Source organism: Triturus cristatus, chromosome 4_2, assembly GCF_964204655.1.
Source record: "Triturus cristatus chromosome 4_2, aTriCri1.1, whole genome shotgun sequence".
Taxonomy (NCBI): domain Eukaryota; kingdom Metazoa; phylum Chordata; class Amphibia; order Caudata; family Salamandridae; genus Triturus; species Triturus cristatus.
In genome coordinates this window covers 431,391,828-431,463,916 of record NC_140586.1, presented here as the reverse complement: position 1 = coordinate 431,463,916, position 72,089 = coordinate 431,391,828, and positions in this window count along the sequence as shown.

Sequence of the window (72,089 nt, the reverse complement as noted above, 5' to 3'; positions counted from 1 at the left end):
ATGGCTGTTATGGGTAGGGACTAACAAGCTTACAACCAATCGGAAGGCAGCATTTAGAACCTAACCAATGAAGAAAAGGGGCGGAGAGTGGGCAGAACTTCCATAAAACTTCCACACTATAGTGTATACTGCATGCCCCGCAAAGCGATGGCAGCGAATTCGCGCTACAACGCTAGGCGAGACCTAAAAAAGGGTCAGTTTTCAGTGGAAAAATGTGATAGGCCCACTTTGTGTTTTGACCTGTTTCCTGTCAAGGGCACTAGGCCTACCCACACAAGTGAGGTACCATTTTCATTGGGAGCCTTAGGGGAACACATAATGGTAGAACAAGTGTTATTACCAGTTGTCTTTTTATGCATTTCTGCCTTCCAAATGTAAGACAGTATGTAAAAAAGTAGACATTTTGAAAATTGCTCTCTAATTCTCATGCAAGTATGGGTACCCACTAATTCAGAGATGTGCAAATATCCACTGCTTCTAATCTCCATGTCTTGTTTCCATTTCAGAAATACATAGGTTTCCTGATACCTATTTTTCAGTTTATATATTTTACCAAATTAATTGCTTTATACCCGGTACATAATGAAAACCTATTGCAAGGTGCAGCTCAGTTATTGGCACTGGGTACCTCAGGTTCTTGGTGAACTTACAAGCCCTGTATATAATCACATCCAGGATGGTCCCGCAAATGTAACGGTATATTGATTTTAAAAATCTGCCATTGTCAGAAGAAGTTGCAGGTGAAAATATAGGCACATATGCAGTTTCTTTCAACTTAATTTCAATTTTCAACCTAATTTCAATATTCAATAATTTCAACTGTTACTTTCTATAGGAAAACCTTGAAGGATCTACACAAATGAGCACTTGCTTAATTTAGAATTTTGTCTAACTTTCAAAAATGTATAGCTTTTCAGAATCCATTATTGGTTTTACACCCATTTCTACCACTAACTGGGAAAGAATATGAAAATTGGACTAAGTCCTAGTAAAATGCCAAAACTGTGTAAAAAATGTTGGTTTCTGACAAAAGTCTGCCTGTTCCTGAAAGCTAGGAAGGTAGTGATGTCAGCACCGTAAACGTTTTGTTGATACCATTTGCAGGGAAAATTCAGGTGCTTTCTTCTGTAGCACTTTTTCATATTTTATCCCAAAAAAACAAACTTTAGCTGTATTTTGGCTAATTTCTTGGTCCCCGCCAATGGGAGCTCCACAAATCCTGGGTATCTTTACAATTCTAAGGATGTTGGAAAAAAGAAAAGCAAATTTGGCCTGGATAACTTATGTGAACAAAAAGTTATGGGGGCCTAAGCACGAACTACCTCAAATAGCCAAAAAAAGGCATGGATCATTAGGATTTATTATGAGGTGTAGGATTATCTGGACAATGCATATACATGTTCCTAGGCAGCTGTACCTCCAAACTCACATCCCTTTCTAAACAATATCTCAGACCCTCTTCAAATGAGTCCATGCTAGGGGAAAACAACTTTGTTCTGCCTCAAGTCTGGCTCAGCAGTGGATCCCTGCCCAATATTCATCCTGAATCCTGTCATAGGACGACTTATCCGGGTAGTCATCAATGCCTTGGTACAAGATAGGCAAGTAATAAAAGGGACAGGTACTCCTCTTCTTCAAAAGCAGGGCGTTAGACTTCAGGACTGAAATCTATCCCCCTGCTACTCAACTCCCTATTGTAGCAAATATTAGGAGAATCCCCAAGCAGAGAGGCTGGATAATTGTCAGGAGGATTTGGACCTCCTTGACAATAGACAAGATAGGAATGAAGAGAAAGAGAAGTTAGTTTGCAATTTAAATACCAATGCATTAACTGCAATTGTGATGAGTTTAAAAGAGTACATTACTTATCTTTGGGAATGAGAAAGGTTAGAGGGGAATTTGTTTATTTCTGCCTCAGCATTTTGTACAAGTTTGATCTGTTCCTGTCTTTTCAAATCTCTACTTTGAATACATTTAAATGAAATAACTTGTAGACATAGGATCTGATCAACTTAGTTGTCAGAAAAAGAATTGGTGAAATGTTTATTGCTTGAGGAAAACAAAAGGGGGGAGTAGAGAGGTACCACTCAACCTGAGTGGTGGAGGTGGATACGTCCTCCCAAGATTCAATCAATAAACATAGTGATCCACCCACAGGTATATGTGTATGTCAGAATTTCCCCGGAAAAGGTGTAGATCCCCACAATGGTGGAGAGTACACACTAGTTGTTAAACTACCCCTCACACACCAAAAGGGCCCTTGGTGTCATGCTTCATCATAGGGGTCTTCCCGCCCCTCTACGGGACGGGGCGTGCCACGACCTACGTGTACGTGGGAGCACTGTTGTTATGAGACAACTATGTGTATTGTAGGGGTGTGAGAGGAAGGGTCTGGGTTGAATGGAGAAAGTGAGATAAAAAATACCTGGCTCGTCGGTCTAGAAGACTTTAATATACCTATGAGCTGGTATTAATAAAAGGTGGGGGGAGGAGGTGTGTGTGCCTCAATGAGCTGTGCCTCCTATGTCTGCCGACATGTTTCGTAGCTCCCCAGGTTTCTTCTTCAGGACCATAAGGATCTCTCCCTAAACTCACAGTGGCGTGTAATAACGTGAAAAATTAATAATGACAAGAACTTTGCGTGTAAAGGAAAACTGTTCCTGAAAGTGTTAAGTATATGTTGCCTCAATGGGTCTTTACGGCCAATATACCTGGAAAGAAACACATAAAGGGGAAATAAAGACATTTATCCTCTGCTAGATGTACAATCCATCGTGAGCATTCAGTGACCTGAAAAAAAGTGATAAAACTAGTCTGCTTTTATCGTTAATCAGCTTGTGTGACGTGTCTCAGTGCGAGGTAGGGCAAACAAAAGTACACTGACAAAGAACAAAACACACATAAAACATAAAGCACACACTCTAGAAAATAGAACAACACACCAATAATTGTTCATGTCCAATATCTATATGCTGGCCATTGCTTGGTGGTAGGGCAACAAAGGTAAACATACTTGATTTCTGTAAATTATAGAGCGTCATGAGCCTGATGCACAGGTGGTTGGAGTGCCTGATAGGCTATCTATAAAAAGAAAAAAGTAAAAGTACATCCCACAAGGGTTGGTCACAGATGGCAACAAAGTCCTCCTGAATGGGAAGTTTTCCTATTTCGGCTGTGCCGTACTTACGACTCCCGGGATCACTGCCCTCCTGAATGCAACCTCACCGTGTGGCTCCATAGGACAAATGAGTCCAGGGTGGAGGTCGGTTTAAATACCGTATTCGACCGGTATTGTTAAATGGTGCTGGCGCGAAACAAATTAGTGGAGCATGCAGGTAAGGCTCCGCTAGCTCTGCCGTGAGTGACCCGGAACCGGAAGTGTCCGGGTCCGCGTAGGTAAACAAACATACACAAGTAACCCACTACGAAAAAGCCGTAATCATCTGTACGGCGCTTCGAAGTAGGAAGTGAAATCAATCTGATTGTGACACAAACGGCTGTTAATACTGCTGTCATGAGCCAAAAAACGAGAATGTTCCGGTTTTTAGTAATGTGCGATCGGGGAGTCTAATGTGAAAAAAAGACTAATTCAGATTGGAAATGTTTATTGCACCAGATAATAACCAAGTGCATGAATGATCGTACCTGCAGTTACATTTCAGCAGGACAAATGGCTAAGGTCAGGCATTTACCGGGACATGCAGAGTTTGGAGTGTAAGCAACACATTCTGCAGGTTACTTGCCAAAAAGTAATCATAGGTGATAATCAGAGTTGGACTGGCCTATCAGTCAATGCCCAAGAGCCTGGGGGTGCCGGGCAGCGTGTGGACTCATTTCTGGGCTGTTTGTGGGCCTGTTTTACGCTCTTGTCAGCTGTTTTTTCAGTTGATTTACCTGATTGACCAAAAACATTACCTAAAGCAATCAGAAATGCATTCAGTCTCCCATACCTTACAAAACACTTGTAGAAGTGTCTTTTCTAGTTCAAATTGCCCAGATTTGAAAATGTGGGCCACTTTTTTGTTACTTTATGCGCTAATGCGGGCCACTTTTATTTTGGTGCCGAGGCTTATTTTCAGTCCAAGTTTGACACTGATGATATATATTGCAACTGATGAATTCCAAACACCTCAGTGTTGGATTTCAATCGATCAATCAAGAAAGCTTTATTCAATTGTAGGCAAACAAACATAAAAGCACAATAGCAGCATTTCATACATGTTAAAATTAATATAAAATACATTTAAACAAATGATAAAAACATTATTAAACTTCACAGGCTTTCCTGAGATTAAAAAGAAACATTTAAGATAGAGACAATTGCTTTCTTAGACACAGAACCTTTTTCAAAAAAGTTACCATCCTAAAAACAATATGTGCATTGTCTAATTGTTTTAGTGCCAGAAGAGCAGGTCGACATTGGCGAAGCCTGAACCATTTTAACACAGGAACTATAGTCGTTCTCCTGGCATTAGAATAAAATTTACAAAAGAGAATGACATGAATCGAGGTTTGGGGATTTTATCACAGGGGCATAACTGTAAAGCTTGGGACCAGTCATTTGCTTTGGGCAGAGTAACTAATCTATTAAATATTCCCAGGCGGAAGCGAGTTAAAAGGAACCTGTCAATATCACTCAGGACCACAGTGAGGTAGGGTTGAATATTAAAAGTAATTAAAATCAACTGGTTAGACAGGACTGTAGGTTTTGCAATTTCAGTTGATAACCTGGCAGAGTCTTGTAGAGACAAGCCCTTTGCTTTTAATTCCTTCCTAGTTATTTCCCTGATGGTACTTGGGTTGGTAAAATACTCTGGATGGTCAAGATCTTGAAAAAACCTTCGGACGTAGCTGATCCATGGGATCTTCAGGGCCCTGTCCAGTTTCAAGACGTCCAGAACGATATCTCTGTTTAATTTTGTCTCTTCCTTTGTCCAAAGTCTGTGCCATAACAGCACAGGCTCAAGTTTTATTAGATCTGAAACAAAGGAGAGCCCCAACTCCGCGTGACAGATACTCACGGAAGTACCGTTCGGGACAGATAAGATATATTTAAAAAAAGAGTTTTCTACTCTTTGAATGGGAAGCAAATCAACTGGTCCCCAGACCCCGGTTCCATAGATAGCCGCTGAGACACATTTAGCTCTATATATTTTGGTAAGCGCCTCCGGTGGTCTTTTTCCTAGTTTAATCGCAAAAGCTCTAAGGGCAGATGTAGTGCGCAATAGTGCCAGTTTTTTTGCCGACACTGCCTGTGACCGGGAGTCATTGTGTGCAAAAAGAATGCCTAAGTATGAAAATGTCTTGGTGACTCCGATCTTTTGTCCTGACACAAACATATTTTTAGGTTTTTTGATGCTAGAACCACAGCGCATAATGAAGGTCTTAGAATAATTAATTCTTAGGCCTAGCTCATTCATAAATTTGGAAAAGCTATCCAGTACCCTCTGCAGCCCTATATTGGTTCGGGACATCAGTACCGCAACATCTGCGTATAAAGGGCAGCAACGGGTCGTCCCACCACTTGGAGGAAGTCATGATTATCTTTTAAAAGGGCCTCTCCCAGACCATTAATATACAAGTTAAAAATAAACGGGGCACGAACACAACCTTGCCTGACTCCGCTTTTGATTGGGAAGGGAGCCGAACGTTCACCTTGCATGCCGCAGCGCACTCATGCATTAGCATCACTATAAAAACGAAAAATAAATAATCTGTGGATCAACTCCCATCATTTCTAAAACTGACTAAAGTTTGTTATGGATCACACAATTAAATGCGGCTGTGAGGTCAACAAAAGCTAAAAATAAATTTCCCACCTTGGCCCTGGTGTATTTACAGACTAAAAGAGACAGGTTCAAGCCCTGCTCGACAGTGCCTACGCCAGCTTGAAAGCCGTATTGCAGGTCAGACAGGACAGAGTTCTCCTCTGCCCACACCTGAAGGCGTTCCAGAATTATTCTGCCTGCTACTTTTGTTATGGATTTCATCAGTTGCACTGCCTAGTTCCTTACTAATTACGTTTCATCGGACAATACTTATCTCATTTACTCTCCAGAGAATTGGAGGCTTCCTGGCTCCAAGGAATTTACTACCAGTTCCTCACAAATTTCTAGTTGGTTTCTTTCTTCCTCTGGAAAACGTGCCGGAGACAGAGAGCTTTTAAAGCTGTCCACAACCAACATGGTTTCCTGCAATGGCACATTAGGGGTTTAGTAGTTTTAGGTATTTTAATTTATATACAGGCCACCTAGGTATTTCACAGTCATTAGAGCCATGAATACCTTCAGTTTCCATTACTGTCATCTGTAACCCATATCAAGTGGAGATTATCTGCTATTGGCCAAACATACAGAAATAAGAAGTGATGGAGACAGCCACAATCATTGTGTGCCTTCAGTGCTTAATTTGTAAAAGTATCAGTTCTGGGGAACTCAGTTTTGATCATAAGCCTGCATTCAGTGCTATTGAAGGTCCTGAGTCCTAATGTAAGACTGTGTAGCCTTGAATCAAACAATCAATCAATCAAACAGTATTTGTAAAGAGCAAAACAGTCGCCCCAAAGGGTAATCTGGGCACTGTGTCTCTGTCAAAAAGCCAGGTCTTGAGTCTCTTTCTGAAGTCTGCCAGCGAGGGGGCTATATGCAGCTGTAGAGCGCTGGAGAGGAAGCTCATTCCAGATCTTGGCAGCGATGTAGGAGAAGGAGCGCCCACAGCTACAGCTGCATCGGATGCAGGTTGTGTGAGTGAGGACGAGTGAAGAGGAGCCCAGGTGTCTAGACATTTGGTGGAACTTCATCAATGGTTCACGTAGGCTGGTGCTTAGTCATGGAGGGCTTTGTAGGTATGCATGAGGATCTTGAATGGCATCTCCTCTGGATGGGGGTCTCTCAACTGGGAGGTGCTGCAGGTTTGTTTGGGGAGGTCCAGTTTGAGTCTGGCTGTAGTGTTCTGTATGGTCTGGAGTCATCTGAAGAGCAATGTGGAGATGCCGGCATAGAGCGTATTGCCGTAGTCAAGGCAGCTGGTGACGAGGGCCTGAGTGACATTCTTTCGGGTGTTAGGTTGGATACATCTGAAGATTCTGTGGAGTATGTGAAGTGTGTGGAAGAAGGAGGAGGCTACTGCATTGACTTGTCATTTCATGGTCAGTATTTGTAAAGCGCACAGCTACCCGTAGGCATCCCGTCGGGAAGATGAAGCAAGCTGTTGCCCAGAGTCACATGGTGCTGGGCTGACCTGCCGCCAGTGGCGGGGATCCCCGTCAGTTGGCTGTCGAAGACGATGCCGAGGTTGCATGCATAGTCGATCGGTGTGGGTGTAAGTAAGAGTTCTGCAGGCAACCAGCTGTGGTCCCATGCGCGATTGTTCTTCCCGAAAAGCAGTACTTCAGCTTTGTCAGAGTTCAGTTGGAGGCAGTTGTCTCTCATCCGTTTGGCTACGTTGGTCATGGCATAGTGGAAGTTGGTTTTGGAGGTGTCCCCGGTGACGAGAGGATCAGTTGAGTGTCATCTGCTTAGGTGATTATGTTAAGTCAGTGGAATCTGATGACGTCTGCGATGGGGGTCATATAGATGTTGAACAGAGTTGGGCTGAGGGATGATCCTTGTAGTACACCGCATATTATGTCTTTGGGTGCGGAGATGAAGGGGGCCTTCAGATGCTATCTGTGCTTCCTATAAGGAAGGAAGCAATCCACTTGACAAAGTATTCTTGTATGCCTATGTTGTGGTCTGTTTATTAGGGTGTTGTGGGAGATGGTGTTGAATGCCACAGAGAGGTCAAGGAGGATCAGGGCCACCGTTTCTCCATGGTCAAGGAGAGTTCTGATGTGGTCTGTGGTGGCAAGCAGGGTAGTCTCAGTGCTGCGGTGGCCATGGAATCCTGATTTTGAGGCGTCCAGTAAGTGGTTTCGTTGCAGGAATTTGGTGAGCTGCTGTCTGATGGCTTTCCCAAGTACTTTGGCGATAGGACGATAATTGTTGAGGTCGATAGGGTCAGAGGAGGCTTTCTTTGTTCTTTGAATCCGCCTCATTCCTCTTTAGTCCGGTCACTACCTGTCTCTCTATTTCACTTTTGCAGGTTCTTTTCTAACCCTTATTTCTCCCTTTGTCACTGCTTTTTGATTGTTCTATTCCTCCTTCTTTCTCCCGTTTGTGCTTTTCTATCTCTTGATCCGGTTCAAAGTTTATTATGGAAAATATATGCTGGTCCTGAAAAATGAGTGCTGTCGGTGAGTTTTGCAACCACAAGCTCACATTAAGCACTTCCTTTTGTTTATTAAGTATATCCAAAAAGCGTACAGAGTTCCTCAATTGTTAGAAGAAAGAGATGCGAACAGTAACTGGCAAACTCATTTACCAAAGAAGTTGATAGAAGGTAGAGAATCAGGGCAATTCCTTAAGGTGGAACTAATGCTCTCACACACCCAGCAAGCTAGGTGTCATGCTTCATCATATGAGCATTGCCCCTCGTCAAGGCGGCGCTGCAATCCTTGACGGGCACCCGAAACCGGGGCTCTTTGTCGGGGATCTTTTGTTCCTGCCGATGTTTGCATGGGTGTGAGGGGCCTAATAAGGAAAATGTAGCAGAGGTGTGTAATAAAAAGGGTTGGTCAGTCCTAATAGTACTTTATTCATAAGGTAGACTACCCTATTAAAATGTGTAGAGAGGCTAGATGCTAGAAATAAGGTGTCTAGGCGTGAAGCTCTACTCTAAATTGATCGACATGTTTCTCACCATGTTAGTCAGGAGGATCTAAGGCAATTCTTCAGGATCAATAGCTGTCTACATTTAAAAATGGTGATGTGTACTCTACATACCATGTCCGATGCTGCGACCTGTAAATATGAAGTGACAACATCAATGTTATAAACAATTGCATCTCTGTCTTGAACACATGATATCAGCACTGGTGTGCACAACGCACCGTGTAGAACGTGGTGATAGCAATCTGCTTCAAGGTGCACTATAAGGAAGAACAGTGCACTGTGAGTGAGAAGGGTGTTTGTTGTGCTCGATTTATTCACACGCTAAAACTGTGACAAGTAAAAATAATAGTCAAGGGGTCACTCACCTAATTTTTTAACTAAATGCGCTCGCAACGGAGCTGGCGGCTTTGAAGGACACCAATAGGGTCCTGTGGTAAAGGAGGAGGGGGGAAGGGAAAGAAAGGACAACTACTGACAATCAAGGTAAACAGGTCAAGGAAAACGTGGTCGTCACCTCTATGTAGTAGTAACGATAGTACCGTTAAAATGATAAAAAGGGGGGGGGGGTCAAAATATATCATAGTTGTCAGTTGACCGGAGTAGTCTAGTCTAATGGCTGGCCAGATCAATTCTGAACGAGTCCGTAGCCAATCAACTCTTTTCGCACATCAAAAGTAGCGCGACCACATGAAAACAGTATTTTAGTAACTGATCATCAACACTGACCAAAATCCGTTTCGGGAACATCTTGTCCTGTGGAAACGGTTCATTGATGACATTTTAATCTTTTGGAAAGGTTCCACTGCCATCTGTAAAGCCTTTATACAATGGATTAACCAACAGAATCCGTTTCTCAAGTTTTCCCACACGATCTCGGATACAACAGTAGCTTTTCTGGATTTGAACATTAGACTAACAGAGGGACAACTTTCAACCAACCTTTTTAAGAAACCCACTGATCGCAATAGTCTTCTCCTATATCAAAGCTACCATCCTAAAGCCCTCCGAGACAACCTCCCTGTTGGTCAATTTTTACGAATTAGACGCAATTGTACCACAACTAGGGACTACAAAGTTGAGGCAACCTCTCTAGCTATTAACCTTAAGACTAGAGGCTATCCTCACAAAGTAGTAAGAGACTCTATGAAGAGGGCCCTCAATAATCCTAGAGAATCCTTACTTGAGGTACACCACAAACCACCTGAGGACATTATGACATGTGTCACGTCATTTACACCTAATTCCAAGTGGACCAAGAAGGTCATTCTGAAACACTGGGGAATTCTCAATACAGGAGGGCTTCAGATACAGAGACCCAGATTTGCCTATAAAAGAACAAGTAGCCTTCGAGACATGCTAATCCACACCAGACCTAAGAAAAAGATTACCCCAACACAGACTACCCTGTGGGGTCTACCTCCAGTCCAGGGCCATTATCCATGCGGCACATGTACAGTATGTGATCTAACCACAACCACAAAGGAGGTCATGTTACTCCCAAATTTCAAATGGCACATCAAAAATCACACCAACTGCAACACCAAACACTGCATCTATTTGATTACATGTCCCTGTGGTTTGAAATACGTAGGCATGACAATGCGAACAGTCAAAACACGTATAATAGAACATAGGAGTAACATACGCTGCCAACGTACAACAACCAAACTCTATAGACATTTTGTGGAGGCAAACCATTCCCCTGACACAATACATTGGATTATTCTAGAATCCCACACCAACATTTCCAAAAATGCCTTATTTAGAGTAGAACAGAGATGGGTGCACAGACTGTCGTGTGACTCCTCCGGACTCAATGATGATATCCCTTGGAGTGCTCTTTAATAAACTAGCCACTCGGGGTCATGGCCCATGACCAGTGAAGATTTTCCTGTAAGCGAATTACTGAGAATGATGTTGACACTAACGATGGAACACTGACCACCCCGTATCCATGGGTACCCACTCCACAACGTCCCGGTTTCCGTGAGGCATGTAATCCTCTAGATAAAGATCTAATTACTATCTGGACGCCCACTTATGGGGCTGGAACAAGAAAAAAGAAAGAAAGACTTATATATCATCCCAGATTGTCACCAAGCGCCCCCTCTACACCACTGTCGCTATGACAACCACGGGACAGTAACTATTAGACACTGTAGCAACACACTTCAGTGTCGATATTGGGCTTCTGTTAACCAGTGAGACATTTATATAGGTTAATAAACCCCTTGAAACAACGACCTATATAATATCTGGACTCTCACCAATGGGGTCTAATTATACCTTCCTGATATGACACCCCGTCCTCCCCCTACTACTGTCGTTATTACAGACACGGGACATTAGTGAGCACTGACCCTACAACCAATAAGAATCGACTAGCAGACGCTGTGGCAACACGCTTCAGCGTCGTTACTGGGCTCCTAGCAACCAATGGAGTCACCACGCGACGTTCACCGTGATGACGTCATGTCCACGCCCACTTGTTGCCGGATATCTTTCCGATGGCGGCTTCAGTCCATTACCACCCCGGACTCTGGCGGCTTGGGTAGGTCTGTATGCGAAGCGCTCGTAAGCGCTGGTAAGTACAGCTCACGCTTTAATCAGTTACTAAAATACTGTTTTCATGTGGTCGCGCTACTTTTGATGTGCGAAAAGAGTTGATTGGCTACGGACTCGTTCAGAATTGATCTGGCCAGCCATTAGACTAGACTACTCCGGTCAACTGACAACTATGATATATTTTGACCCCCCCCCCCCCTTTTTATCATTTTAACGGTACTATCGTTACTACTACATAGAGGTGACGACCACGTTTTCCTTGACCTGTTTACCTTGATTGTCAGTAGTTGTCCTTTCTTTCCCTTCCCCCCTCCTCCTTTACCACAGGACCCTATTGGTGTCCTTCAAAGCCGCCAGCTCCGTTGCGAGCGCATTTAGTTAAAAAATTAGGTGAGTGACCCCTTGACTATTATTTTTACTTGTCACAGTTTTAGCGTGTGAATAAATCGAGCACAACAAACACCCTTCTCACTCACAGTGCACTGTTCTTCCTTATAGTGCACCTTGAAGCAGATTGCTATCACCACGTTCTACACGGTGCGTTGTGCACACCAGTGCTGATATCATGTGTTCTAGACAGAGATGCAATTGTTTATACCATTGATGTTGTCACTTCATATTTACAGGTCGCAGCATCGGACATGGTATGTAGAGTACACATCACCATTTTTAAATGTAGACAGCTATTGATCCTGAAGAATTGCCTTAGATCCTCCTGACTAACATGGCGAGAAACATGTCGATCAATTTAGAGTAGAGCTTCACGCCTAGACACCTTATTTCTAGCATCTAGCCTCTCTACACATTTTAATAGGGTAGTCTACCTTATGAATAAAGTACTATTAGGACTGACCAACCCTTTTTATTACACACCTCTGCTACATTTTCCTTATTAGGCCCCTCACACCCATGCAAACATCGGCAGGAACAAAAGATCCCCGACAAAGAGCCCCGGTTTCGGGTGCCCGTCAAGGATTGCAGCGCCGCCTTGACGAGGGGCAATGCTCATATGATGAAGCATGACACCTAGCTTGCTGGGTGTGTGAGAGCATTAGTTCCACCTTAAGGAATTGCCCTGATTCTCTACCTTCTATCAACTTCTTTGGTAAATGAGTTTGCCAGTTACTGTTCGCATCTCTTTCTTCTAACAATTGAGGAACTCTGTACGCTTTTTGGATATAGTTGTTGGGGCTCGTACATTGGACCTCCCTAAATATAGCCCCCCTGTCCCCCCTTTTGAATTACTACTTTTGTTTATTAAGACCATCAAGTCCAAAATGATTGTCACTGACTTATACCTTCACATTTCTGTGCATATACCCAGCACAGTCCTGCACAGCTCAAATAAGCTCAGTCACCTACTCAGCTTTCAAGCACAACTCCCCCTCGTGCAAATATATCTTACTTTGAACAGAGCACAACATCACATCTTTAACATCCCACTCTTTAATCCAGATGTAAGGACACTTCAAAATTCGTAGACCTAAACTACTGATTTGGTTAATTGCCTAACCAAATGACCTTTGAAACGTACATACTGTGAAATTTAGACCGTGGTGTTAGCATGCCAGCCCAACAGGTCAGAGGAGGTTTTGGCGTCTGCATCAGTGTTGGATAAACTGCCATATTTAAAGGTCCACTCCAGGCAGATGAAGACTTCAATGGAGTTGCTGGTGCGTCAGCACAACACTGAATTCTGCTGAGCTGGTGCTATGTTTGTTGCCCCCACTCAGCAAAGTGTTTTGTTTCAAGAAATAAACTCCCTAAGTAGGAATTAGTTTCTTGAAAACAAACAAATAAATCAAGTGCCTTCATACACAATGAGTTTCCTCCCTGTACAGAGGGGGCCACTGAGTAATGTTCAAGAATCTTAAACTTGTTTTTAAAAAACATTTTCAAACTGGATTCATCTAACTCCATGTCTGATTACTGCTTTCTTATAATTATACATATTGGTTACTTCCTCTTCTTTTCTATATCACAGTACTGTTGCTTTTCTCTTACATCTCCATTTGGTCTTCTATATTACCCTTTATTGATTCAGCATTACTCAAGGATGACCATGGCATGTTTCCTGTAATACATTGCAAGGGATATTCTCAAGAACGTTTGATAACCATCGCAAATTTAGCTTAGCGCAGCTTTGCATATCGCAGTCCATCACGAGAAAATAACACCGTCTTAACGTCCAATTCCCAACCCGGCGGCACCATGCAATAGCAGCAGGATAACGCGCCAAATGACCGCGTAAAAACTAATGCGACAAACAAAAAAATGCAAAACACGAAAGCCAAAAAGGTTGCGATGCCAAAACGTGCAATACCAAAATCAGCAAAAACCAGCGACAGGCCAGCAATTCCCACGCGTCATGCAGGAAAATGCACTATAAAAGCGAAATAAAAAAGACACCAAAACCTATTCAAACTGCGTAGCACCATGGATGCACCCGGACTGAGTGCAGAGGACAAGCCGAACTCCACAAGCCCCACAGAGGACCAGCCCGGTACCCCGTGTTTGGGGAAGGGCGAGGAGAAGAGGAAAAGGAAGACGGGGTTCAGTGCTCAGGAAGACCACATCATCGTCACGGAGGTAATAGAACACCATCAACAACTGTTCATCACCTGCGGCACTGGCAACACAAACGGAAATATGGCTGTCCATCGTCACCAACATCAATGCAGTCGGAGTGTCGAGGAGGTCTATGGAGGAGTTTAAGAGGGGCTGGCATGAAGTGCACAGCCAAACCAAGGAGAAGCTCGCAGCTAATAGGAAGGCAGCCAGGGCGAATGGAGGTGGGCTTCCTGTGCCACAGGAGGAGGTGGATGAGCTGGAGCAAATGGGGGCCACAGTCATCAGTGTGGAGACGGTGGCAGGAGTTGGGGGCCTGGACACAGCTCAAAATGACCTGACCCAACAGCAACAGGGTGAGTAACCACCAGGGCCTGGGGGATTGGGGAGATGGGCATAATGGCACACATGCACAATTATGTGTAGCACACTGCACACCCACAATGATTGTGGAACATGTCCCTGACACCCTTGGCACACTGCAGCACACATAGGAACACCAAGTAGGCCCCCGTCCACTATGTGCACATATGGGCCCCTCCAATTCACCAACGACACAACCGAGCCATGCACATGTGATGAATACAGAAAAGCAGTGGCTGTGTGTGCCACACTGACTATGCAAGTGACACTGCATGACCGATAGCACGGCATCAGCCAATATACATGACATGGTGCACAAATCGACATGGAGGTGGCCCAGTGCGGATCACATCCGTAAAGGAGCAGGTCACTCCTGACATATCCACGTGCACCCACAACCCATGCCGTCCACTACACGCAGCAGACAAACAATGCACAAGGCCACAAAATCTGTCCAAGAGCACATATGACCCAAGTCACAAACATTTAAGCCCCCGAAAAACACACAATTCAAAGGCACACCTCCTCAAAGGGATAAGGGTACTTGAAATCAGAGCTGCAGGGGCAACTGCCCCACAATACAGCACACACAGCAATCACAGAACATCTGCAATGATGGCAATGGGGTTTAAAGTGCAACACCTACACCACAGGACAGAGGACACCACAGGTTCCGCTTGTGCGTAGTAACTGGCCACGCACATCTGGCATTGACTGACACTGTGTGATCATGATGTACGGGCACTACCACACATCCATCATGTAGTCGAAAATCCCACTGTCTGCCATCAAATAGCAAGCTTCACCAAAACAGTTGCAATGTGCATTGTCATGCAGTCTGTATGTAAACATCTGCAAAGCGTCAACATACAGGAGAAACTCTGTTAACCTGCATCTCCCCTTAACATTGCAGAGGGACAATCAACACTTAATGCGGAGCAGACCACAAATCCCATCAGTGATGATGAAGAGGACAACCTGCACATATGTCAAGACACACTCCAATGGATAATGGACAGCCTCTGCACCCCACCCCCAGGAGAAGGGCAGGCCAGCTGCCTCAAAGTGACCCCACCACCTGCACAGACCACACAGCAGGAAACACACACAACCACGGCTGTCTCCCAGGACCCCCATGAACAATACATAGAATATCAACGCCGTGTGTTGGGTTCCCAGGTGGAGTTGGTGGATCAGCTGCAGGTGGGTTTCGAGCTCGTGGCAGCCAAACTCGAGGCCATACGTGGGTGTCTGAGTCCCATCAGGGACCATGTACAGTCCCTTACAGACACCCCCTCTCCACACCATGCTCACCGACAATCCTTGGCTGACCTCACTGGGGTCCTTACTCAGATACAGGAACTGTCCAGTCAGTGTCAGGGGAACTTAACGAATCACACAGGAGCAGAATGAAGCTAACTCCCAATGCCCTTCTCAGGACCCCCCCTGCTAGGTTTCTTTTAATCCATCGCAGGTAAGTTCTGAGGGGGGAAAGGGGATTGGACAGAGAAGAGACAGCTCCAAAACACTGCTGGTCCTGCTTAATCTTCTTCTTCAGGTTGTTAGGCTAGAAACATTAAATAGTCAGATATATTGGTTACCTTGACAGACTGCTTTCCTTAATATAGATACATATGCAATTAATAACTAATCTCACCAGTAAGTAGTGTTAGGCTTGCCACTCTTCTTACTTCTCTTGAGCATTGTGTGTGTTTACCCAGAGAAGCCTTCTCTCTAATTACTTGTTCTTTTCCTTGCAGGCCGTTCTATTCTAAGGTTCTCTGTCTTGATAAAGAAAAAAACAAGGTAAGTTATCTTTCTGTTCTGTAAGTATGTAATGTAGTTCGATGTTCCCTTCCTACCTATGTACTTACTGGACAAGGGATTGAGATGTTTATAATTTGTTGCCTGAAGTATGAGAACTTCAATTAAATGGAGATATGAGGACAATTGCACCTGTCTAAGATTTTTTCTAAAATGGAAGATTTAATGATTTATGCTTCCCAGCCAATTAAAGAAGGTGCTTATAATCAGTTTGGTATGACTATTTATCACAGCTCTTATGGAGGCTGCCAAGACGTGTGCAATTTAATATTTTCCTTCTCAGGGAAAAATGTACTGTAATGAAGCGCGAACGGAAATCTCTCAGTGTTCGCACTTGTTCGTTTTTTGAATTACGCAGCTCAAAAGAGAGGTGTGTTTAAATATTGCAGAGGAATTTCTGTAACCTTGCCGGTAGTGCGCACGAACTGAAACGTGCGCACGAACTGAAACGTGCGCACAAGTTTAATTCCTGCAGCCTTTAGGTACAGCGAGGCACAAAAGGAACAGTGCCCGCGAGTACACTTCAAATCCAGAATGAAAAATTCGATCTAGAATAATGCAGCTCAGAGAAACAATGCTCGCGTTTTTCCCTAGTTACAGGACGTTAAAAGTTAACTGAACTTGTCAACATTCTCTTCCTTGTCATTCTCTCAGGAAATACAATACTAAATATATTTAATTGGTTAAAGTTGAATTAATCTTCTTCACAGATTTATTTCAATCGTTAGCGCAAGCAAGGCTGCAGTCAGAATTATGTTTCAACAGCTTATTGCCTGAAAACTTGGATGGGAACAGAAATAATACTTTGAAGTTGACACTAACCTTTAATCTTGAATATTGGTAGTAACCGACAAAGCTAACCCCGCATATTCCGCCACTACCCTGACTAACTTTCGCGACGCATGAACAACAGGTGCTGCTCCAGAAGAATCTTCAGTGAAGTGCACAGTAGAATGTTGGAGCACACCTCACCAAATGTCATTTGCAGAAAGACTAGACTGCTAAACAGCGTTATGCTGTTGCAATGTCAGGATGTTGGCAGCCATGTTGGAGTTTCTACGGTGCCAACTAGCGCTCCAACTAAAAGGATTAGCTACTCTTTGAGTTTGTGAAGAGAGAATAGTAGCTACGGAGGAAATAGGAGGAGGAAACCTCCTGTGATTCCTGACAGTCAGTCAGGCACCGGCGATGACAGCACAGAGTTGGCACAGATTCGGAGGAAAATGGAGACCATAGAGCAGATGCAGGCTGGAAGTATGGCTGCCACGGCTGAACACCAGTGAGATGTAGCTGGGATCTTCCATGCCCTGCAGTTCATCATCTTGCCATTGCTGCCACTGAGCCAGTCCCAGATAACTGCAGCGGGAACTTCGACACACACATCTCCGACCCCTGATGTGTGAGTGGCACACAGTGATGCAGCCCCATCACCTTCGCACCCTGATGTGTAAGTGGCACCCAGTGATGCAGCCATTACACCGCCACACACACCGGACACACAGGACACAGAAGAAGTATCAGAGGAGTAAGATGTGGATGGTAAATACTGTGTGAGAAAGGAGGTAGTAGCATCCATCACCGCCAGATTGCCTGTTCCTGCCTGGTTCAGCCCTATGCATCATGCTCTGGGACACTGTCCCCCGGAATACTCTGAGATATCCACCTGAACCCCGACATGGAATGCCACATCCTCACTGCTTGACAATTACACAGCAATCCTGCTGCGGACTGCACTCTCCCTCTTCCCAATCACTTTTTAATCCCCAAAGGACTCTTCCATTACACAGTGGTGTTAAGCCACCACTTTGTAAATATGGTGCAGGGCATACCACTACGGAGCATCAAAAAAAGTGATGCTCCAGTGGTGCTAGGAGCTTGTACATATGCCCCTTAGTTTTGTGATTTGCCTGGTTAACATTGCGATCCTACAAGCTGATTCTAGGGAGAAGTTTAAAAAAATAGAATTTTCTTTTCTGGGCTCAAAGGGTAAAACATTTGGGGCAAAGGACAAAGGATGAACAACTAAATAATCTGTTTTTGAGAGCTTTTATTTCTAGAGACCCTGGTCACAGCTGGCACCAGGGTTATCTTAAAACATTTTGGGACCCAGACAGGAAATATTGTGATGGCCCCTGTTCAGAACAGCTTTGAAATCTATTACCCGTTTAATCCTAATTCAAGCGTACAGTAAACTGATCTTGCAAAGATTTGGTCACAAAAAAACACTGAACTTTATCTTTCCTGGCCCACCAGAAATGTTTAGGTTGAAAGTTAGCATAGACAGAGGGTCTGAGTTAGATCTCGGCAGACAGGTTACTCTGTCACAACGATGACGGATATCCAGTCTGCCGAAATATAAATCCAATTATATCCTATGCTATTTCTATTTCTGTTTCGGCGGATGTGATACCAGGCACCACTATGATGGAGTAACCCTTCCACCAAGATCTAAATTGGGCCCAGAGTCAGCAGCAGAGGTAGGAAGGGAGAAGAAGAGAGGGTGCAATATTTGACTAGACAGAGGTGAGACAAAAAGACAGAGAAAGTTCACTTTCTCAGGGGGCCCCATGGAAGGTGGGGAACTGGGCAATTGCTCACTTTACCCATGCCTTAAAACGTCTCTGGGCCCAGAACAGAACAAAGGAGCCACCTGTTGCACATCGGTGGAATCATGATTCTCCTTATGAAGAACACTGAGTTGGAAGAGACGTGAGATCTCAGGCAGGAGCAACGAGAAGATGTAGATGCATGCATACAAATGCCTGGCTTTTTGCAATGCAATTAGAACAAATGGTTGTGGCAGTGAGTATAGCTCTTACTCATCCCGGGTCTTGGTTTCGTCTCCTTCCATACTTCTAGTTTCATGCAACAGCATGTTTTGCTTTCATTCATTGCTGATGCACCCATCATGGTTTCCAGTTCCTTAGAGGTTCACTTGCCTGCCACTAGGGCCATGTCTAGTCAAATTGAATATTGCCCATAGTAATTCCCATCAGGCGGGGAGGGAGTTATGGAATGTTAGTTTCTGCTCTTGAGACACTTGCAAAATGATTGATAGCCCTTACCTTGCTCTGGTAATTAATTAATTGGTTAAAGTATTGTTTTTAGAACAGGAATGAATGACGTCTCTCAGGGACTATGCTCAATTTTAGGCAAGTTCTTCGGAGCCTGTAGGACTCAAGACAATTAGGCAATCCTTATTGCTAGTGCAGCCGTTTTTATTGGTGCAATGCTTTGCAGATTTATACAGACAGAGTTGGTAGGCTGTCTCCCTAGTGGGGTGCAGGTCAAAAGGTTTCTACCTACGGACTATTAATCAGCTGCCACCAACCATTTGTCATGTCATGACCTGGTCATGAGGACTGTAGTCACCTATCCTAAATAAAAACTCTTTGGGTGTAACCCTTAATGGATCTATCATGGGGGCTGAGATGTGTATTGATACAAGCACACTAATTGCCAAGATCTTCCTGGCCTTTCACTTTTTAGGGACTAGCGAGGTTACGCAGCAAAACCTTTTTCCCAGAGGATTGTGTGATGTAGCAAGACATAATTCAAAGAGCAATGCATAGTGAGCGGGAATGATAATATCAGCAGTTTTGGCATGCTCTAAAAACTTCACACCTTCCATTCAAGATAAAGAGAAGCTAACATCAGGAAAACAATGAAAACAGACTCAATGAGAATTGTCACAGTGTTCATGACTCAGGCTTACTTGTTGAACAGGCTTGGTACTGGAGGTTGAACATAAAAGAGCCTTCCTGCTCAATTCAAGTGGATGTGATTTGAGACCAGACACAAACACTGAACTTGACAATTGCTTCCTAAGGGAGGCAGGAAATGGTGGGGAATTAGGATAGAGATGCTTGTTTGCTACTAGATTCCGTGGAGTGTCTGGCAACCCTAGGTGCCATGCCCACATTGGGGAACTCAATTATTGGTGCCCTCACTCTCAAGTACATAAGCATCACTTAGATAGACTACATGCATTCAGCTAGAATACAGGAATCCGTCATGAAAGATTTTGCAGATTTATACAAACCAAGTTGATGGGCGGTCTATCTATTGGGCAGCAGGCCAAAAGGTTTGTACTTAATGACTGTGAATCAGCTGCCACCAACGAATCATCATGTCATGACCAGGCTATGAAGACTGTAGTTACCCATCCTAAACGAAATAGTGCGTTGGGTGTAACCCTTCCTGGATCTATCATGGAATTCTTTTCAAATTCATTAGTACACTTCAGTCTTTGTTTTGTATTGTCCCATCGATTGAAATGGTGCTGGGAATGTTTTTCCTTCCCCTAGCAGGTCCCCATGGTGTTTTTCAGACTTGATTGTTGGGGTCAGCATACACTGGGGCCTTCGGAGAAAGGGGATTAGGTCTCTATGCATTCCATGAAGATGCAGTCCATTGTGTTTTGGATGCACCGCGCATCAGTATTGGTCTATAATATTTTTGAATATCCCGGTGTGCTATGACTTTCACTCACAATTTGAGTGAAGTCCCCCTAAAACAGTTTCTGCTTGCAAATCTGGGGCATTGCTAATAACTAAGCTTTGTTTCAGATCAGTTGGTTAATGGTAGATGTTGATGGTGTATGTATTTGGATTTTTTTAAGCATGCGATCCAGCTCCTGTGGAACTATGCAATTCCTTTAAGGTGGCCTAGAGTTATATTACTCCACATCTCTCAGCCATCCACAGTTTGGGTGGACTTGTTTGGAATATCTACAGTAACATCCTTTTCTATCCATCTCTGCCTATCAGTCTTCCACAGATTATGAAGATATGGATGTGGGACAAGAGGGACAGAGGCACATATGAGAACTGTATTTGCTGCTCTCTGGTGGATCACCAAGATATCCTTTCCTCAAATTATTCTTGTGGTAGTGTGTACTAGCAGTGCATTAGTGTAGCAGACTATGCGCTCTGTTTCTTCCTCTTTATATATTGTATTGGTTTGCACTGAAGTAACTTGCCCAAGTAGAGGGCATCATCTCTGATTACTTTCACCCTCCTGTGCTTGTTTACAGGCAAGTTGCTATCTGCTCTGTGTGCAACCTTCAGAGACTGAACTAATCTGAGTCCTAAGCGAGCTGGGAGTGGAGCTACATCCACTTCCTGCTTTTCCTGACTTGGAATGATTTTGCGGACGATACCCAGACAAGATGTTTTTCGGCATTCTAGTTGGTTTTCTTTCTGAAGCCTTCATCTCCTCCTTGTGTAAATGTCGAAAATTGGTGAGGTAATATCCTTTTTAGTAACAACATCCTAAACGTAGATCTCTCAATATTTTTCAGGAGAGGGAGTTGTCCTAGTTCAGTCATTGATTCTCCTTTATCCAGTCATTTTCCCTCCATAATAACAGGGATCTTCATAAGTTGTAGGAATGTCACTAAGAATGAGCCCAATAAAATGGTAGCGTGTGTTTTCTGGCCATGACAAGCACTGATGGATTTCCAAAACAAGTATTGAATTCTGAGCCCATGTAACTGGCCCAAACCTAATGAAATGGCATTGAAATTATGAGAAGGTGTGTAGGAAAATGTTATTTTTAAGAACACAGATATATCAGATGCATGAATCACAAAGTAGATATTAGAGTTTCGAGGTTCGTAAAGACTCCTTAAAAATCTTCTCCAGAATGTATTTAATTGTTCTTCGGTACTTTCATGCTCACGTTCCTGGGAATTCTTGTAGGTGTTCCCACTCCTGTGGCTAAGACCCCAGCCTGTTACTGCCACTTTTAATCACAAAATATATTAGAGACTGTGAGGATTGATTCACTGGCATTATAAGAGCGACACACGCACAGGCGTAAGAAAGGGTGCACGGGCGAAGTTAAGGAGGCATTCTGATCAATTGAAGTGTGCTCTGCGGCTGCTACTCATCACTCCTCACTGACAGTCAACAATGGGCTGTAAAGGTGACAGGCGTGCTGAATAAACAGAAATGGGTGACATGAAAGAAGATGCACGGGCAGATAGGCAGGGAGGGAGCCATGCAAACCTAGATTGAGAGAAAGCCTGGGAGGCAGGGGATAAAAGGAAGGAGAGACGGCGAGGTGGACCACAACAGTCACAGAAAAGCAAGGGACAGATTAAATGAGAGGCGCGAGGGACACCCTCAAGTTGATCAGGGGCGGGGGTGAGATAAAGTGAGGGAGTGAACCAGAAGAGGAGAAATGGAAGGGCATGCTCGTGGGAGGCAGAGGGTGAACACTAACAGGCATAGATGCAATAGACAGGGGTGGAGAGAAGTGCACACAGAGAGTGAGAGGGTTTGGTTGGAGGCATGTTACACAAAGGCAAAGAGAAACATTCGTAAAGTTAGAGAGGCACACTCACATGCCGATAGCAAGGGGGTTATAGACAGGCAGAGGGCTAACAGGCAAAGAACAGACAGGAACAGAGGGAAAGAGAGACAGACGGAGTGGCAGTGAAAGGAGAGAGGTTTCGATGGGGAGACAGAGCAGAAGACGGACGCTGGTGGAAAGAAAGGAGCAGAGAGGCGCAGAGGTTTCTATAGAGGTCTGCTGTTCAAACCCTCCACATAAAGACTGTCAGACCAACTTAAAAATGTTCAATGCCAATAAACTGCCTCTCTTTCATCACCCTGGGAGTTCTGACAGTGGGAAAACCCCTAGCTCTGTAAAACCCAGAGATATAGCCTTCCGTGGCAGAGTCTGAGAAGAACACGACCATCACTTTAGAAAGAGCACATGCATGTGCATAAAACAAATACAGAATATGCAGTCATTCAATTGCGAACTTTCACTTTGTATAGTTATAAAACCTCATCCAGATATTTAAACATGCCCCACTCACCAGGGTCCTAGTTAGGCAGTATCTGAAGAACAGTTTCTTTAAGGGGTGGTTTGGGACGGGTAACGGTGTGCAGTATTGTCCAAGCCCTCATAGAGGATGCTGTGGGGGTTGAGTTCACCTGTTATGAGGCCTAGCATCCTTACAGAACTCCCCAGTATAGTCACAAGCTTATGGCACATCCCAGTGTGTTTCATGAGAGAATCCCAATGTTAATTGGGTCAAATGACAAAGGAAGAACATACAAAATATCTTCCTAATAGTGGTCTAACGCAATTGTTATCCACAGACCATAGTCCAGTCCGTAGTGTCGAAGTATTAGATTGACTGTAGGGGATGAATGATAGACTTTTATCGTTCTAATGATTTATAGTGCATTAATAAGAGTTGGCTTTACAAAGCTCATGGGTAACTTCATCCTGTTGAAAACCCCTGTTGGTATGGACCTCTCAGACTAAGGATACCCTGTACTCTTCTTTACCTGGATGACATTATAATGACGATAAAAACATAAAAAATAACATTATTAGGATCCTATTCCGCATCTATTGATTTGGAATCCTACTTAATAAAAACAATTAAAGACTCCAAATGTGGAACTGGTGTACAAAAACATTCAATCTGAAAGGTGTGCTAGGCTAATCTCCTATTGACTGTTTTTTTTAACTACCACGTCAGTACAGAGAGCATTTGCAATTATGATACTGTTTACCCAGAAGGTGCCACACTTTACAAAACAGAGTTGTATTCAAGCAGCAATGCTACTATTAAGAAAGGGATTGTTTACTCACATAAAGCCTATGGGGAAAGGACTTCAGTTTACCAAACTCAAGCACGAAACACTTGCGAATTACCAAATGCATCATTAGTACTGCCGAGAGTGCAAAAGGCCCCGTGCTTGGTATGCAGTTCGGCCACTTGGTGAACTCTTTAGAAGCCGGGGCGCACCGAAGGACCAGAAACCACATGGCTAAGTGGGGAAGTAATCCCCCGACCGCCTGCCTATCATCAAAAAGAAATGTCAATGCTGGAAATCAAGCTCCCAACATATATGCGGCATTTATTGTTCCCGCAGGGGCCAGGGGTAAGGCGTCTAGCCACGTTGTCCAGGGTGGCGACCGCATGAAGGTGTAAGCTGCAGGCGAGGCAAATGTATAAACAAGAAACGCACCACTAAAACGAAAGAAAAAAAGGCATAGAACACATTGCGCACGATCTTTGCGAAGTCAAAACAACAAGGTAAGGCTGGGCGTGGGCGCGTTTTGTATGCAAAGTTTAAGGAGATACAGCAAACGAAAAAGAAAAAAGTGCAAACATAGGCAAAAGTGAGATTCCACAAGTAATGGGGCCAGTAGGCATTGACAGGAGCCACACCCCAAGAGGAGGGACACATATACAGGATTAACCACAGGAAAGCAAGTATTTTCTAAAAGCACACGAAGGAACAAATAGAAACAGGTGGCCATGTAGTGGGCGTGGTCTAAACACACAGAGGAGATACTGCATGTTGAGAGACAGCACATGCACAATGCCTAGGCTCGACCTAAATGTAAGTTTTGGGCCTGGCGAAAGGTTTATTTTTCAAGGTCGAAATGGCAGTTTAAAACTGCACACACATGCTGCAATGGGAGACCTGAAACATGTTTAAAAGGGATGTTTATGTGGGTGGCACAATAAGTGCTGCAGGACCACTAGTAGCATTTAGAACTGAAGCCCCCAGGTCCGAGGCAAGCAGTGACGGCCCCCCGTCACGAGGAAGAGGACCTTGAGGCGCTTTGACAGGCTGAAGATGTTACGCCCACCGGAGCTGCGACTTCTCTGGGTCGGCAAAGTTCTGCTCAGGCAGCCAGGAACCTACGCATTTAGTGCATGTCTAGCTCCTGGCTGCCTGTCCTGAAAATAAAGAGTGTCTGTCAGTCAGACATTTGCTCAGCATGACAGACATTCTTTATAGTGGCCAAAGATGAGGGGGCACGGCCACTCAGCACATTAGGACAGGAACATTAGGACAGGAGATGCAGTAAGGTAAAAGTAGTTTTCGTTTGGTATGAAGCTGTTGATGCATTTGCTCTTTTCTGCTACTATCATTTGCAACTGTGGTAACTGTATTGGCTGCAAAACTTTTTAAGTTCTTCTTAGTTTGGCCACAGAATGCAGAAGGGGTATTTTAAGGAACAAGTGGCGAGACGCTGTGGTTGATGGCATTACACAAAATGCCAATACAAAAAAAATCACTCTTCTTAATGGTGGTTATTCAATAAGAAAAGCTTAGAGTCATTTTTGGTGCTTAACTTCAGCCAGATTGAGGCTGAAGTTGGCAGGTCCAATCCCTGTGGATATACTTATGTTGTTTATTTCTTCTTATTTTTTGGGTGAGGAACATATTGCTATTCATCTGGAATTGTGGAAATCCTACTGCGTGTGTAGTTGTATTTATTATAACTTGTCGGGTGAATGTAATGACAACCTTGGCGGGTTCTGTCTCCGGCAAAGTTTCTGTTTAAGCATTTCTGCCAGCAACACATTCAAGTGATTGTTGGCAGGTTGTGCTTGCAGTACGGCTGACTTGCAGACTCTGCCCTCAGCCAAAAGTATATTGTCAGGTTTAGTTTCTAGCAAGTTTCCCTGAATGTTGGTGGAATTAGCCAGCTGCTGGTTTTCAAATATTGTATTTTTTGTATTTTTCTTGCATCATATGTGTTGGTAGGCAGTTTCACCTGTCGTTACTTTAGTTAGTTTGTACAGGTTCTACCCCACTCCCATTCCATGATGCATCACTAGGAAAAAAACACAGTGGATTAAAAGAATATGGGTCATATTCTCAAGGATCTAGCGCTGAGTTATCGGCACTTTACCGCAGTCAAACTGGCAATAAATGTATTGCCCCATTCACAAGCTGGTGCAAACAGCCAACACCACCAGTTTACCTGTGATAGCAGCCACAAAAAACATTGCCACGGATGACCCTGGCAACTATCGCTAATGAGATGCAGAGTAGGCATTCCCGAGCAAAAACCTGTGACAACACCACACCTCAACATTCTCAACGACCAGCCAGATCTGCGATAAGAACACAAAACATGCGATAAGGTGTGTTAGCAGCAGGAAATTAACACCTGCTCTGATCTGGTGCAAAGTCGGACGACAACCTGCATCAGAAAAGGGAGCCCAGACCACAGCCACACCTGAAGAACAACAGATGACATGGAGCCAACAATCATGCAGCTCGGAGCCCCAACAGAGCCACAACACCCACCGCCACCCACCCCCTGACCACCCCCCCCAGGGCCCCACCCCGGGCTCCCCCCACCTCCCATGGACCAAGAGACTGCACATCAACATCATGAAATCATGAACAAAATCATCTGCCTGATGCCGCAGAATCACAACAACTCATGTGAGTACAGAAAAAGCAGAATGAATCATCCACCATTGAAAGTCCAAACAAAATATCGCAATCAAATTTCTCTCCAAACAACTATTTGGAAGAATCATGGGGGGTCATCCCTGGACAATCTGTAAGTGACAGCCGTAAGGTAATATCCAAGATAAGAAGGTGTCTCAGGCACTCATCCAAGGACACAGATAGAAAGAGAGAGAGAAAGAGAGAGAGAGAGAGAGAGAGAGAGAGAGAGAGAGAGAGAGACTAAACAAGGAGCGCAAGGACAATCGGGCCTTTGGCTCATACATGCCAACTGTTGTGCGTGTTTCACAATTGGTGCACCGTAAATCTAAGGCCTGGCAACGATTTCAGCACGACGGCCACATCACATTTCAGAAATGCAAGCAGTAGTCAGACTAAAATTAGGCATGAAAGCTCCTTTGTCTCAATACACAAGGCGGTAGGACATCCGAACCTCCGACCTTGGTCTCTCCTGCGCCCGGCACCCCCTGAGTGAGATACCATACCAGACTCCTATGACTCCCACACCACGAACTGCACTAATGAAAGAGCAACGTGTCCACACCCCAAACACACTTGTCCCTGCTCGAGGTACACCTGCATGGCATGCCCCAAACACATTGCTAAAAACAACCCATACATCCAAATGTTGAACACACATACGACTCATTGCTCCGAGCTGTGGCATATCGTCCACGGAACTGCCGCCGTTCTGAGGAGTGCCGGTGGTACGAGACCAACAAACACAATTGCAGGCAATCTAGGGCACATGCACAACCCCTGTCACATGGAACTGTACTGTGTACGAATGCTGCATCTGTTGGGAGCTCTGCCAATGGCAGTTTTGCGAATCAGTTACCGTCTGAGTTTCCGGCTTGCGTACGTCACATGCATCCAGCCCTGGTTCCACTGTCGATCATGCACATTCGAGTGGCCCATGGAGGTCTGCCTATCCAACACAACGGTAGCCGAACTGGATTATGACTTGTGTGTGCACCCCCTGTTGGCCCACGAACAGGAGTGCAACCGGGATAGCCGTGCATGGGATGCCCTGATCTGTGGCGCATGTGCAGGCAGTAGTGGATGGGAGATTGCACAAGTCATCGTGTGCAGTGACCACATCGAGGCGCTCCCCTTTTGGGCTGTGTTGCGGACCGGTGAAACTGCGTGGGCGGAGCACATCTGTCCTGACCAGTTAATGGATTGGCTGTCCCTCATGTTCCTTGAAATTGAGAACGACGTACTTCTGGAACTGATTGCCTACGAAGCAGAGCTCGCATTCATGGACGAGTAACTACCTTCCTGCAGCCACAACTGATTGACACCCAGAGCACAGGTCCCAACACCATGTTGCATCGTGGAGGAATGGTCCCATAAGCCAGAATAACAGTGGACATGTCTGCATTTGCTCGGACTCAGAATGCATGTCCGTGCACCTACGTGTGTTGTCACACACCTCTGCAAGGTGCTGCTGCCCCATGGGCGGAGCTGCACAGCGTCGTTTGGCAAAGTTCCTAAATCTGACATACTGCTGGAGGGAGACTACACACATGGCAATGTAGCACGACATGTGACCTTGTTGTTCCCTGTCACCTGCTCACTGTCTGCATAGCACACAGTCGGTGCAGTCCGGTGGTACAGCTCCATGCAGATCCCATGGGCTGTGAGTCGTGTACCCTGACACAGGGCTAGGAGCAGACATCAAACATCACATGACTCGACCTGCAAGGCAAGGTTGGATGAGACCATTGCAAACCGTAAGGATTTGTGTTAATTTTTGCCTCCCCATTTCTTGCACCTCGACACGTTCCCATTCTGCCTGTAAGTGTCTTAAGCATTTGTCTGCCTGTTGTGGCCCATTACTTGCCCGTATTGACACGCACATGCTAATAAAGTCTACGCAACTGCAACAGTGTTCAACTATGATGAGTGTTGATTAGTATTACAAATTGTGTGCCTCAATGAGCATTGTTCATACACAGGGAGGGACAGACTGCCCTGATACATAGGTGGTGAATCCCTATTCGCAGATACACCTCTGTGAGCCAGACATTGTGTTTGGGATAGTTGCTGGTAGACCTGTGCTCTTTCGTGTCTTCAGCAGTGTGAGTATGGTGTCCAACTTCTTGCCATGTGGATCAATATGATCCATTAAAACAGACTGAGTCCACACTGATGTGTGTGAGTGCGTCATGCGAAGAGATGTTCTGTAGCCACATGCGAAGGGGGACACTACTTCAGACGGGCTACCGATTCTGATATTTACACACACAGCCCCATATAATACATGGACGTGGGTCTACGTTGGGGGATGCCAGATTGTTGTTCATGTGCAATGAGGCCACAGCTAGTTCACACCTTCACATTCATCTAATTGGCCGTGTGGGTCAGGGTCAAACATGCGCATTGATGACATTTACCAGGGTGTACCTTTTTTGTGTAATCAATGTCCCTACATTCATCCATTCTTGTACATGTGAGTTAACATAGACATGTGACACATCCTTGTGATTTGGAATGTTTTATTCACATTCTGGGGAGTGTCGAAGCTGGAGGGGTAAATGACCAGTTCAAGCCCACATTACGTGGTTGCCCAGTCGTGAGACACTCAGAGTCCTTGGGGGAATGCAATGTTAATTTGGAGAGGAAGAGTTCAGTCCTCAGCCGGATTGCTGTGCCATTGGTACAAGAGCAGATATGACAGTCCATGTCGGGGTCCAGGTGAATGTCGCCTTGTGTTCCGGGGGACAGTGGGAGGTGTTGTTCCAGGGCATGATGCATAGGGCTGAAACAGACAGGGACAGGCCATGTGGCGGGTACAGATGTTACTGCCTCCTTACTCACACAGTCATTACCCTCCACATCTTACACCTCTGAGACTTCTTCTGTTTCTGGTGTGTCAGGTGTGTGTGGTGGTGTTATGGCTGCATCACTGTGGGGCACTGACACATCAGGGTGCGAAGGTGATAGGGCTGAATCACTGTGTGCCAATGACATGTCAGGGGCGGAGATGTGTGTGTCGAAGTTCCAGCAGCAGTTATCTAGGACAGGCTCTGTGGCAGCAATGGCAAGATGAGGATCTGCAAGACCTTGAAGATCCCAGCTACATTTCACTGGTGTTCAGCCATGGCAGCCCTACTTCCAGCCTGCATCCACTCCATGGTCTCCATTGTCCTCCGCAACTGTGCCAACTCCATTCTGTCATCGCTGGAGTCTGTCTGACTAGGCAGTTCTTGTATCCGGGTAATAGCCCCAGCGAGGTCAGCCAAGGATTGTCGGTGAGCATGGTGCAGACAGTGGGTGTCCGTTAGGGACTGTAAGTGGTCCCTGATGGGACTCAGACACCCACGTGTGGCATCAAGTTTGGCTGTCAAGAGGTCGAAACCCACCCACAGCTGATCTGCCATCTGATCCTGGCATGCTAACACATGGCGTTGGAATTCCATGTGTTGGTTGTGGGGATCATGTGAGCCAGCCGTGGTGGTGAGTGCTTCCTGCTGTGTGGTCTGTGCAGGAGTAGGGTCACTGCGATGCAGCTGGGCTGCCCTGCTCCTGGGGATGGGGTGCAGAGGCTGTCCATGAGCCGTTGGAGGGTGTCTGGGCAAATGTGCAGGGTGTCCTCTTCATCATGACTGCAGAGATGTGTGGTCTGCTCTGCAGGAGGTGTTGTTTGTCCCTCTGCAATGTAACGGGGAGATGCAGGCTAACAGTGTGTTCCATGTATGTTGATGCATTGTACATGTTTACATACAGACTGCATGACAATATACATTGTGACTGTTTTGATGGAGCTGGCTATTTGATGGGAGACAGTGGACATTTTGACTACATGACGGATGTGAGGTTGTGCTCGTACATTATCATCTCACAGTGTCATGCAATGCCAGATGTGATAGGCCAGTTCCTACGCATGGGAGGCACCAGTTGTGTCCTCTGTCCTGTGGTGTAGGTGTTGCACTTTGTACTACATAGTCCGTGTGGCTCACAGAGCCGCTGCTTTTCTGGATTCAGCACATGTGCATGGGTAGGTTGTGGCATTGGTGATATGGAGGGGACCCATTTGTGCACATTGTGGATGGGAGCCTACTTGGTGTTTCTATGTGTGCTGCATTGTGCCAAGGGTATCAGGGACATGTTCCACATTCATTGTGGGTGTGCAGTGTGTTGCACATGATTGTGCATGTATGCCATTGTGCCCATCTCCCTCCGTCCCCCCAGGCCCTGGTCGTTACTCACCCTGTTGCTGTTAGGGCAGGTCATATCGAGCTGTGTCCAGACCACCAACTCCTGCCACCGTCTCCACACTGATGACTGTGGCCACCATTTCCTCCAGCTCATCCAGCTCCTCCTGTGGCGCAGGATTCCCACCTCCAGTCGCCTTTGCTGCCTTCCTGTTGGCAGCGAGATTCTCCTTGGTTTGGATGTGCACTTCATGCCAGCGCCTCTTGACCTCCTCCATTGACCTTCTCGATACTCTGACTGCATTCACGTTGGTGACAATGGATTGCCATATTTCCGTTTGTATTGCCAATGACGCAGTGGAGGTGATGAACAGTTGTTGCTAGTGTTCTATCACCTCCGTAACGATGATCCGGTCTTCCTGCGGACTGAACCCCCTCTTTCTATGCTCCTTGCTCCTTGCCCTTCCCCGAGCACAGGGTTCTGGGCTGGTCCTCCATGGGGCTTGTGGGGCTCGGGTTGTCCTCTGCACTCGGTCCGGGTGCATCCATAGTGCTACGCAGTTTGATTTGGTTGTGGTGTGTTTTTTTTTTTTTGCTGTTATAGTGCATTTCCCCGCATGATGCGTGGGAATTGCAGGCCTGTCGCTGGTTTTCACTGATTTTTGTATCGCGCTTGGCCTCATCGCAGCTTTTTTTGCGTTCCGGTTTTGCATTTTTGCGGCATCCCGTTGACTTTTTCGCGGACATTTGATGTGTTATCGTGAGCCTATGCCATGGTACCGCCGGCTTGGAATACCACGTTACCACGGTGCTATTTTCCTGCGAAAGACTGCGATGTGAAGAGTTATGTTAAGCTACTTTTGTGGTAGTTATCACACGTTCTTGTGAATATCACCCACAATTAGACAGGCAAGTTTATTTTTCACTCGGAGCGTCACACCTTATTGTCAAGGATGCTACATATCCCAGTCAAGGAAACTCGCCTAACGTTGTCGATGGGCAAACTCGTTAAGAAATAATCACTTAGGTAAATAAGGCACAGATGAACAGTAGTTGAGTGGATTAAGGAGTTCATGACAGAAATATGCAAGAGAAGATCTCGGGGCAAACGAGAGTGGCATCAAGGGGTGATGCTAAGAAGCAGCGTCAGTTGCCTCGTTCACCTGGCCTTGATGAGAAAAATAAATTGGAAAAGTGTGGTCATGATGATGAAACATTAAAAAGCAGAGTACTTAAATGACAAACCACAAGACCGAGCAACACCATGTCTGCTGCCATACGGCACATTTGTACGCTTAACAGCTCTTGAGTTGTAGCATCCAACTGTAGAGATAATTCTCCAGTGTCACTTACCAGGTGCTGTGATGGCTTAAGCAGCAGTGAAATGGGAGCCAGTTATATGACTTGAAGTGGAAAATCCTTGTTATATCATGAACTGGGTGTAGAGGATGCTGCCTCATGCACATATAACTTACTTTAGCACTTAGGTCAGAATGATTAGCCTCGATTAACACATCCTTTCAGTGGGCCGGTGGAAACTCATGTAAAATAGCTATGTTACCTCCTGCCACAGATGGGAACATTCAACAAGCCGTTACACTTCAAACAACAATAGGGTTTGGAGCAGCAACGGTGCCAACTGTCACTCTGATCACAAATAGAGGGAGGGGTTGTAGCTGACACTAGACAAAATCTATGAAAGTGGTAAAACATAACCGTAAATTCACGAGATTGAATATTTGCTGCATTTGAAGAAGAACTACACAGAAAGCAGGGGCCTACTGCTGTAGCGGTCTATAAGTAACATAGCTATCTCTTCCAGGAATTACTGAAAGGTATGACATATTAAACATGCACTGACAGAGCATATGGAAAGAAGGCGTCTTCTCAAATGTTTTCTTGACTCAAAATTGAAGCGCATCGTGGAGGCATAACCAACTGAGTGATTTTGTGATGACCGAAAATGAAACAATATAATAGAGTGTCTGACTGCTTTCTGGTAGTGACCATAGTCCGAGTATATATACCCAGAGCAATACCAAGCCATCTACTTCTACGAGCAAAGGATGTATGACATATACAAGACATATGAAGAACATAGGGGCGTATTATCAAGCCCATTATCGCCTTTTTAGCTGCAGTTTTCTGCCGCTAAAGCGGCGATAATTTTATCGCCTGGCTTGATAATATGCCCCATAGTCGGTATAATTGTGATGAGGAATTCACCAAAAATTTAGCATATGTGCCAAAACATCACAAATTATCAAGAATGTGGTTTGAAGTGGCTAAACTACATGAGGATATTTGAGGACAATTCTTTCCTGTGGATTGAGGACATATTTTAGAATGAGCAGACTTTGGATTAAAAAAACAATAGGGCCAGAACTAGCATGCACTAGCAAAGAAAATACATCTCATCATTGACACCGCTTGGGTTTGCCAATGCTCTTTTTGGCTTAGGTAAGTGCTGCAGATGCTTAAAAAAGATTGCTAATGGCATCGAAAGATGTACATTGAATGAAATCTTAAAAAATTAAAAGTTTAGAATGGATACTGCCTAATAATGGACTTGACAGCAAAAACGTTTATAATAAAGGGGGGCTGGGGCAAGAAAGCACAAGGTGGAGGGCAGGAGAAGAGCAGGAGCAGGGAGTAGCCAACAGCAATCGTGGCAATTGGTTGCTTGAAGGAGGAGCTCAAACGGTAGCTAGCGGAAGGAGCTCTAGTATTGTGTGCAGCACGCGGCAATCAGCATGTGGTCGCGGAGCCTCTGAACTGCTGAACGATGGAGTGCTAGTGAGGAGAGAGCTATGGTCAGCGCTTGGCTCTGCGAGATTCACCCCTGTGCAGCAGAGTACAGCTCAGTAGAGCGTTAGAGTTTGAGCACGGCATGGAGAATTCACTGAATCCCTGTGCGCCACTTAGGAGAGAGCTGCAGGCAATATTTCCCATGTGGTAGCCACGGAGGAAGCTGCTGGGGTGGGGGGGGGGGCAGCTCAGACGCCAGGCTCTAGAGCGTTGTTGAGGGAAAGCCGTGGTAGTCTGTGAAAGGTGAGGCCCCTGAGCTGCATCAAACTTGTTTGGTGGGATCGCCGCACCTTGACGCCTATGATGGTCCTGTTGCATCACCTGCATCGGGAGGTTACCCAGCAGACTTGGCAGCAACTTCTGTACCCAGGCTTGTGAAATCTGGCCTGACTGAAGCTCCTGCTGGCTGAGCCACAGATTTTGAGAGAGCACGGCAGATTGATCCCCAGTGTCCTTGTCCAAGTGAGGAGACGGTGGGATGGGGAGCGGGCTGAGGTCTAGTACCTGTGCATGGCGCACACTGTGCCCTGAGCAATCCCTGCACTGTGGTGGACCAACTTTGCCATGGGCACCTCACAAGACTGGTGGGGGACTCCAATAACTGACTCTAGTCGCTGATATTGGCCGTGGTGGCGGGTGCCAGGGGCATGGGGGTCGTTCGGCCCTTTTGTATGCTGCCAGATCTGTCCTCACTCACTGGGGCACTGGGGAGCATGGAATCTGGTTGCCACTGTTAGCTCGAAGGAGGTGACCGGTTGTTGCTGCCTTTCCTAGACCCCTGGTAGTGAGATCATGGGTGTATGGGGGATTTCCAACGGTGCCACCCGAAGGAAGATTTCTGGCTAGCATACGCCTGACTGGAAGAGAGAGGCCAGCTGACATGCACTGCACGTGCCGCATGTCATACAAAGTGCCTGGGCATCTAGCGCAACGATGTACCGCCTACAGCTGGGGGGGGTTGAAATTTGGCCGCTCCTTCGTGTCGGTGAACCAAGCGGCTGAGGATCGCTGTCGGGTGGGGCAGGTGGCAGAGTACACCCTGGACTCCAAACAAGACTCTGCACTCACAGCGGGTATCTCCCTCAAACAAACGTGCACTTCCTTTGAGGGCCACATAGAAAAAATCATAGTCAACCTCACCCTGGAACACCCAGATCATCACAAGAACTGGCCAAAGTCCCCCTGATAACCCTGAGCGCAGTTTTGGAGGTGCAGCAGCTAATGGCACATATGAAGTCAATGGAAAGAACAGTGGAGGATGCGGAGGACCACTCTCAGCATACCACGTGAGGGTGTTGGGTCTACAGAAGGGAGCAGAAGGGGCTGATGCAGTGGCATGCACTGAGACATGGATGTGTGACCTACTGCCAGCAGGTGCACTCTCCCTATTATTTGTTGTGGAGCGGGTCCATCAAGTGCCTTGAGCTGTCCGCCACCAGGGACAGGTCCTAGACCGTTTTCTTCTGCCTCCTACAGGGATCGTGATGCTGTCCGGAGGGAGGTATGCAAGCTAGGGTAAGTGAAATTGGATTAAGTCAAAGTATTTTCTTCCCTGATAACACCACAGGGGTGCAGAAGTAGAGGTTCTCATCTCTAGTGGTTAAGCTAAGGCACCAAGAGTTGGGCATCAAATACTCCCTCTTCTACCTGTGAAGGCTGCAAGTGATCTCAGATGTTGACACATGAATCATTGACGCCGCTGTACAGGTCTGGACCTGGCTGGAACCTACTGGTCGCCAGGTGCTGCAGACAGGGAGTGAAGGCTCTGTGCAACAAGCTGTTATTCGTAAAGCCAGTCATACTGGGAGGCGTAGGAGGAGCAAGCATCCACCGAGTCCAACTACAAGCCACCCCCAGTCTACAGCAGGGTTTTCAAGAGAGGTGGAAGGCACTGCATGCGGCTGCTACGATGTGCAATCACACTCAGAGACAGGATCCCAACACTTCCCCTGAATTCTCCCCCAGCAACATGGGCTCCACAGCAATGTGGTCATCCTGAGCAGAGTCCGTGTAAGCCCAGATGTGAGTGACTCCTCAGACAGCAGATAACTTAACTTAATGTTGACTGGTTCTGCATCTCTCCTTCTTCCACGGTTACAGACAGCTCCAGAGAGTCTCTGGCTTTCTGCGGTTCATGGTCTCAAGCTTCCTGTTGCTGGAGTTCCGGTCTACAGAGGTCAGCACTGAGAGGGGATCAAGTCCAGTCATTACCCAAAGGGAACGGAGCAGTTGTTCAGATAAGTGATGCATGTCAAGGGGGTGGTGGTGCTCTCCTTGGTACTCCGAGCTGCAATGGCAGGATGTCCATGGCGTCGTTGACCTTGCCAAGGATAAATTGTGGGAGTTCTTCTATTATCCAATGATCTCATCTATGAGGCCCTTGCGGCACTCTTGCAACACTGTAATGTCACTTGTTTGACGTTTCGGTTGCACAATGTGCCACACCATGTTTACAGGGCTATGTAAAGTAACTTTATGTGGCTTTTCATGGCCTTGTAAATATGTGCCCCTTTCAGCATAAAACAGTGTGAAAGGGGCGTTCGGTGGGTGTTGCTGTGGGCATTCCCACACCAAACCAATGGACTCTGAAGCATTCCCAGGTTTACGAGATACCGTAAACCTTCGGAATGTGTCGGAATTCTCCAGCACACAGAGAAAGAAGAAATACCCTGAATTTATAGTTTTTTTGCAGGTAGGTGTCCCTTCCTGCACAACATCAATCAGATCCACAACACAGTCACCCTTGCACCATGGCGCAAGGGTGCCTGCGTTTTGCGGCAACATATGGAAAAAAGATAGGGGGGCTTATTCATGAGCCCCTTGTGACAGTTTAATGCCGCTGGTGCGTCATTTTCTTGACGTACTTGCAGCGTGAATTTTCCACCATATTTACAAAGTGACACATCTAGGCGTATGCGTTTCCTTGTAAAGCCCTGCGCCTCAATGTAACTGCATCAGGTATGAGGTATGCAGGGTGGGCTTTCCCACGCAACAAAGCCTCATAGGTGTGGTCTATCAGATTTCACTACGGCAATTCTAGGAGGCCACTGCGTCAAAACATTATGCCTGCCTCATGGCTGGTGTAACGTTGATGGAGTACCATAGGGATAGGCCTGCCCCATGCATTGCCTGAGTTGTGTCATGCTTTGTCCAGACACAAGGGAGCACCCAGTATAAGTCAAAACAATACCCTTTCAGGCATAGAGTGACGCATAAATTATGCAAAAAAGAAGGCTTGGTTGGTATTTTACCAATCCAAATATGTAGTACTGTGCCTGGAGTGGTACTCCCCAGAGTTCTCTGCTTCTTTTATGCATAATTTATGTGCCACGCTATGCCTGAAAGGGTATTATATATGTTTGTTTGTTTCTAAAAGGTGCATAACTCAATAGAAACAGCTGACTGAAAATCAAAAATGAGATTGAGGTTTAGTGACACATCCAAAAGTGTAATTTACCAGTCTCCACTCCACCAGGGACTGCAAAGTCTCCAGGATGAGGGATTTGCAAAACCTTCTCCTCCCAGGGAAAAAGTTGTAAGCGGGGCTGGGAGAACCACCACCAGTCCTCTGGGCCCTCAGGTGACAATTGGAAGCCAAGGAATGCACTCTCCCCCACAGGTTGTTCCACCTCTTCCTAATTTCCTCCTGTGTGCACAGGTTGTTTGCTAAAGTATTCACTATCCTGTCCCACATTTGCCTTTTCTGAGATATGGTTGTATTTTGTACTTGGGCTCCAAACAATTGAGGCTCTCCTCTAATACTTGCATCCCCCATGATTGACAATTGTTCCTCTGTAAAATGTGGACTTCTCCTCCCAGCCATTATCAATCAAACAAAAATTAAATACATATTATAACCCACAATGATAGATGAAAGAAGAAATAAGGGACAAGAAACAGAGAAAGCAACAAAAAAAACCTGGCTTAGCTGGCAAAATTCTTCTTGAGAATGTTATGCTGCAGTGGAATGGCAAAGGATCATGGTCTGAAATGGAGTGTGTTTTATAGTGTGGTATACAGGTGAACACAATTAGCCAAAACACTTCAGGTGTGTAATACTAAAACCCATCCTACAGCCACAGGACTAGCCCAATGTTGAATGTGCACCATCACAGAATCACTCCATCGGCAATCCACCTCTAGAACACCTCCAGCACAACTGTAAAATCAAAAAAGGGTTGTCACAATCCCGCCACACTGATGGCAAAAGTGATGTTAGCCAGCAGAAAAGTCTGCCGTATCAACAGTGGTGAACCGTTTAAGTGACGGAAAACACTCTGTTGATGCGGACGACGACTCAGCACACATCTAAATATGGCAGATGTGATTCCTTCAGCTTGTTGGAGTACTTGTAAACTCCACCTCAGAGGGATGACAGGAGTGCCACCAAGATGTAAATCAGATCCCCATGTTATTGATGGCTAATGGTCAAGAACTGGGTGAGGATGTGCCCCTCTCTGTTTCTCTGTTAATATCAGCCCAAAAGAATAGAGATGGGGAGGGGACTGAAGCTATCTGCTTTAGCCTTGAAATCACTGTCCCTGAATCAGGATATGTGTTGTGTAGTATGCACCATATGGTTTGGGAGACTTTCTGGTAAACAATAAGTCTCACTGGGTTGGGGTTCTAGGTGGAAGCTTTCTGGAATGTAGGGAAGAACTGCCTGGGGTTGTACTGAAGGACTGATCTTGACGGAGGCTCTTCAATAAATATTCATTTAAAATGAACTCTTGAGTGTGGACTCAAAACTGGCAATGAGGACAGGATCCATGCTATCAAGAAAGAAGATAACTTTATACAGTACTGGCAACCCCATATAGTTGTCTTTGCTGTAGACAATGGTTGCTGAACCAACAACAAGCAGCTGTCTGTAGAAAATAGAGACTGCGTTGAGTGAAATACCCTGCAACTGTGGCACGGAGCCCTTAGTCTCTGAACACAGTGTGTGGCAGGTTGGGGTCATAAGTGGAAGTGAAGTCTAAGAAACGTTTTGCCATATTTGGCCATTGTTAGTTAGGTTCAGGCAGGTGGTGGTTAAGCAGCTGATGAACGTGTGATCACAGAGCAAACAATTAGCAATCGGATAGCTGCACTGTCATGCACACAGCAAAATTAGCATTGTTGTGGCAAGGAGAATTACCTTTGTGCATTGTGAAGTACAGTGTGGGGCCCACTCACATGTTGTTTACCGGTTGTTTGCCGAAGTGTGTTTTGGAGCACGGTATGGAGGGCCACCAAAATGTAATATGCCAGCACGGCACTCTGTTTGATGGGAAATAAGCAGAAGCTGATGAAGGGTCTAGGGTTGAGTATACAAGGGCTATGAGAATTTGGAGGAAAATTATAGGAAGAAAACAAGCATAGTGGTTGAAAGGCATATATTCCTTTTCTCTCGTGCCCCGATGCCAGGAGAGACCATAAAGCAGTATGTGGCAAGAATACTAGCATTTTCATGTAAATTCAGAGATTGCAGGAAGAGATAGTAAGGGATCAAATGATAATTAGGACTTGTATCATGAAGATACAGGAGAAATTATTGTGCATGAAGAATCCTTCTCTAGAAAAAAACTATTCATATAGCAAAACAGAAAATACATCTTGTTATGCTAAAGAGTTAAATGACGAGCAAGGAATATTAAAAAAAAACAATGGGAAAAGTGTGTGTGCTTTCAAACAAGAAGATAAGGATAAGGTTAAGAGATAAGGATAAGAGTTTTAAAGACTCTCAAGCAAACAAACAAAACAATGTTATAACTGCAGCAGTATAAGACACTTAGCAGAGTCCAATGGCTGTCCAGCTGTTAAAGCTAGGTGCTACAAATGTAAAAAGTTGGGACATTCTTCCAAAGTGTGCAAGGCAAGTATAACATATTTTAGTAATAAGGCAAAAGTAAATTGGCTTAAGGATGATCAAAGGAGCGGGATACAGGAAACAAATGACACCGAGAGTGATGAAGTGGAGGGGCTGGTAGTAAGTGATGTTAACACCCAGGAAGATGTTGTAATTCAACATTGTGAGGTGTACAATCCACCTAAATTCATCATTAAGGTGAACAGATATAGAATCTCCAAGTGGGCAGATTCAAGTTCTCCGTGCAACTTGATCAACAGAATCACTTAAGAAGATTTAGGCAACCATAAAGTAATCTCTAAAGATGTGGAACCAAAGGATATTGTGGAGTCAAACTGCCAGTCATGGGTTATTCTGATGCAGTTCCAAAGTATAAAACAGATGAGCCTCTGAAAGGGTGTATGTGGTGGAGAAGGGCAAAATTCTCCTATGCTGGAAGGAGCCAATCATGCTAGGAATTGTGCTAAGCATGAATAATTCTGAGCAAGTGGTATTCACTTCATAAGACAAGGGGGAAAATGGAAATCTAGTTATGTGCTCCAAAGTTGGGATGTTTGCAAAAATGTGAATATCGCATTGTATTGAAAAGGGGGCAACACCTAAACTAATCAAAGTATGCAATGCCCCTTTGGTTTTGCATGGTCAGTTGAAGAAAGAGTTAGACCGTTTGTGTGTGAAGGGATTATAGAACCAATAGAATCTACTGAGTGGCTCAGTCCCATTGTTCTTGCAAGGAAACCAATGTGCGGCTGCGCATATGTGTGTATCTTAGAGATGTGAATGAGAATATTTGGGTGGATAGACTTCCCCTGCCACAGATCAAAGAGATGATTAGGATTGTGAGGGAGGCCAAATATTTATCCACATTATGCTTATCCAGTGTATATCACCAGCTGTGATTTCACCCTGATTCCAAACACATGATGTCTTTCATCATACAGAAAGGGATGTTTTAATTTGTAAGCGTGCCTTTTGGTTTAGCCTTTGTCTCAGCGGTTTTCCAGAGGATTATGCAAGGTGTGCTGAGTGGTCTGTCTAATGTTCTGTTTCTCAAGACAACATTTTGGTTTGGGGTGTTGATAAGGAACAGCATGAACTAGTTTTGGAAAGAATACTGAGGAAACTGGAGCAGACTTGGTTTACTGTTGGGATAGACAAATATAGGTTTGAAGAAGAGGAAGTGGAGTTTCCGGGACACAAGTTGTCTTTGCAAGGGCTTAACCCTAAGTTGAAATAGATTGAATCCATTGAGAAAGCTCTGAAACCAAGGGACAAGGATCAATTAAGATCCTTTTTAGGATTAGCAGAGTATTACTCAAAATTTATGGAGCACTTTTCTCAAAAGTGCATGTTTTTCGTTTATTAATGAAGAAGGGATTCAAGTATGAATGGTCTAATGAAGGTCAGGTGGCTTTTGATGAAGTGAAGATAGAGATTGTAAATGCCATTGTGTGAACACCGTTCGATCCTAAAAATGTTTCTATTGTGACGAGAGATGCAAGTGTGTATGGGCTTAGTGTGATATTAATGCAGGTGGGCAAGGGGCGTGAGAGGCTTGTGTTTGCTTCACACACCATAAAGGGAGCTGAAAGCATGTATTCCATGATTGAAAAAGAGGCTTAAGCATGCCGGTGTGGGGGTGCAATATTGTAGAATACATATGTGGAGCACTCATTACGAATTATGCATGGACTATAAACTGTTGATTTACTTGTTCATCACAAAAGGGGCTGGGAAGTCTACACCATGCATAGTCAAATGGTTATATCACTTGCAAGAATTCTCATTCTCAGTTAAATATGTATCTGGTTCGAAAAACATGAATACTGACTGTTTGTCTTAATTAACTTTGCATGATGATACCCATCTCAAGGAAGATGAGTGGAATGTTGCTGAAACTGGTGATGGTTGTAAGGGAGTCATCTGGGATGACGAGTGGAAGGAAGCGTTTTTGAAAGATGACACAATGCAATTACTGATTTCCAAATTACATGATTTTGGGGAGTATGTGAAAAGAAGAGATCAGTTTTAAATGAATTTCTGCCTTGGTGGAATCAGTTATCTGTTGTAAAGGGAATTGTGAGAAGGTGGGACAGGTTGGTGGTGCCAAAAGATTTGTGTGTAAGATTAGTAATACTGTGACATGAAAAGCATGGGGGTATATCTGCTATGAAAAGGAGGGTACATAATGATTTTTGGTGGCCCAGAATGGACTCCCAGGTTTAAATATGTGTCCTTCGACTGTGTGCCTTGTACATGTAGTGATAAAACAGTTTCCAAAAGGACTATTGAACCGGTGGCTTTTCCTAGTAGGGTCTGGGAGAAAGTTGCTATTAACATTTGGGGCCTATTCAAATGTCTAGGTGCCAAAAGCAAATTTGCTCTTGTACTTGTGGTCTATATCTCCAAGTGGTCGGAGGTTGGTTTTCATAGAGATGATAAGGCAGCAAATGAAATTACATTCTGCACAGAGATTTTCAGAAGAGAAGGTTGTCTGGAGGTGATCATACCAGATAATGGTCCGCAATTGTTTGGTGAAGATTTTGGTATTTTTCGAAAGAAAGAGTGAATCAAGCACTTTTGGACTGCTATTTATATTCCTTATGAAAATGGTCTTGTGGAAAGGTTTAACATTATTAATAGGAGCACTTCTACAACTGGGCTTCTATGGACTGCAAAGCCTTCATCTTGTCCAGTGTGAAGTGGAAACTGAAGCCCCTTTGTACTGGTGAGACGTTAAGGTAGCAAATGCAATTTCATTCTGGAAAGAGATTTTAAGAAAAGAAGATTGTCTGGAGGTGAAAGAATCAGATAATGGTCCCCAATGTTTTTTGGATTTTAGGATTTTTCTAAAGAAAGATTGAATCAAGCACTTTAGGACTGCTGTTTATAATCCTCGTGAAAATGGTCTGGAGGAAAGGTTCAACATTTTAAATAGGAACACTTCTACCACAGGGGCTTCTAAGGACTGCAAAGCCTTCATCTTGTCTACAGTGGAAACTGGAGCCCCTTAGTTCTGGTAGGGAAGGGATGCTATCATAGGTATTACTTTGTATTGTCAAAGTTTAATCCTCCATTTTATTACTCTTGGAAAAATGGGTGTCAAATTCAGACCATGTATTGGACATATTATCTTCCATACAAATAAGGGTTCAAAACTTAACTCTCCCTGGAGCTGCTAGAACCCTCCCACAAATCATTAAGGAGTGGAAGTCAATTACTACTGATGTTAAATGCAAGGTCAATAATGCCGTAGTTCAAGTAGGTAAACCCAGTATGGTAGAGGGTCTCTTAAGTGTGGCAGCGTCTCATATCTCTAAATCAATTCAAGAGCAACTATACTGTTTAAAATCATTGTTTGAAGAACCAAACCAAGGGGCATCAGTAAAGCCATTGAAAGCAGAGTGGTTTGCAATATTTCGGAAAGGGCCAAAACTAATTCCACCTGTAAGGCATCCAGCTATATCAAAGGATGCTCCTGACTCTCCAAAGGGTGATCAAAGTATGGAGAGTAGCCAAAAAAGACCCTTTGGCAATCATAAAAAGAAAGGTAGAAGTAAGTAGAAAAGGCGCATTACAAAACAAAATGCAAAGAAAATTCGATTTGAGATTGTGCCGGCTGTGGAGAATCTTGAGCTGGCTTCTTTCCTATCTCTTGAGCCTGCGCTGGCGAAATTTTCCGATTGTGGCTTCCCACATTGTTCACAGTCAAAATCCATCTACTAAGCCTGAGGTGGACATAGCTAGTGTCTATCGACATCCAGAAAAGTTTAACGTGGCAGCCCAACATTGGGTTGGCACCTGACAATGTTGTGGGTTTTACCTCAAATTCTCAGACTGGTGCTGGGGATAGCCTGAATTGTTTAGATCCTGTTGATGGTTTAATTAGTCAAGAAGTGGTTTGCATAGTATGGCTAGAACATAAGATTATTCAAAGCGAAGACACTTCTACCCAAAAGGTTGCTGTGGAGAACAATGGTAATATGGTCCATAATAATGCAGGCATTGTCTGACAAGGTGTACCAACCTGGAATGACTCTAGGCCTTTAGGTCTATTAAATCATGGGCAAATGTTTTTGTCCCACAAGTGCATCAACCAGTTTCTGGAAATGTTTCATGCATCTCAAATAGAGATCATCTGTTCTTAGATCTTAAGACGAATACTTTGGACTTTGTTTGATCATGAAATGTATCCTTTTAAGAGAGGTTCCATTCTGCATTCTCTTTTGAAAATTGAGGTACTGAAATTAGTGAAAGCAGTGATATTTAAATTCCCCAGGTCCAGCACCAAGCACAAGAATTTCCTTTGGAACAATGAATATTGTATATCTAATAATGCAGTACTGTCATTACTTCCTTAGGAGCGGTATCAATGTAATCCCTGTTGGGCAGGGAATGGATTTAGATTTTAACAAGTCTAAGGTGTCAGGTCAGAATAAGAATAAAGTATTGTTGTCCCCTGGGCTTGATAAGGTCATGCTGCAAGGAAACCCCAAAGATGTTGTTGTATCAGTAGGCAAGGGGGGCAGAGTTATACAAATCTGGGAACCTGTTCACCATCCTTTTCAGGCATTAGAGCAGGGAGAGAACCTAGCTAAATTGAGTTGGGTGGCATGAGTTTTGAACAACAATCACCCCAAACTGTGGGAGCCAAAGAGGCAGCTCCCTTGAAACAATTATATCTTGAATTTGGCAGGTTTAGTCAAACATAATGTAAAATTTAATTCCCTAGAGTCCTTCAATCCAGCAATTATATGCCTGCAGGAAACATTGCCTTATTCTGAGTTTACGCTTGAAAATTAATATGATTTCGCCTGGGAGGCAAAACATACCTCCAAGGGGCATGCTGGTGGGAGAATAGCGATTTTGTTAAAGAATAATGTCAACTGGAATCATGAACTATTTATCCATCTCTCCAATTTATGCCTGTGTCTAAAACTAAAACTGGCTACAAAGCAAGATTTCAGGGGGATTCCTCTATTTTCTGTTAGCCAATATATATATATATATACATATATATATATTACCTACTGGCGGTCGCCAGTAGGTAGTTATAGTTAGGACCGTGTTTCCATAGGAAGTCCGCAACATTCTATTTTGAATAACTTTGGCGCCGATTGACGAATCCTCGCCAAATTTTCAAAATAGGTGGGGCGCTCCGCTCCGCTCCTTCCCTGAAAGTGTCGGGGGGATTCGTCAAGTGGGGGCTGAGAAAAAGGGGGGGTCCCAAAACGCGTTTTCCCCATGCATTTTTCCAGAGGACCTTTAGTCCAAGCTGCAGCCCGAATGGCTGAACAGAATTACTTGAAATTTGGCAAAGAGGTAGTCCTCAGGTCAGGGATGTGCCTTTTGTAGGTCTGGTGTAAATGTGTTCAGTATTTGCTGAGAAAATAGCATTTGAATCAATATATATATCTATAGGCGCGCTCCGAGCGCTTACGGTAAGCTTACCGTACGCGCACGCTGCCATGCGCGAGCTCAATTCTGATTGGTGGTTACATGACTGTAAACATTCGAATCGGCCGAAATGAGGAAGTGTCGGCCTCCATTTTGTGTGCCTCACACTGATAAAAAAAGGAGGAGAACGTGGAAATGGGGGCAATGAAGTGAGTTGCAGACCCCCTAGCGTTTGTCAGGGGGTCCAAGAAGGCCATAAAAGTATGAAAAATACATTTAAATGTTTTTAAAAAAAATCGCGGGGTGCGCGTACGGTAAGCTTACCGTACGCGTACGGTAGAAAATAAAAAAAAAAGAAGAAAAAAAACAAATTTAAGTGTTAAGATATTAGGGGGCTCTAAAAAGAGCCGTTGTGTTCATTGAGTGTTTTTTGGTACCTACAAGTAAGTACCGATGCAGAGTCTAAAGTTTAAGAGGAAGACTCTGTTCCCTTCATCATTGAAATGTACACCGTCTCCTCTATAAATGTCTTGCATGTTGTAACGCAAGTTTTTGTGGTATATAGAACCCATACCATAGTCTCTGAGGAAAGCAGAAACAGATTTGTTGACGTGCTTCCTTGCTTTGTCAATCTGCGGACAAAATTGGTAGGACCAGTTCCACTTTTGCCTTTGGCATATGTTAGAATATACAAAGGCAGAATGAGGAAAAAGAGACATCAATTGCACAAAGGTGTCCTTAATAAGCATTTCCAGACCTACACCAGTTAAAGTGCCTAGGTCATTTCCACCACAGTGCACAATAATAAGGTTAGGGTGTGGGAGATGTAGAAAGGTTTTCACCAAAGGTATTAATTGATGCCACTTTAACCCTCTCTGACCAATCCATTTAATGTCTACATTTGGCAAACCAAGGTCTCTCACCATACCTCTTTTTTCTGCAAATTTTTCACTCCAGAAGACATAGCTGTGACCTACAATCCACACTGTGAACATCTTTCAAGGAGATCTGGATGCACTCTGAAGGTGTCTTTCAGTAGAATGGCAAAATGAAATGAAAGACAGTTTGGAAATGGAGGCATACATATTTTTTTAAAATAAAAAGAACTCATTGGCTGTTTCACACCATTCTACACTAAAAACTAGGCTGTATGTGTAAATTTATAGAAGCATGTTTTGTATTGGTTCAGAAAATTGTGTTCCCACAGAAGAATAGTTTGGATTTGCTGTTAGGTTGTAAAGGTGAAGCACTCTTGCTCTTTCGAAATGAAACATTGTGTGGTGAACTTCTGACCTGACTCCTCACAGCAGTGTTCCATGAGCTGTTGCTATGGTAGCAGGCAGAAGTCAAGTTGGGGGAAGGGTACTTTTGGAAAAGGGTTGAAGTTTTCAACCAATAGAAATGTGTGATTTCATTTGAAAAAAAATGGGAAGCACTGAGATTTGTAATTAACATGTATATGTGTGAAAAAAGAGAGGGAAACATTGCCATTAATTGGTTCTGCTCAGAGGAGAGAGGTGTACAGCTCTGATATTCTGAGTCTGATAGTCTGCAGTTTGAGTGCCACATTTCTTTCTCAACGAAATAATTTAAAAGGTGAGTTATGAGTTTGAGAGGGGATGTATGTGGTGATTTTTGCATGAGTCTGTGAGCAAAGAGGAATTTCTGTCAGAGAGGTATTTTGTGTCTCTCTGGTTCCTTTGGGAAGTAACCATGCATATGTCTCTTGCAACTGAAAATACACAGTCTGCATAAGCAGACTGTTAGCACACACCCAGCAGTTTATCATGTAGAATCATGCTTAGTATTCACAAGTGAGTGGTGTTTCAGGTAGCAGTGAGTAACGCTAATACATTTAACATCACTAAGGCTGATTTATTTTGCTGGAGTGTAGTCAGTCACCAAGGTCACATATGTACATGGTCTCAAAAAGCTGTTTGCACATGTGCTCTTTTCTGTTTCAGAAAACTGTAATGAAAATGTATCAGACTGTTAGAGTAATTAACGCTTGCAGGAAAAAAACAGTACTAAGTGTGCTTTGAAATTGGCATGCAAATTTCGTTTTCTGCCTAAAACACAGAAAACTGTAGTAAGTGTGCTTTGCAAATGGCAAGCAAATTTCATTTTACGCGTAAAATCACAGCATGAGGCTGTGAGCATTGTGGAATTGCTGTCACAGAGGTATTTGGAGTCTCTTTGGTTCTTTTGGGAAGTAACCATGCGTATGTCTCTTGCTACTGAAAATACACAGTCTGCATAAGCAGACTGTTAGCACACACCCAGCAGTTTATCCTGTAGAATCTGGCTGAGTATTCACAAGAGACTGGTGTTTCATGGAAGCAGTGAGTCATGCTAATACATTCAACATCACTAAGGCTGATTTATTTTGCTGGAGTGTAGTCAGTCACCAAGGTCACACATGTACATGGTCTCAAAAAGCTGTTTGCACATGTGCTGTTTTCTGTGTCTGAAAACTGTAATGAAAATGTATGCAACTGTTAGAGTAATTAACGCTTGGAGGAAAAAAACAGTACTAAGTGTGCTTTGAAATTGGCAAGCAAATTTCGTTTTCTGCCTAAAAATACAGAAAACTGTAGTAAGTGTGCTTTGAAAATGGCAAGCAAATTTCATTTTACGGGTTAAATCACAGCATGAGGCTGTGAGCATAGTGGAATTGCTGTCACAGAGGTATTTGGAGTCTCTCTGGTTCTTTTGGGAAGTAACCATGCGTATGTCTCTTGCTACTGAAAATACACAGTCTGCATAAGCAGACTGTTAGCACACACCCAGCAGTTTATCCTGTAGAATCTGGCTGAGTATTCACAAGAGACTGGTGTTTCATGTTAGCAGTGAGTCACGCTAATACATTCAACATCACTAAGGCTGATTTATTTTGCTGGATGTAGTCAGTCACCAAGGTCACACATGTACATGGTCTCAAAAAGCTGTTTGCACATGTGCTCTTTTCTGTTTCAGAAAACTGTAATGAAAATGTATCAGACTGTTAGAGTAATTAACGCTTGGAGGAAAAAAACAGTACTAAGTGTGCTTTGAAATTGGCATGCAAATTTCGTTTTCTGCCTAAAACACAGAAAACTGTAGTAAGTGTGCTTTGCAAATGGCAAGCAAATTTCATTTTACGCGTAAAATCACAGCATGAGGCTGTGAGCATTGTGGAATTGCTGTCACAGAGGTATTTGGAGTCTCTTTGGTTCTTTTGGGAAGTAACCATGCGTATGTCTCTTGCTACTGAAAATACACAGTAGAAAAGAAATGGTCCCAGAACATACGTAATTAGAAAACCTGAACAGAGTCAGCAAAATAACTATTGCAACAAATAAGGCGTATCGAAGTGTTATTTAATCACACTTGGAGCAGGCACATGAATGCGTATGAAAAATCACATTGTTCACATAAGTGCAGGGTGCCACGGGGGAGGGGAGGGAGTGACGAATTGGGTAGGGTAGTAGGATAAGTGACATATAAATATTCATAACAGTAGTACAAATCAATTGCTGGGCACGTTAATATCGTGCCAAATGGTCAGGGTGAAAATCATTGGTAACAAAATTGAATGTTTTGCCAGATAAACCATATACAAGTGAAAGTACACAGTGCTCAATGCACTATTGAAGGTACTGGCATAGTGAAATGTCGACGTTTCGACCCCTCTTCCAAGGTAGGTTGATTTAGTCCTTACGGGTGGGGTCTTCCTCAGGACAGAGAGGGTGGTGAAACAGGAAGGGTAGGCACCTATAAAAACATTCAGTGAGTATTAAAATAGTAGCATGGCCAAGCGGAATTAAACAGCGAGGCTGGATATGGAAGGGCATTGCCATAATTACCAAATTAGAGAACGGACATCTAATCAGTGTCAGCTTGGCGTCCAAAGGCGCAAGGGCAGGAAAGCTCCAGAGACGGGTGGGAGTGACAAGCACCTATAACGAATTTAAGGTGACATTGAAATCATCCAAACAACAGTTATATGGATTAGTAGGGTATGACTCCATCTAAATGGGAACTTACGGATATTAGTCGAATCACAAAGGAGGGATTGATCACTCCATCATACCACGCCGTGACGTGGATCGGTGTGTTGAGTGAAATTAATCACTGAAAAGTCGGCCTCTATAAATCAAATGGAAAGGGTGCTCTTTAATGAAAAACCTAATAGGTGATCCAAACCTAGAGAAATACACAGCCACAGGGACCTGGTCCCCCAGCCTATCATCCGCATACTAAGATGTTATAAAATGGGGGGGGGAGACTAGGCGGGACGGGCAATAAATCGCATAATTATGAATACATAACGGACATAAAATGGGATCCTTACAGAGAAAACGATACTCTAGAAATTGTGAATAGTCATTAAAAAAAGGGATATCGCTTTCAAAATATGAATACAAGGGGAGCAAAGGCATCTGCTCAAACAGGAGAAGGCTAATCGTGCACAAAATAGAACCCATGAATGAAAACATAGGTCGATTCAACCAAATTAAACGGTGGTGGATGGAGCGGTTCCCCTACCTTAAGACGGCGTCCATGAATGCGGTGCTCGAATCTGACAAAGCACTGAATCCGCGGAGAGGCTCCCTCATATGGAGAACGCCTCGCGCCGCGTGACGTTAAACCGGGCGCAGCCGCTAGATGCTGCCCGTAACGGGATAATAGAAGAAAGACACCCGAGTAGTTCGTTGGTAAAATGAAACTAATGATAAAAGAAGTTATACTAATAAATTAGAATGGTGATCTAGAATTAAGTAGGCACGGCTAACAAGTGTATCTCAAATAACACGAGTATTGTTGATGCATTATTTGGGTGAAATGCAAATCTTAAAGTTTATCGCTCGGAGGGAGTGATCAAGGGCCGATTAATGGACATAGTCGACCAGATGATGGTGTGGAAAAGAAGCTCTATGCATTGTGAAAACACGTGCAACTGTGGAAAATACAGAACATAGAAAAAACATTTATATTTGAAGGTGCATAATTTGTAAACAAGCATATGAGTTCATGTAGATCGACATTATCTTAATGAATAAAGAGGATAAAGCGAAAACAGATTGAAAATGGTGATTTCATTGGGAAAGAAACAGTCAAATTGTCATATATATATTTAGTACATTGGTCATATGCGTCAAATGGTCAGTATGACAGGACGTTCAAGAATAACATTTGACAACAGGTTAGACTACGAGCTGGAAAAAACAGAAGAAAATGAACATTGTTCACTAGTTGCTGAGAGTGGCTAATTAGGCATTACTGGGGTCTTGTTCGTTCAAACCCGTTAGAATAGTATCAAATCGAATCATCATTTTGGACTCTCTAATGAGCAAGATAGAGGATATATTGCCTCCCCTGGGTCCCAGTTCAGTTTTTTCCAAAACAATCCATTGCATTTCATCAGGGCTGTGTTCCAGTTGGTGATAGTGTTCAACTAGAGGTGCACCCGTCACGTTGCATCTTATCCTGCTTTGGTGTTGAAGAATTCTTGCTGAAAATACACAGTCTGCATAAGCAGACTGTTAGCACACACCCAGCAGTTTATCCTGTAGAATCTGGCTGAGTATTCACAAGAGACTGGTGTTTCATGGAAGCAGTGAGTCACGCTAATACATTCAACATCACTAAGGCTGATTTATTTTGCTGGAGTGTAGTCAGTCACCAAGGTCACACATGTACATGGTCTCAAAAAGCTGTTTGCACATGTGCTCTTTTCTGTTTCAGAAAACTGTAATGAAAATGTATCAGACTGTTAGAGTAATTAACGCTTGGAGGAAAAAAACAGTACTAAGTGTGCTTTGAAATTGGCATGCAAATTTCGTTTTCTGCCTAAAAACACAGAAAACTGTAGTAAGTGTGCTTTGAAAATGGCAAGCAAATTTCATTTTACGCGTAAAATCACAGCATGAGGCTGTGAGCATAGTGGAATTGCTGTCACAGAGGTATTTGGAGTCTCTCTGGTTCTTTTGGGAAGTAACCATGCGTATGCCTCTTGCTACTGAAAATACACAGTCTGCATAAGCAGACTGTTAGCACACACCCAGCAGTTTATCCTGTAGAATCTGGCTGAGTATTCACAAGAGACTGGTGTTTCATGGAAGCAGTGAGTAACGCTAATACATTTAACATCACTAAGGCTGATTTATTTTGCTGGAGTGTAGTCAGTCACCAAGGTCACACATGTACATGGTCTCAAAAAGCTGTTTGCACATGTGCTCTTTTCTGTTTCAGAAAACTGTAATGAAAATGTATCAGACTGTTAGAGTAATTAACGCTTGGAGGAAAAAAACAGTACTAAGTGTGCTTTGAAATTGGCATGCAAATTTCGTTTTCTGCCTAAAACACAGAAAACTGTAGTAAGTGTGCTTTGCAAATGGCAAGCAAATTTCATTTTACGCGTAAAATCACAGCATGAGGCTGTGAGCATTGTGGAATTGCTGTCACAGAGGTATTTGGAGTCTCTTTGGTTCTTTTGGGAAGTAACCATGCGTATGTCTCTTGCTACTGAAAATACACAGTCTGCATAAGCAGACTGTTAGCACACACCCAGCAGTTTATCCTGTAGAATCTGGCTGAGTATTCACAAGAGACTGGTGTTTCATGGAAGCAGTGAGTCACGCTAATACATTCAACATCACTAAGGCTGATTTATTTTGCTGGAGTGTAGTCAGTCACCAAGGTCACACATGTACATGGTCTCAAAAAGCTGTTTGCACATGTGCTCTTTTCTGTTTCAGAAAACTGTAATGAAAATGTATCAGACTGTTAGAGTAATTAACGCTTGGAGGAAAAAAACAGTACTAAGTGTGCTTTGAAATTGGCATGCAAATTTCGTTTTCTGCCTAAAAACACAGAAAACTGTAGTAAGTGTGCTTTGAAAATGGCAAGCAAATTTCATTTTACGCGTAAAATCACAGCATGAGGCTGTGAGCATAGTGGAATTTCTGTAACAGAGGTATTTGGAGTCTCTCTGGTTCTTTTGGGAAGTAACCATGCGTATGTCTCTTGCTACTGAAAATACACAGTCTGCATAAGCAGACTATTAGCACACACCCAGCAGTTTATCCTGTAGAATCTGGCTGAGTATTCACAAGAGACTGGTGTTTCATGGAAGCAGTGAGTAACGCTAATACATTCAACATCACTAAGGCTGATTTCTTTTGCTGGAGTGTAGTCAGTCACCAAGGTCACACATGTACATGGTCTCAAAAAGCTGTTTGCACCTGTGTTGTTTTCTGTGTCTGAAAACTGTAATGAAAATGTATGCGACTGTTAGAGTAATTAACGCTTGGAGGAAAAAAACAGTACTAAGTGTGCTTTGAAATTGGCAAGCAAATTTAGTTTTCTGCCTAAAAACACAGAAAACTGTAGTAAGTGTGCTTTGCAAATGGCAAGCAAATTTCATTTTACGCATAAAATCACAGCATGAGGCTGTGAGCATAGTAGAATTGCTTTCACAGAGGTATTTGGAGTCTCTCTGGTTCTTTTGGGAAGTAACCATGCGTATGCCTCTTGCTACTGAAAATACACAGTCTGCATAAGCAGACTGTTAGCACACACCCAGCAGTTTATCCTGTAGAATCTGGCTGAGTATTCACAAGAGACTGGTGTTTCATGTTAGCAGTGAGTCACGCTAATACATTCAACATCACTAAGGCTGATTTATTTTGCTGGATGTAGTCAGTCACCAAGGTCACACATGTACATGGTCTCAAAAAGCTGTTTGCACATGTGCTCTTTTCTGTTTCAGAAAACTGTAATGAAAATGTATCAGACTGTTAGAGTAATTAACGCTTGGAGGAAAAAAACAGTACTAAGTGTGCTTTGAAATTGGCATGCAAATTTCGTTTTCTGCCTAAAACACAGAAAACTGTAGTAAGTGTGCTTTGCAAATGGCAAGCAAATTTCATTTTACGCGTAAAATCACAGCATGAGGCTGTGAGCATTGTGGAATTGCTGTCACAGAGGTATTTGGAGTCTCTTTGGTTCTTTTGGGAAGTAACCATGCGTATGTCTCTTGCTACTGAAAATACACAGTAGAAAAGAAATGGTCCCAGAACATACGTAATTAGAAAACCTGAACAGAGTCAGCAAAATAACTATTGCAACAAATAAGGCGTATCGAAGTGTTATTTAATCACACTTGGAGCAGGCACATGAATGCGTATGAAAAATCACATTGTTCACATAAGTGCAGGGTGCCACGGGGGAGGGGAGGGAGTGACGAATTGGGTAGGGTAGTAGGATAAGTGACATATAAATATTCATAACAGTAGTACAAATCAATTGCTGGGCACGTTAATATCGTGCCAAATGGTCAGGGTGAAAATCATTGGTAACAAAATTGAATGTTTTGCCAGATAAACCATATACAAGTGAAAGTACACAGTGCTCAATGCACTATTGAAGGTACTGGCATAGTGAAATGTCGACGTTTCGACCCCTCTTCCAAGGTAGGTTGATTTAGTCCTTACGGGTGGGGTCTTCCTCAGGACAGAGAGGGTGGTGAAACAGGAAGGGTAGGCACCTATAAAAACATTCAGTGAGTATTAAAATAGTAGCATGGCCAAGCGGAATTAAACAGCGAGGCTGGATATGGAAGGGCATTGCCATAATTACCAAATTAGAGAACGGACATCTAATCAGTGTCAGCTTGGCGTCCAAAGGCGCAAGGGCAGGAAAGCTCCAGAGACGGGTGGGAGTGACAAGCACCTATAACGAATTTAAGGTGACATTGAAATCATCCAAACAACAGTTATATGGATTAGTAGGGTATGACTCCATCTAAATGGGAACTTACGGATATTAGTCGAATCACAAAGGAGGGATTGATCACTCCATCATACCACGCCGTGACGTGGATCGGTGTGTTGAGTGAAAGCAAATTTCATTTTACGCATAAAATCACAGCATGAGGCTGTGAGCATAGTGGAATTGCTGTCACAGAGGTATTTGGAGTCTCTCTGGTTCTTTTGGGAAGTAACCATGCGTATGTCTCTGGCTACTGAAAATACACAGTCTGCATAAGCAGACTGTTAGCACACACCCAGCAGTTTATCCTGTAGAATCATGCTGAGTATTCACAAGAGAGTGGTGTTTCATGGAAGCAGTGAGTCACGCTAATACATTCAACATCACAAAGGCTGATTTCTTTTGCTGGAGTGTAGTCAGTCACCAAGGTCACACATGTTCATGGTCAGAAAAAGCTGTTTGGACATGTGCTGTTTTCTGTGTCTGAAAACTGTAATGAAAATGTATGCGACTGTTAGAGTAATTAACGCTTGCAGGAAAAAATCAGTAGTAACTGTGCTTTGAAATTGGCAAGCAAATTTCATTTTCTGCGTAAAGTCACAGCATGAGTCTTTTATGGCATTTTTGGACCCCCTGACATATGCTAATGCATTCAACATCACCAAGGTTCATTATCTTTGCAGGAGTGCCATCAGTATGCCAGGTTACACATGTATATGCTCGGAAAAAGCAGATTGCACATGTGCGGTTTTTTGCCTCTGTAAAGTATAAAGAAAATGTGTCAGACTGTTAGAGTAATTAATAATTGCAAAAAAAAAAAAGTGTGCTTTTGAATTGCAAAAGAAATATCGTGTTCTGTCTAGAATTTCACCAAGAGTCTGTGTGCAAACAGGAATTGATCTTAAAGATTACATTCATGTTGGTTTTCTTGTGTTTTTCACTTGTAGGAATGGGATAGATAGTGTTATTTGAAAAGAAATGATCATAACAAAAATAGTAATATATTTAAATTACAAAAAAGGTATTTTTTTTTAGTTTCTTTCAGGTATTGCTGCAGAGCAGTGAAGAAAATAAAAGATGCCTATAAAATCAAGACAAAGAAAACAACAGAAAAAAAAGGTTTATTTGAAGACAACTGGAGGACCCAAGTTAGTTGAAGATGCTCATGTTGGGAAAAAGAAAAAGTCTTCTGGTAAGCAGAGAAAGGAATTTTTAAAAAATATATTCAAAAAAAGGAAAAATTTTAAAAATGCCCCCATTGGAAAAACTGTTTCAAGTAGAAAACAACAGGAGAATAGTGAACATTTACAAAATGCTAATGTACAAGCAGAAGCTAAAATAATTAACTTGAAAAGAAAATCAGCATTTAAAGAGATCCGTAGGAAAATGTTTCAGAGAAGAGTGATGTCCAATTTGCTAAAAGATGTGAAAAAATATAAGAAAAGAGCTAAATTTTTAAAGAGAAAAAAAGATATTGAAGCCATTGTAGAAAAGGCTTTAAATGTAAAAAGGAAACTATTCATTTTAATTTTGAACAGGATGCGTACATTAGAAAAAATAGTTAATGTAATGAAGTCACAAAGCAAAAAGAAAAGAGTAGTAAAAAGAAATAACTTTTGTAAAGTGTTTTTAGGAGAATGGATGCATAGTTCAAGTACTGAACCATTTTTTAATGAAGAGAGTTATCTTCAAAGTAATAGTTTGCTGCATGCCGTTGACACCAGTGGTCGAGCATATGAAGTTAAGGATGGTTGTATAATGGAAAAGGAGAAAATGGTTCCAAGAAATGAGGAAGAAGTGATTGCAGATGAGGCTATGGGGAGACGTCCTAAAGCTCCAGTGTATACTTGGAAATGTAGTAGTATTTGTACTTTGCGACAGGAATCTATTGATAAATTACGTGAGTTTTTAAGAGAATATAGTAAAAAGAGTGTAAAACAGAAGATTAAGGTGCTTCAAGGACTAGATCCATGCAGAGTGAGAGAGAATACTGGTTTGCAAGGTCACTCTCTGGCTTGTTTATCTAGGAAAGTTTGTCAAAGTGTTTTTCACCATTTTAGGATGCTGGCAGTTCATCATACTGAAATTAGGAAATTTGGAAGAAGATTGTATTTTGCTAAAAGTCCAGCACTAAAGTTAAATGAGTTGAATAAGGCTCTGTTTCGTGGATCTGTATCAGATGTTGAGAAGGTTAGTGATGAGATTCAGTTTTGTTACTTTGGGCCAGAACAAGAAAGTGCAGGGAATGACACAGTTATTGAGGAAAATGTGGAAGAAAATGTAGAACCCTTCGTAAGTAAGAAATTTGAAGATCAAATTACAAAATTTGCTATCATCTCTAATGAAAGACCAAATATTACTTGTATTTGTTGCCGGAGAAGCCATTACAAAATCCAAACAAGGAATGTTGATCTCTACAAAAAAAGTGAAGAAGAAGATAATTATAAGTGGAAGGATTTTGCAACATATATATTTCTTGAAAATTGTTTTGATTTGGGTGAAGATCATCGTATTTGTAAATACTGTTACAACAAGTTGGAAGAAAATAAAATGCCAGCTAGAGCTGTACATAATAATTTAGAATTGGTTGAAGTTCCTGCTGAACTTTCTGATTTAAATACGTATGAGTCTATACTCATTCAATGTGTTCATCCGTTCCAGACCATAGTACGTATGGAGCCAAAAACAGGCAAATTACCTCCTTCAGATTTACAGAGAGGTTTAAAAGGAAGAGTTGTCTATTTGCCGTTGGATTTGAAAAAAAATATGGAAACTATTGACACAGAAAATTTTGAAACTGAACCATTAGTTATTCTGGTTAATGGTGTACCTACAAAGAATAAAAAAAATTGGCAGGAATTGGTAGATGTTCGGAAAGTACAAAGAGCAAATTTATATTTGAAAAGGAATAATAAATGGTATGAAGCCATTTATATGGATGAAGATGAAGAAGAATTAGTAGGAGACACAGACACACCAACTGGGCAAATTGAAAAAGTTGACAAGTCAAAAGAGGAAAAAATTTATGAACATTTCAGCATACATCCTCTTCATTCAAAAGAAGTAATGGCAAACACCATTGATCTATTTCAAATGAAAAAAGCACAAGGAACTCCTGTGAGTGTATGGGAGGAGAGTTTGGAAGCTCGATGTTTTCCCCAGCTGTTTCCTACAGGAGAAGGTGGACGATATGATGAACGTCCAGATCAGATTCCTGCTTCTGAGTATCGGACTACAAGATTATATGCAGAAGATCCCAGATTTCGTCAAAGTATACCTTATTTGTTCCATCTGTTATTTGAAAGTGACTTGTCTGCACTATCTTATGCAGTAAACCACATTTTAAAAAGTGGAACACATCTACATAATGTGTCTGCTCAGGATTTTATGAGCAAAGTGCAGCAGCGAGATGATCATTTGGAATCACAATTGATCAATCTGATGGCTTGTCAGCGTGGGACGAATGAATATTGGTACAGACGCCATGGAGAATTGAAATGTATGTTACGGAATTTAGGAACTCCAACATGGTTCCTAACCCTAAGCTGTGCCGAATACGCTTGGGATGATTTACTGGATTTTCTACGAGAGGCAAATTCAAACATTAAAAACATTGAATACAAGACAGCAGGAGAACTGTGCTCATTGGATCCGGTTAATGTTTGCAGATATTTCAATCATAGATTTGAGGCTATGATGTCCTTTATCTGCAACAAAAAAAATCCACCACTTGGAGAAGTTTTGGATTTCTTTTGGAGAAAAGAGTACCAAGCAAGAGGTGCTCGTCACATTCATATGCTGTTGTGGATCAAGGATGCTCCAAAATTTGGAACAGATGCTGATGAAGCAGTGTTATCTTTCATTGAACAATATGCAACATGTGCTATACCTAAAAGCACAGAGGAGAAAAAGTTAAAACAGCAAGTTTTACGTTTCCAAAGTCATCGGTGTGGAAAATACTGTCGACGGAAGTACAAGACCAAAGATAAGTTCTACACAAAATGTTGATTTGGATTTCCTAGACCTGTTCTTTCAAAAGGAAGTGTCAACAGTTTTATGTCAGCTGTGCGACATACAATTACAAGAAAATCTCCCAAAAATACGTACAACCTGAGAAGAAAAGAAGAGTCAAAATATATAAATGACTACAACCCAGTCATTTTATCCATGTGGAATGCAAACATGGATATTCAGTATGTGGCAGACAATTCTATTGCTGTTGCTCGGTATGTCACATCGTACATTACTAAATCTGAGAAAACGGAATTGAAGGAAATGTGGGAAGAGATTTCTCACGAGAAGAGTGTCAGTAAGAAGCTGTACAGTTTCAGTTTGAAGATGTTAACGCATCGAGAAATTGGATCCTACGAATGTTCAGATAGGTTGTCATCTGCAAGTCTTTACTCGAAATCCAGAAGAATAATTTGGGTCAGTTTAGGCCTTGCAGGAATGCGAAATCGGGTACTGAAATCTGTTGGAGAAATTGAATATTTGGCCGAAAACGACCCAGAAAGTACAGATATTTTGAAAACAAACATGTTGGACACATATTACCCAAAAAGAAGTCATCATCTTGAGAACATGTGTCTCTATGAAGTGCTGCAGAACTACATTTTTTCACGGAAAGCCACAGAAGACATCAACAATGGAAAATATAAAGTCATTGGTGAGGAAGGATGTTTAGTGAAGCAAAAAAAAGGAAGTTTGATTAATCACAGGAAGCTGAGTTGTGACACTACTGACAAAAAGGAATTTTACTACTGGGCACTTTTACAGTTGTTTAAACCATGGCGTTCAGAGGACGAACTACTTGGAGAATTTCAAAGCTATGAGGATTCATTTAATGCATGTAAAGATACCATTGAATGCAGTATTTTCAGGAATTATGTCCAAATGTTAAACGAAGAAATTGAACAGGAAGCTACAATTGCAGCTGAAGTAGCTAGAGATAGTTCTCAAGACAGCCAAAGTTCTGGAACGCTCAGTCAAGATCCCCTAGGACAACCAATCGTAGAAAATGAAGCTGCAATAGCCATGACTGAAGTGGAAACGGCTATGAATCAAGCAAAGGAAGATTTAATAGAATTACCAGATTTGGAAAAACAACTGAATGAAGAACAACGACAAATTTATGAAGAAGTCAGAAAAAAAATTGATCACGGATTACTACATGAAAATAAAGAGTGCACATGCACAGCATTTGAACCAATTAGGTTATATGTGAGTGGGCAAGCTGGAACTGGGAAAAGTTTCTTAATTAAAGTCATCAGAAGCTACCTACAGCAAAAAACTGATTCAACTTTGTCTTGTGTTGTTACTGCTCCAACTGGATTAGCAGCATATAATATTAAAGGAATTACTCTCCATCGCTTGCTAATGTTACCAGTGGAGCATGAGAACAAAATAGAATATCACAAGCTAACTGGCAAAGCATGTTTCGAAGTTTCAAGAGTGTTGAAGAAGATGCAAGTTCTCATTATTGATGAGGTAAGCATGGTATCAAACTTAATGCTTGCCTTTGTGCATTTAAGAATGCAGCAAATTCTAAAAAGAGACTATGACGTGCTATTTGGAGGAAAAAATGTTATAGTTTTTGGGGATCTACTGCAGCTCACTCCAGTTAAAGGACAACCAGTGTTTAATACTGTGACACATGAGGACACGAAGAAGTCATTAGGAAGCATTGGCAATGCGAATATTTGGTCATTCTTTGAGTACAAAGAACTCACTACCAATATGAGACAAGCAAACGATGAAGAATATGGAAGTATTCTAAAAGATATCAGAATTGGACTACTCACAGAACATGCCAGAAAAGCTTTACAGAGTCGATTGCTACATAATTTATTTCCAAGTGAAGAAATAGTTGCAGAGAAAATATACAAGAACATTGCAGAAAAAAAACTGTAATCTGCTTAATGCCAACACTACGTGAATGTTCAATATTCAATGAGGAACTTTTGAAATTGGAAAAGGAAGAGATTAAGAAAATGGAAGCAGTGGACAAAATCCAACATAAAAGAATTACAATTACATTAACAGGCGAACTGAAAAATAAACTGGATTCTCTAGAGAAGAACATTTCGAAAACAGCTGGATTAGAAAAAAATGTATATCTTTGCATGAACTGTCGAGTATTTTTAAGGAGAAATATTTTGGATGTAGAAAAAGGATTAGTAAATGGAGCTATGGGTAAAGTTGTGGGTTTTGTTAACTACCAGAAAAAAGAAGGCATTGAGTATTTAAAAATAAAATTTGATCAGATTGAAGAGGTAATAAACATTTGTCATTCTTCAGTCCGTTTTTTGCTTGTGAAAGACTTATATGTACGTAGGAAGCAGTTTCCATTTTCTCTAGCATATGCTGTAACTATTCACAAGTGTCAAGGATTAACTGTTGATAGTGCATTTGTAAACATTGGATCTACTGTGTTCAAAGAAGGTATGGCATATGTTGCTTTGTCACGAGTGAAAACATTATCTGGTTTATTCATGATAGAATTTGATGACTCAAAAGTTAGTGCAGATGCAAATTGTGTAAAGGAGTATAATAGATTAAGAAGAACCTATGCTCCTCATTTAGGTCAGTATCCTGTGTTGGAGAAACGTGTTGTTTATCGGAAAAGGAGATTTGAGAATATCTGTAATGAGGATGTAGAGAAGAGAAAACAAAAAGAGAGTCATGTGATTGCAAGCAAAAAGAAAAAGGACAATGTTGAACAGGTTGTTGGTTTCCATTTTGAAAATAGCTCTGGTGTCAACTGCTATGCTAATGTAGTGCTAAATGTTGTTTTTTATCTTGAAAGTTTGCTTGAGCAGATAACAGAAAATCATGAAAAAAGATTCTGTTCTGTGCTAAGTCTTCTTTATGAGAAGCTGAGTGTTGATAAAGCAAAAATAGAAAGTACAAATGAAATTAGAAATATATTAGATGTTTGTTCAGGACGAACACAGTTTTCACAAAATATCCAGCAAGATGCACAGGAATTCTTCATGTACATTCTTTTGGTACTTGAAGATGAAGGGGTAGAAATAGAAAATATGTTTGGTCTGTCTTATAAATGGGAACATAGTTGTGAAAACTGTTTCTACACATGCAGCTCTAATGTTGATTCAGAAAGGTTTATCTATTTAACATTGCCAGAGACTAAATCAGTGACTTTTAGTAAATTAGTTAAAGATGCCAATCACAACATGGAATGTTCTAAATGTAAATCAGACATGTTTTCAACGTTATTTTTAAAGAAATATGGACAGTATGTAATTTTAATGATGCAACGTTGTAGAGCTGATGGAACAAAATTGGACACTTTAATAAAGAAATTTACAGGACAGCAATTATCTATTTCTGGAAAAACTTTTGTCACAGTTGCAATAATTTTCCATGATGGGCCTATTGTAACTTCTGGTCATTACACAGTTTTTCTTAAATGTGAAAAAGGCTGGACACTGTGTCATGATTCTCAGTTGGTTTTCAAGCAACGTTTGCCTTTTGATTTAGCAAATTCCTATTTAATTTTTCTGCAACCAAAATTTTAGACAGAAATTGCAACATCTGTACAAAACATTATTTACATTTAATTGGATTACCATCGGAAATGTCATCAAATATTATTATAAAAATTACCATTTGGCCGTACGGAAAGGTAATAATTTGCATTGTGGACTTCTTTGACAAAAATTATTTTGGTGAATATGCTTATGCAACAGAATTTTCGGACAATATTTACTGAAATTAGTGATTGTTTTTACGTGAGGATTATATTACGGTATGTTTTAATGAGAAGAGATTATGGGCTTTTTTTAAACAATCTTTGTGATTGTTTTTTTTTTTTGCCCGCTGTTAAGTGATGAATGCAATTGCTTTTATGATTTACAGTAAAATGCAATATATTCTGAAAACAGCAAAAAAAGGGCAAAAATATGTTTAATGAAAAATGAAAATATGTGCACTGTATTCTAAAAAGTATTGTTAAATATTAATACATTTTTCTTTTTTTACAGATTGAGAAAGGAAAAATTTTAAAATAAACTTCTTTTCACAAAGTAAAATAAATCACTTATTTTTCTTTTAGTTATTTTCTTTGTCAGGTAAGTGTAAAATTTCAGGAATTATCACACATTTACTTTAATGCTCACTTTTTTCACTACTCTTGTCTATGTTTTTTTCATTTCTGTAGTAGTCCCTCATGGAACTTGTAGGGTGATTACATTTTTGGGGTTTTTAAAAAAAAAAAAAAAAAAATGCGCGTACCGTACGCGCACGGTAAAAAAAATAAAATAAAAAAAGTCAATTAAAAATTTTTAAAAAAAGTTAAGAAGTAAGGTTGGCTCTTAAAAGAACCGTTGTGTTCATAAAGGGAAAGAGGAAAGAAAGAATGGGAATATTAACAAGGACCACAGATGTGCTGGTCTATCCTATTGTTTATGAGGGAAACACTGGTCTCCACATGAACAATTAGGCCATGACATCTTGTGAACCTCATGTAACCCTCCCAAAACGAGGGTTTATATCCAGAGGACCAGAAAAGGGTGATGCTCCCACCGCAGAGGAAGTGCTCGGCTGAGCTGCCGAAGAAGTACTTGGCTGAGCATCTGCAGGTGTGCTTGGGTGACTTACTGGAGATGTTTCTCCAGTATGTCTAGCATAAGTCCTAGGATGTTTATCCTTAATGTGTCTCACCATAGAGTGATGTTATGTTATGTTATGGTAGCTTGTATAGCGCATGGCTACCCCAGCAACGGGGCGTCCCAGCGCTTTGCAGACGGACTAGATACTGAGCAACCAGGCCAAAGGTAGGAAGAGCCACAGAGTCTGGCTAGAGAGTGGCAAATAGCCAGGTCTTAATTCTCTTCCTGAAGAGCAGATGATTCGTAATAGCACGAGCTTCGAGTGGGATTGTGTTCCATAATTTTGGGGCCAGGTATCTGAAGGATCGACCTCCAGCTCTACTTCTCCGGATCCTAGGAATGTGGGCCAAAAGCAAATCTGCAGACCGGAGAGCCCGAGTAGGGACATATAGAGAACTTAGATTATGCAGAATTTTTGGGCCCAAGGAGTAGAGAATTTTATGGATAAGGCACAGTGCCTTAAATTGAATGCGTTGCTTTGCAGGCAACCAATGCAGACGATGAAGTATGGGGGAGATATGACAGTTTTTAGGCAGACCGAACAGACTGCGTGCAGCCGCATTCTGCGCTCTTTGAAGTCTGTAGATTGTGGATTGATTGGAGCCTAGCATAAGGACATTGCAGTAGTCAATATTAGACAGCACCGTGGCCTGGATGATCATCTGACGAACTTGGGGTTCAAAAAAGCCCAGGATGGGTCTCAGAGACCGTATTCGGCCATAGCACGTGCCTGCCACCTTTTTGGCGTGGGAGTCAAGGTCTAGGCGGTTATCGACCATAATACCCAAGTTTTTGACTTCCTTCTTAGGGGTGGGTGCAGGGCCTAATGCAGAAGGCCACCATTGATCGTTCCATTTTTGAGGTTCCTTGCCGACCAGTAATATTTCCGTCTTAGATGAATTAAGCTGGAGGCGATTTTCAGTCATCCAGTTTGCAATTGCCAATAGATCTTCCTGAAATTTAGTTATATCTGCCTCTGTATCACTGGAAAAGGAAAAAATTAACTGTGTATCATCCGCATATGATGTTAATTTGATGTTACGAGCTCTGGCTAGTGCGGCCAGGGGGCGGACGTATACGTTAAATAGCGTGGGGCTGAGTGCGGATCCCTGGGGAACGCCACAACACAGCGGGAACCTTCCTGATTTATACGGTGGAGCATGGACCTGAAAGGAGCGGTCTGTCAGAAAAGAAACAAACCACTCTAGTGCTCCGTCACGGACTCCGATCTCCCACAGTCTTTTTAAGAGGATCTCGTGGGAGACCGTGTCGAACGCTGCACTTAGGTCCAGCAGGACCAGTACCGCTGTACCATCTTGGTCCTGTATCTCCCTCAGTTGCTCTGTAACGGCTAATAGGGCCGATTCAGTACTATGATTCGCCCGAAAACCGTTTTGAGAGTCCTCTAGAATTCCATTGACCTCTAGATAGTTAATCAGAGTGGAATTTACATACGATTCCACTATCTTGGATAAATAAGGCAGCAGGGATATCGGTCGGAAATTTTCCGGCTTAGAGGGATCCAAGGTAGGTTTTTTTAATAGAGGGACGACCTTGGCATGCTTCCAGGATCTGGGTATAGTAGTTAGTTCCAGGGTTTTATTGATCAGAATACGACCTTCTGACAAAATGGGATCCTTATGAAGTCGCGCCATTTCTGGTTTAACAGGGTCTTCAGGGGATCCGGATTTAATTTTTGCAGTCAGTCTATCCATCTGATCCGCCGAAATAGGAGGGAGAGTGCAAAGAGAATATGGAAGATCTTGTAAAGTCTCGGCTTTGGTAGACTCGGGGCTTACAGCAGTCGAGGGGAAGGACTTGTAAATACCCTGTACTTTACTTATAAAGAAGGTGGCAATCTCATCACAGTGAGCATTGGAAGTGATCGTATTGTTAGGGCCTTCTGGTAACTTAGTCATGTCTTTCACCATGGCGAATATTGTTTTAGGTTGATTTGCACTTGACAAAATCCTGTCAGTGTAATAGCTGGCCTTAGCTTTTTTTATTAGTTTATGATACTTTTTGGTTGCAGACCTGAATATAATTTTGGCCTGGGGGTCATAGGATTTTCTCCAGGCGCGTTCAAGCAGCTTACAATGCTTTTTTTGTCCAGCAAGAGTTTCTGAATACCAGAGATGAGGTTGCCCACGTTTGGACTTGGACAGTGTTGCGGGAATCAGCTGGTCTAACGATTTATTTATCCACTCTCTATATACGACATCTGCTTCCTCCAGATTCACCGGCCAAACAGGGCACGTGGTTTTCAGGTTGTCTATGAGCAGACTACTGTCTAGTTTGTGCCATGGGCGTCTTGGGATAGGAGGGGGAAGCTGTCTTTGAAAGTTATTAGCTATCCGGATAGAAATGTGGATCAAATAATGGTCTGTCCAACTGAGGGGGCTTGGAGAAAAAGCAATAATGTCCGGAATGTTTGAGAACACTGGGTCCAATAAGTGGCCAGCAGCGTGGGAGGGCCTTTTAATAAATTGTGTGAGTTGACATGCTTCTAGATCATCTAGGAGACCTTTCACCGTCGAGGTCTCACTGCAGTCAAAATGTAGGTTTAAGTCTCCCAATAGGTTAAAATTAGCGGAGTTTAAAATCATAGCAGAGATAGTGGCCATCAGGGAGTCCTGAAATGACCTAACAGGGCCAGGTGGGCGGTAAATCAGAAGCCCGGTTAGAGTGAAGGTATCCAGGATCTTTATTTTAAAGAGAGAGCTTTCACAATCCGCAATGTTAGCCGGAGAGAGCGAGCAGGAAAAGGAGGATTTGAAAATCACTGCTAGACCTCCCCCTCTCTTTACAGGTCTGTTCTGAATTTGTATTAAGTAATCTGGTGGAAGGGACAAGGTCGGAATGGCTAGAGTATCGTTAGTTAGCCATGTTTCCGTAAGAAACAAAATGTCAGGTGTTTGGTCGGCCAGAAGATCATAAATATCCTCATAGTGACTAACCAGGGACCTACAGTTCAGACTGAACACCTTGAGGTGTGTTAACTTGTCAGGGAGTAAGGGGGTCTCCGTAGTGGTGTAGCCACAGTGAGGGCATTGCACCATAGGTGAGCCAGGGTAGAGGAGGTGGGGGGTGCAAATTGAACGGTCCCAAAGGGAGAGAAGCCCTTCGCGTGTGTATGTTGGCATAGTAGCAGCAGAGGGCACAGGGGGACTGGCAGCGTGCAGCGGACTTGGCGCGGACGGGCGCAGACGGGCTTGCCTTTGGCGCGCCTTCGGCGCGCCGCCGGCGCGCCGCTGCGCGCGTCCGCGCCCTCCGTCCAGTTAAGTAGAGAGGGGAGCGTGCTAGGCGTGCAACGCTAGAGCGCTGACCTGCAGTGCCCAGTTCAGCCGGAAGTGATTGCTAGCCCCGCCGACCCTCCGCTCAATCGGCACAAGCCGTGGCGGAACGGGGTCAGGGGCAGCGGACCAGGTGATGCAGTAGTCAGCAATCAAGGTAACAACACTAAAAAGTTAAAAACGATTTAAGATTGAAAGATGTGCAAATATGGCAAGTAAAAAAGTATGTGCAAATGAGCAAGTTTAAAAATTCAAAGCGGGGTAACAACTGACACAATTCAGGAGCAGCAGCTCCAAAGGTTCGTTCCACAACTCGACTGGCTAACAATAGAGTACCTAGCAGGGGACTCGTAATCTAAGCGCCGCTGCGCGCGTCCGCGCCCTCCGTCCAGTTAAGTAGAGAGGGGAGCGTGCTAGGCGTGCAACGCTAGAGCGCTGACCTGCAGTGCCCAGTTCAGCCGGAAGTGATTGCTAGCCCCGCCGACCCTCCGCTCAATCGGCACAAGCCGTGGCGGAACGGGGTCAGGGGCAGCGGACCAGGTGATGCAGTAGTCAGCAATCAAGGTAACAACACTAAAAAGTTAAAAACGATTTAAGATTGAGAGATGTGCAAATATGGCAAGTAAAAAAGTATGTGCAAATGAGCAAGTTTAAAAATTCAAAGCGGGGTAACAACTGACACAATTCAGGAGCAGCAGCTCCAAAGGTTCGTTCCACAACTCGACTGGCTAACAATAGAGTACCTAGCAGGGGACTCGTAATCTGAGCGCCGCTGCGTTAAACTGAACCATGCTCCACAGGAGCCATTATGTGTGAATGGATGTGGAAAGAAAGGCAGGACTCCTTCATAATTCTGATAGGGAGGGAGTCGGCCACACACCCAACAATTAGTAGCATTACTAGTCTGATGGGAATGATGTAACATACTAATGAAAGTGTTATTGCGCAGCGCAAGTCTATAGGACAATTCATGCGGAGGTAAGTCACTAAAAGAATGTTCAGCAGCAACATTATAAACATGTCTAGAAATAGGGTAATATATGTGCAACAACATACTTGTAATAATTATTAAAAGACTCAATAAAAACAAAATTAATAATGTCACTATGCAGTGGCTACGCAGTGATTTACAATACGCCTGTCGTTTCAACATTTTTCGGGTATTTTCTCTACTCAGGTCCAAGGGATAATGTCAGAGACAATTCAACCGCTTCACCTTGGAGAGGACTTAAACAATCAAATTGCTCGACTTGGTGGGCCTAAGCTTTAGTTTGTAATTTTCAGATTTGTTCGGTTCAACAAAAGGGAGTTTTGTATCAGTCTGTGAGGGAGTGCAGGGCACAATGTCTATATCCGAGGATAGTCCATGAAATTTCTTGATGTGGCTTGAATGAATCCAGCCCTTGCGGCCCTCGATCTTCACGGCTGTTCTTGTGGTCAACAGGACCAACTTGGGTGCTTTCCACCTGGGCTCCAGCTGAGTCTTTCGGTCGAAATTCCTCACACAGACAAGATTACCCGGAACAACGTCATGGGGTTTCACCTCAGTGTTGTCGGGAAAAGCTGCAGCTACCTGTGAACGAGAATATTGTAGTGCAGACATCAAGGAAGCCAAGTAATCTGTCAGCATATTACAGTCAATATCAGTTATTTTGCGTGGTATAGGCGTCCCCCACATATTTGGTGGTCTACCGAAGATCACCTCATAAGGGGATAGCCCTGTTCGAGAGTGTGCTACCATTCTCATGTAAAAGAGTGCAACTGGTAACGCTACTACCCAGTCGACACCTTTCTCTCTGCATATTTTGGACATTCTAATTTTCAGTATCTGGTTATGTCTTTCTACGAGACCTGCTGCCTCGGGGTGTCGGACACAGTGGAATTTCCACTGATAACCTAACAGAAGTGAAACGTGTTTCATTAATTCGGATGAGAACGGCTGGCCGTTATCTGAGTAAACAGCACGTGGTAAACCGTATCGTGGGAAGAATTCTCGAACCAACTGTTTGGCAGTAGTCGGGGCAGTGTAATCTGAAACCGGGTATGCCTCCGTCCAACGGGACAGAGCGCAAACAACTACGAGAACATATTTGAATCCTCGACATCGTTCCATCTGGATATAATCCATCTGTAGGACTTCAAAAGGGTGATCAGGAGGATGAAATCCACCCTGTTCTACGGGAACACTTTTTCCTGGGTTGAACTGGCAACAGATCATACAGGTACGGACCTTTTGTTTGGCTGCTGCTCGTAAATGTTTATTAAACCAAATGTGTTGAATGCTGTCTAGCATAGCTTTTTCTCCTAGATGTGCCGGACTATGTATAGTGTTAATTATAACTTGGACCATTGAATCAGGAAGGAACCATACAGACTTTTCCTTCATCATCCATCCTTGGTCCGTTTGGATCCCTCCTAATTCAGTCCATTTCTTTATTTCGTCTGGTGTAGCATGTGTCTGTATGTCAATTACGTCAAGAGTAGGATCTTTAACTGTCATACAATGTGTCGGCATCGGGACTATTGTCTTTGTCATGTCGGGAGTTTGAGTTTGAGCAGTCAGTTTAGCTGTTCTGTCGGCTAGATCATTGCCTTGGGAAATGATATCAGTAACCTTTGTATGGGCCTTACATTTCATAATTGATATTTCAGTGGGTAGATGTATTGCATCTAATAATGCATGAATGATGGGTCCGTGCTGAATGTGGGCACCGTGGGAAGTTAAATAACCTCTCTCTCGCCACAGCACGCCGAAGTCATGTACAACTCCGAATGCATAACGTGAATCAGTGTATATGTTGACTTTTTTATTCGTGGCTTGAATACAGGCTTGTGTCAGAGCGATGAGCTCTGCGGCTTGAGCTGACAAAGTATTTATACGATTAGTTTCAATGACTTCAGTATCTGTTGTGACTGCGTAGGCGGCTACTAACTCTCCTGTATTTGTTCTCATGCATGAACCATCTACATACAAGGTCAGGTCTGGATCTGACAATGGGACATCGGTTAAGTCTTGTCTGGGTTTTGTTGTTATTGTAATAACTTCAATACAGTCATGGGCTAGTGGGTCTGTTCCGACTACTGGTAAAAGTGTGGCAGGATTCAATGTGTTACAGCGTCTGATTTCTATATGTGGCTGAAACAATGTAAGTTCATACCCTGTAAGTCGTGCTATGGTCAAGTGTTGTGTTTGTGTTCTATTTACAAGAACCGCAGTGTTAACTGGCTTGTGGATACTGTCAAGTTCTCGTTTCAGTGCTTGGCTATAGATGCTGGGGCTTTCTGTAAATCCTTGAGGTGCGCGGGTGAATTTAAAGCTACGTCCATTTAAACTAAATCCGAACAAATATTGGCTTTCCGGATCTATTGGGACGCTGAAAAAGGCATTCTTGAGATCGATTACAGTGAAGAATGTCGCTTCGGAATCAATAGCTGTCAGTAATGACGAGATATCTGGGACCACAGGGAATTGTGGCACAATGCATTTGTTTAACTCGCGCAGATCAATAACCAATCGATATACTGGCGGGGCCTTCGGATCTGTTCGTTTAAGAATCGGTATTATCGGTGAATTACATATATTGGAGTCTGTTTCCACAACTACTCCTTGGGTAATGAGCTCGTCAATGATTTGTAGTAAAGCCACTACAGCATCTGGTGGTAACTTGTATTGTCGCATTCGTGGTAGCACCACTCCTGCCTTTAATGTGACTCGATATGGTGTAATATTCATGCATCCAACATCAGTAGGGCCTTGTGCCCATAGACGTGTAGGTAAAATCTGTAATCGGGGATCCATGTCTCTAGACACATAGTGACCTTTAAAATCACGTAAAAACAATCTTACTCCTTCCGGAGAACAACATATTATGGCTCCTAGAGCTTTTAACGTTTTTATTCCTAATAGATTTTCTGGACATGATTTAGTAAGCAATAAATCTGTGGTTCGGGTCAAAGGTCCTATCGTAAGTGGCAGAGGTTGTGACACTTCATTAACAATAGGTTTTCCTGAAAAACCAAGGGAAATATTCTGTGAGCCTGAGAGGGGTGCCCCTGGAACTTCACTACGTTTTATGGTCGTTCGACTTGCCCCTGTATCGAGTAGAAATTTTCTATCTTGGCCTAATAATTCACTATGTACATAAGGTCCTTCTTGGTCTACTGGGATTTCAATAAGGGGTAAGTCAACTTCCCTCTCTAGGCTTGTTCATGCGTAACGCTGATACTCGGGATATTCATACTGTGCGGTCTGATACATTTGTCGTGTTGTTGTCTGTGTGGCAGCAGCAGGCAACGGTGGTGCAGCTGGCACAAACTGTATTGGCTGTTGTGCGGCTGGCATGGCCTGGGCATGCTGCGTAGCTCCTTGTTCATTCTGATCTTGTCTAAGTGGCCGTGATCTTTCTTGTGTTTTACCTATGGCGATATTATGTTTTAAAACTGGACAATCGTGCACGTAATGGCCTGGCTTTTTACAATAATTGCATGTCCCTTTTACAGGTCCTGCTGAATCGGAATGTGTCATACCCCTTTTATGCCCTTCAGCTGGAACTGTCTGGGAAACTAGCATTTTCATTTTCGTGTCTTTCATGCGTCTGTGTTCATGTTCTTGTTCCTCTCTAATTCTATTGTGATGGTACTGTAACATTTGTAACATTTGTGATGGAGTGTTACCTTGCCAGGTACTCTCGAATTTTAATACTCTATTCTTTACTGGGGGCAGAGCATTTTCTACTAATTTTGTTACAAACAGATGTGGGTATGATTCGCTACTTGCTTTTATGCCACTATTTATACCAAAGCATTTCTCAAATCGGGCATAGTAATCACTAGTGTCTTCATCTTGCTTCTGCTTACAGGCTGAAATTGTACCCCAATCTTCCTTTTTCGTAGTTAATAAACGTGGCAGTACCTGTACTAGTAGACCTGGTAGTGCTTTAGTTTTGTCCCCAAGCCCCGAACCTGGACCTCGGGCCCTTTCTTCTGCTTCTAATGCTGACCATTCTATCTTTTGGTCACCTACCTCCCACTCTTTTTCCTTGAGTTTCTCATAAATGCCAGCAGGCATCAATACCTTTAATATTGTCATAATGTCGGGGTAGGTATACTCTCCCATGAGTAACATGTCTTTAATTTCTCGGTGAAAACCCGCTGGGTCTTTGTCATGACTGGGTACCACTTTCTTCATTTGTAACAATTCTATTTTCGATATGGGCGTATATACAAATACGCGTTTAAACTGATTGTCCTCACCCTTTATTGGGTGCACTTCTCGTAAGGGATTCTGTCTATCTATGTGATACGTAGTTCTTTCCTTGACGGACAATGGGACATGTTCTGAACATACAAAAAGAATATACTGCTTTCTTGATTCTAGAATTTCTTTAATTAATTCAGTACCTGGACCTCTCCATTTATTCATAAGTAATTCAGTCAGTATGTCAGGCAAGGGACCAGGGTCCGAATGCTGACTCCGATATAGTATAATGAGTTGTTGAATCATATAAATCCCAGCTAACCTTTGTTCATCTGGGGTAAGATTCAAAAATGTGCGTGCTACTGTATCATCACTATATTTTCCGGGACTGTCCACCCAATGGACAGCTGCCCTGGCTAAATCTTGTTTATCCATAGAATCGAGGAAATGATAACCCCTTCGTTCTCGGAGTAGTTTGTCGGCGGTTTGGAACGAATGCTCGTTAGACCTTATATTAATTGTAGGTATTTGAAAATTCCTGTTATTATCTGGACATATCGGATGTATTGAGTCAGTATGATATCTAGTCTGATTCCTATTACAAGATCTTCCTCTACCTACATAGGCTATGGTGTCTGACTGTCCTGCGGGCAGTCCTGACCCTTCTTCCTCGTTTTGTTCGAACTCGCCTACCTCTAATCGCTCTTCATGTAGGCGTTCTATTTCTTTACGGATCTTTCGGCACATGGCTATTATACAATTTTGTTTATCATGTCTCCCTTCTGATATATTCTGGCTCCATCTTGTAAGAATTTTCATTGCTTCCGGGTCTACCCCCGGTCGGTCTTGATTTCTGATCACACAGTTTATGAGGAAACGTAACAGTTCCCCCTGTATCTCTACTTTCTGGTATTCCATAGCTCTGTAAATACATTCTGGATCTCGCCCTGTTTGGACAAAATGATATATATTATCTAGATGCGCAGTCATTCCTGGTAACTTCGCTAAATACACTGCGGCTCGTCTGATACGCAATGATGCTAGGGTCATTTCGTCCTCTATACCGGGCACCGGGTCATATCTACAATCTATAAGAAGTTCCTTAAGCGCACGGGCACTAAGGAGTTTGGGTGTACGTGAATGCGCTGACTCTTGAAAAGTAAGTTTATTTATTCTGGGTGGCGTAGAAAAGATATTGGTAGCTCCTCCCGCGGCCCCCTCTGGGGCGTCGGGTGTAAAAGGATTCGTCGAACGTGACACAGCAACTACAGGTGTGGACACAGCCATAGAAGTAGCTGTAGGAGCGGATACAGAAACAGATGTGCTTGCCGGAAATTGTGACTCGATTTGTTGCTGTAGGGATACGGGCACTGGATCTTGGCGTTGAACCTCCCTGGTATGTGGTCTATGTGGGGCGGAATTAGCATACTCGGGAGCTGCGTCATCTAAATATGAGGAAAGAAAAACATCTTCTGCGGTTCTAGGATGCCCCTTAGGATGTACCTTTATTGGGAACAATGGGGTTGGCAAGTCTTTTGGTGTTTCTGGAGTAGCCTTAGGTAATCCTTCGGCCAGGAGGGGATACATACCATTCATAAGGGCATTTCTTTGTCTGTCTACTTGTTCTGATTTCACTCGGATACCTTCCTCAATTAATAGATTCTCTCGAACTTTATTGGAATTCTCTTTACTCTTCTCTTCCTGTCTACGTGCTTTTT